This window comes from Bufo gargarizans, chromosome 5, assembly GCF_014858855.1.
Source record: "Bufo gargarizans isolate SCDJY-AF-19 chromosome 5, ASM1485885v1, whole genome shotgun sequence".
Taxonomy (NCBI): Eukaryota; Metazoa; Chordata; class Amphibia; order Anura; family Bufonidae; genus Bufo; species Bufo gargarizans.
Window position 1 is genome coordinate 327,004,846 of NC_058084.1, and position 72,089 is coordinate 327,076,934.

At 43.0% G+C, this 72,089-nt stretch overlaps 1 protein-coding gene across 1 annotated transcript; it reads right to left on the reverse strand.

The window, feature by feature from the left end:
- Positions 1-11,954: 11,954 nt before the first annotated feature.
- NEDD9 (neural precursor cell expressed, developmentally down-regulated 9) lies at positions 11,955-40,507 on the reverse strand. The gene is made up of 7 exons (XM_044294412.1): positions 40,388-40,507; positions 28,170-28,589; positions 18,209-18,307; positions 17,127-17,216; positions 15,447-16,577; positions 13,332-13,421; positions 11,955-13,246 (listed from the first exon to the last, which is right to left on the reverse strand). The coding sequence occupies exons 1-7, from the start codon at positions 40,397-40,399 to the stop codon at positions 12,737-12,739; spliced, it is 2,352 nt and encodes a 783-aa protein (XP_044150347.1). The 5' UTR covers positions 40,400-40,507; the 3' UTR covers positions 11,955-12,736.
- Between the last annotated feature and the right edge of the window lie 31,582 nt (positions 40,508-72,089).

A 72,089-nucleotide genomic window follows, 5' to 3' on the forward strand; every position in this document is an offset into this window, starting at 1 on the left:
TTAAAGAGGTTATCCAATACTATATAAATGTCATCCATATGCTGGGCCCCTCACAGTGAATATACTTACCCCGCTCCCTGCGCTGCTCCTGGTGCCTATGAAAACATCCGGTGTCGGGGTGAGGGTGGGGGGGGGGGACGAGCCTCCCTAGCATTGCGGGTGACACTCAGGAGGCTCATCGCTGTCCCCACCTTCCATTGGCTCCCCCCCCCCCCCGGGCACAAGGAGCAGCGGCGGTGCGGCAGGGAGCGAGGTAAGTATATTCATTGTGAGGGGCCCAGCATATGGTGGACCTGGATCAGCAAAAAGCCCCCGTTCTGATAATACAACAGCCTGCATCTATTATGAACAGATCCGGTTGTATTATCTTTAACATAGCCAAGACGGATCTGTCATGAACTCCATTGAAAGTCAATGGGGGACAGATCCGTTTTCTATTGTGTCAGAGACTTACGTCTTGCTCCGCACCACATTCCGGACAGAAAAATGCTGCTTGCATCAGAAGTATTGAGGTATGCATCAGAAGTATTGCTAAAAAAAATACTTTCTAAAATAACAGATCTCAGACGGAAATAACTGAGCATAAGGCCTCATGCACACGACCGTTCCGTTTTTTGCGGTCCGCAAACCACGGATCCGCAAAAAACGGAAGCTGTCCGTGTGCCTTCCGCAATTTGCGGAACGGAACGGGCGGCCCATTATAGGCATGCCTTTTCTTGTCCGCAAAATGGACAAGAATAGGACATGCCACGGAACGGAGCAACGGATGCGGACAGCACACGGAGTGCTGTCCGCATCTTTTGCGGCCCCATTGAAGTGAATAGGTCCGCATCTGAGCCGCAAAAACGGCGGCTCGAATGCGGACCCAAACAACGGTCGTGTGCATGAGGCCTAACAGATGCTTTAAATACAGGATCCGTTTTTTTTTTTTTTTTTTATGTTCTGAAGGATCGGAAATACAGAAAACTAAACAGTGATGTGAAACTGACCTTAAATCTCATGAAACGGAGGCCGAGAACAGATCTTCTGATTAGGGTTGCCACCTTTTCTTCAAGCCAAACCCGAACAGAAGGGAGGGAGGGCCCCCTTCCAGGCCCCACCCATGTCCGACCTCCAGCCACACCCATGCCCCGCCTCCAGCCACGCCCATGTTCCACCTCCACCCCTGGTCGCTGTCACAGCGCGATCATTACGCCCCTGAAATGGCTCATTAGCATATTATAAGTCTTTATTTTAAGAGAACGGCGGCAGCGGCAGGGAGTTATATAACAAGGGGGGAGGGGGCTCGGGAGCGCTGCGCTCAGCTGATCACCCGGCCGCAGTGAGTGACAGCTTAAATATGTGATCGGATCGACTGAGTTTCGGTCGGACGTCCGTCCACACACACTGCAGTTTACTTTGAATGAATAATCCTGTGTCCGGGTCTGAGAAAGGTTTGTACCCGGACACAGGATTACAAACCCGGACTGTCCGGGTCAATCCCGGACGGGTGGCAACCCTACTTCTGATGAATACCTGAACAGAGCCTTAGAAATCACATAGCAGTTTGTTACAAGAAATTTGACCTTTTTGCGGACCGCAAAACACATACGGTCGTGTGCATGTAGCCTAAGGCCTCTTTCACATGGGCGAGAGTTCTGCGCGGGTGCAATGCGTGAGGTGAACGCATTGCACCCGCACTGAATCCGGACCCATTCATGCATTGCACCACCTCAGGCATTGCACCATGGTGATGGATCATGTGACGGACCATGTGATGAGCGCAGTCACGTCACCACAGGTCCTTTTCCTCACAGATGAAGACAGAAGAAAGTCGTGCTGCGCGAACAAGTGGATTAAGGTGAGTTAAAAATTATTATTTTTTTTTAACCCCTCCAGCCCTATTTTATTAAGCATTCTGTTTTAAGAATGCTATTATTTTCCCTTATAACCAGGGAAAAGGGAAAATAATACAATCTACACACCACCTAACCCAAACCTGGACTTCAGTGAAGAAGTTCGGGTCTGGGTACCACATTCAGTTTTTTATCATGCGCGTGCAAAATGCACTGCACCCGCGTGATAAAAACTGAACCACGGAACGCAATAGCAGTCAAAACTGACTGAAATTGCGTACCTACTTGCGCGCGACGCACCCTGATCCAAAACGTGACGCCTGTGTGAAAGAGGCCTAACAGTAATAGGATGTTGAAGTGCTCTGCAGCACACTCTGTTAGGGCTAATGCACATGAACGTATTTTCTTTCCGCTTCCGTTTATTTTGTGGACCGTATGCAGAACCATTCACTTCAATCGGTCCGCAAAAACAACAGAAGGTACTCCGTGTGCATGTTCTATTATTGTCCGCAAATTACGGTCTGAGGCCCTATTCAAGTCAATGGGTCCGCAAAAAATACAGAACGTACACGGAACACATCCATATGTCACCCGTATTTTGCAGATCCATACTGTAGAAATATTATGCCCAGCCCATATTGCTCATGTGTTTGGTGATTAATAAGTTACTGTTTCCGATCTGCAAAAAACAGATCGCATACGAAAACCACACGGATATGTTTTGTGGAATAACGGAACAGAAGAGGAGTTCAATCGGAGAAGAAAAAAGACCTCAGATACAGAACAACGAATCCGTGAAAAACGGACCGCAAAACAACAACGGTCGTGTGCATGAGCCCTTAGGCTGAGATCACACTTCAGTTATTCGGTCAGTTATTTCCATCAGTGATTGTGACCAAAAACCAGGTGCGGGCCAAAAACACAGAACCGGTGCAGATCTTTCCATTATACCTAATCTCTGTGGAGGCTTCACTACTGGTTTTGGCTCACAATAACTGATGGAAATAACTGATCAAAGAAGGCGACTTTCACACTTGCGGCAGCCTGATCCGGCGGGCAGTTCCGTCGCCGGATCCGCCGCTGACTGAAAGCATTTGTAAGACGGATCCGGATGTGGATCCGTCTCACAAATGCATTTCAAGGACGGATCCGTCTCTCCGCTTGTCATGCGGACAGACGGATCCGTCTTGTATCTTCTTTCTAATTTTTACCCATCTGCGCATGCGCAGGCTGGAAGGACGGATCCGGCATTCCGGTATTTTGAATACCGGATCCGGCACTAATACATTCCCATGGGAAAAAATTCCGGATCCGGCATTCAAGCATGTCTTCAGTTTTTTTTCGCCGGAGATAAAACCATTGCACGCTACGGTTTTATCTTTTGCCTGATCAGTCAAAACAACTGAACTGAAGACATCCTGATGCATCCTGAACGGATAAGGCTACTTTCACACTTGCGGCAGTGTTATCCGGCGGGCAGTTCCGTCGTCGGAACTGGCCGCCGGATCCGCCAATCTGCTGCTGACTGATGGAAATAACTGATCAAAGAAGGCGACTCTCACACTTGCGGCAGCCTGATCCGGCGGGCAGTTCCGTCGCCGGATCTGCCGCTGACTGAAAGCATTTGTGAGACGGATCCGGATGTGGATCCGTCTCACAAATGCATTGCAAGGACGGATCCGTCTCTCCGCTTGTCATGCGGACCGACGGATCCGTCTTGTACATTTTTCTCATTTTTACCGATCTGCACATGCGCATGCCGGAACGCCGGATCCGGCGCTAATACATTCCTATGGGAAAAAATGCTGGATCGGGCGTTCAGGCATGTCTTCAGTTTTTTGTCGCCGGAGAGAAAACCGTAGCATGCTACGGTTTTCTCTTTTGCCTGATCAGTCAAAACGACTGAACTGAAGACATCCTGATGCAAACTGAACGGATTACTCTCCATTCAGAATGCATGGGGATAAAACTGATCAGTTCTTTTCCGGTATAGAGCCCCTGTGACGGAACTCTATGCCGGAAAAGAAAAACGCTAGTGTGAAAGTACCCTTACTCTCCATTCAGAATGCATGGGGATATGCCTGATCAGTTCTTTTCCGGTATAGAGCCCCTGTGACGGAACTCTATGCCGGAAAAGAAAAAAGCAAGTGTGAAAGTACCCTAACTGAAGTGTGAACTCAGCATACGGCGGGTCCACAATACACGGGCTTGAGCCCTTAAGGGGGCACTGCGGACATTGCTGTTCTGGGGAAATGTGACTTCCGCTTATTTGGGTCACTGTTACCGATAGTCATCAGCAAGGACTGAGGATGTGCAACCTTTGCAGCACACAGTAGGTTTCAAAGCAACTTCCTACTGTCGATTAGATTGATTATCGGCGCCTTGATGGATTGGTAGAGGGACATTACAGGGGTGTTCTATTGTTAGATTTCCATATACAGTATTTACACTGGGGCCCTCTGTTGTCTGTGTCCACCACACTTTCTGGTTACTGCCAAAGTGGGGATTTGGGTTACTATAGTGGGGTAGGGACAATGGAGATGTAGTGGAAATGGAAGTTGCCACGTTGGAATACAGATGACCTGTGTGTATTATAGCTCAGAGACCTTGTCTGCTGGTTTTCTATCACAAGGTGTTTCATCCATTAGATTTGTCAGTGTGGCTGAGTATTTACCCATTCACTTGACTGAGCAGCAAAGAGCTGCAGTACCAGGCACAGGCACTACAAAATGTAAGTGATCACCATATTAGAGTGAAATGATAAGTTTATTGGGAAAAACTGTACAATTAAAAGGAGGCCCTAGTACCCTATGGTGCCACCTCTAGCCATGGTATCCTGTGGCACATTTGTCCGCAGATGTTACAGCTGGGCCTGTAGATCCTGCACACATGTAGGTTGGCGAAGCTGGCATCCCAGGCTGGTCCCATAAATGCTCAATTGGTGATCAATCTGGTGACCGGGCAGGCCAAGGAATTGTTACAATCTGGCGGAGACATTCCTGGGAAACCCTTACTGTGTGTGGGTGAGCATTATCCTGCTGAAAAGTGCCAATTAGGGTCCATTCACACATCCGCAACGTGTTACTACTGGGGGTTGGCAACTGTAATATGTGATAGTTCCTCAGATCATCAAACCACCTGCAGTTGGGGCACTGTGTCATTCCACAGCAAAGGCAGGATTAAAGCGCTCACCACGAGGCCTCCATATTTAAACCCGACCGCCGTAGGATCTCAAACAGAACCTGGATTTGTCGCTGAAGACGATACAGTTCCACTCCATAGCAGTCCAGGTTTCTTGTTCACTACACCACTGCAAATGAAGGCGCCAGTGGGTGTCTGTCAATGGCAGGGCATGTAATGGGCACTGTGACACCAAATTTCCTTCTCCTAAGGCCCATTTCACACGGGCGAGAATTTCGTCCGGGTGCAATGCGTGAGGTGAACGCATTGCACTTGCACTGAATCCGGACTCATTCACTTCAATGGGGCTGTGCAGATGAGCGGTGATTTTCACGCATCACTTATTCGTTGCGTGAAAATATGCAGTATGTTCTATATTCTGCGTTTTTCACGCAACGCAGGCCCCATAGAAATGAATGGGGATGCGTGAAAGTCGCAAACAAGTGCAGATGAGGTGAGATTTTCACACATGGTTGCTAGGAGATGATGTAAGTAAATTGCTAAAAGTCAATTTGCTGTATTATTTTCCCTTATAACATGGTTATAAGGGAAAATAATAGCATTCTGACTACAGGATGTTGTTCGTGCAGCCGGCATTGTCTTCTTTCAGGACCTTTGATTCAACGTAATCGCGCTCACCTGTCAGCGCAGGTCCTGCTGAATGAAGATAGAAGATTTCTATCTTCATTCAGCAGGACCTGCGCAGACGTGACCGCGCTCAGATTACGTCATCAAAGGTCCTTTGGCAGGTCCTGAAAGAAGAAGAAAGAAGATGCTGGCTGCACGATCAACAGGAAGAGGTGAGTTAATTTTTTTGTTTTTATTTTAACCCCTAAAGCCACATTTTAGTAAGCATTCTATATTAAGAATGCTATTATAACATGATTATAAGGGAATATAAGGGAAAATAATAAAATATACAGAACACCTAACCCAAACCAGAACTTCAGTGAAGAAGTCCGGGTTTGGGTCTGAGTACCACATTCAGTTTTTTATCACGCGCGTGCAAAACGCATTTCACCCGCGCAATAAAAACTGAACATCGGAACGCAATCGCAGTCAAAACTGACTGCAATTGTGTACCTACTCGCACGATTTTCCCTGATCGCAGATGCAATGCATCCGGACACGCAAGGGGCCTAAGTGCCTGGAAATTGTTGGGCAGAGACATAGGTGGTGAAATGAAGATGCAACAACTAGGACAGAATGGCCTAGATGGCAAGTGATTAGCCGAACTGACTCTCCTTCTCCCAGGCCAATGACGCGCCAACCTCTGTTAGTCCATCAACTGTGTGAAATGTCTGAGTGGGTAACAGAGGCATGTCTAGAAATCAAAGATCTCGTACCAAGAGGTACACTACTCAAAAGTAGCCTCTGATGGACTTTTTATAGGTTAGCAAGGGATGCACTTTCTAATCAGACCTCACCTATAATCATTTACATATGGCCTGAGACATAACTGCATTTCAAGTATTGCAGCAATCCGACATTTCTGTGTGCATTATTATTATTTTTTGTCAATGAGCATATTAGCAGTGTGGTGTTTCAAACCTTTTATATTTGCGGGAGAAGCCATCTGACCTTGACATCATAGTTGTAAAATCAAATCTGGATATTGACTATATCCAATACTGAAGGGGGTTGTCCAGGCAAAACTAACTTCATGGGGGGTCATGAATCCCACAGCCTTCACTCTCTAATCACATGACCCTGTCCACTGCTCCACACAGAGCTTCTACTGACATCACGTCCATTGCTGAGCTCTTCCCTCATCTGGTCCAGGGAGAGACTTTCAGTGTATCACAGGTGGACTTGTTGCGACTGTCGTGTTGCAGAATGTTGCATTGCGACACCTTTAAAATACATTATATGAAATGTTGAACGACAGGTCGCCGTGCAGCCATACCTTTAACTTGAGTTACAGCGGCCTTTCAAAACCTTGGGCCCATAACCCTTCGGCAAATACCTAATTTCCTTGACATAGAATATGACTGAACCAGGGGCGGCTTGGCCATGAACCCTAGAGGGAATTTTTTTGGGTGGGTGCCCCAGGGGGCCACCCAAGTCCTCCTTTCTGCCACTGACTGGGTACACAATGAGCTCTCAACAGTAATTAACGCTGGGAGAATCAGGTACTCATGTATCCAGCCAGCGGCCACCCATATCCTCCTGAATTCAGCTGCTGTGGCCCTCACCTCATCTCCTAAGCCCCTGCTCCATAGATAACTGGAGGAGGAAGACAGACAATGGTAGCCATGTATGGCCACCACAGAGGGCCAGCATATTGTGCTACACTGTGTTATTTGGTTCTGCTGGGATGGTATTGTTGACCCCGCCTACTTATGTTACCCCACCTTCTGTTAATTTGGACCTGCCTACAGCATGGGGCCACTTTTAGTTTTTTTTCCAGGGCCACTTTAAGTTCCCAGTCCACCCCTGGACTGAACATATCCAGTAATAAGAAATGTAATTTTTTTTTTCCTGTACTAGTGTCAAATAAGTATATTATATATTTTCAGACATAGTTGTAAATAAATAGCCTAAATCTGCCACCAAACCAGAACAGATATGATGTTAACACGACGATTTAGAAAAACATGCTGAAAAAATGAGCGTCAAATCCGTGCCGATTTTCTGTGTGTTTTTGGCATGTTTTTTCAGCTTCCCAATTATTTCAATGGGATAAATCCAGGGGTCAAGTCCTGGGGAAAAAAGTGTGGGAACTCACCCAAGATCCACTGCAACCCCCCCCTCCAAAAAATAAAAAAGCACAGAAAATCTAGCATGCTGTAATTTGTGTCGCTGCGGACTAAAAAAAACACTTTTAGAAAAGTTTGTCCAGGGATTCGATCTCATGACTTCTACACATCAGAGGCAAGGCGTATGCCCTCACAGCTATGAAAGCTGTCTAGCTAGTTACATAAAAAACTTCTACTGTAGGTAACTTTGCCCACTGTGTATGGATGTAGCAGAGCTGGATGTGTTGGGGCAGCTGTCATGTGTATAGTTGTACACTCACTTCTACTGATACCTAGTTTACTATCAGGAAAAAAAAAACACTTTTAGAAAAGTTTGTCCTGGGATTCTAACTCATGACCTCTACACATTAGAGGCAAGGCATTTACCCTCACAGCCATAAAAGCTGTTGAGGTAGTTGCTTAAAAAAAAAAAAAAAAAAAAAAGACTTCTACTTATATCTAGTGTACTGATACCTAGTGTACAACCATACACATGACAGCTGCCCCAACACACCCAGCTCTGCTACATCCATACACAGTGGGCAGCTGTCATGTGTATGGTTGTACACTAGGTATCAGTAAACTAGGTATCAGTAGAAGTCTTATAAAAAATAAAAAAATAAAAACACTTTTAGAAAAGTTTGTCCTGGGATTCGAACTCATGACCTCTACACATTAGAGGCAAGGCATTTACTCTCACAGCCATAAAAGCTGTTGAGGTAGTTGCTTAAAAAAAAAAATAAGACTTCTACTTATACCTAGTGTACTGATACCTAGTGTACAACCATACACATGACAGCTGCCCCAACTTTTTTTTTTTTAAGCAACTACCTAGACTGCTTTCATGGCTGTGAGGGTAAATGCCTTCCTCTGATGTGTTGAGGTTGTGAGTTCGAATCCCAGGACAAACTTTTCTAAATGATCTTGTAGTGAAGGAGATGATGTCATTAGGGGGCGGGGCGCCATGAGAGGAGTCACAGTGAGGCAGTCGCAGGCAGCAGCTTCCTCTCAACTGACAGCTTCCTCTCAACTGAGGCCGCCCCTCCTCCTCTCTTAGCCTGCCCTGCGCTCCGTCTCCCCCTGTGAATCTGATTCAGCCGCTGAAAGGGAACGGCGTTCCTGCCATGAAAAAAGTGCAGGAACGCCGTTCCCATGCGTTCCCCCTCCACTCGACCCCTGGATAAATCGATGTGGATTCAACCTAAGATGCTGCGTTTTGCCATGCTGTTTTTTGGCGCATATTCCATGCGCAAACCCCCCGTGAAAAACAGTGCCATAAAATGTCGTGTAAAGGGGCCCTTAGGCCCTTAGATGGGCGTTGTGGGAAAAAGTGCGGGTGAGTTGCAGGAACATGCGCGAGTGCAAAACATTGTAATGCGTTTTGCACTTGCGTGAGAAAAATAGTCATGTTTGGTACCCAAACTTCTTCACAGAAGTTCAGGCTTGGGATCGGTGCTCTGTAGATTGTATTATTTTCCCTTATAACATGGTTATAAAGGGAAAATAATAGCATTCTGAATACAGAATGCATAGTAAAATAGCGCTGGAGGGGTTAAAAATAAATAAATAATTTAACTCACCTTAATCCACTTGATCTCGCAGCCAGCATCTCTTCTTTCTTTGCTGTGTGCAGGAACAGGACCTGTGGTGACGTCACTCCGGTCATCACATGATCCATCACCATGGTAAAAGATCATGTGATGGAGCATGTGATGACCGGAGTGACGTTACCACAGGTCCTGTTCCTGCACACAGCAAAGAAAGAAGACAGAAGAGATGCCGGCTGCGCGAGCAAGTGGATTAAGACGAGTTCAATTTTTATTTTTTAACCCCTCCAGCGCTATTTTACTTTGCATTCTGTATTCAGAATGCTATTATTTTCCCTTATAACCATGTTATAAGGGAAAATAATAATGATCAGGTCTCCATCCCGATAGTCTCCTAGCAACAGTGCGGGAAAATCGCACCGCATGTGCACTTGCTTGCGATTTTCACGCAACCCCATTCATTTTTATGGGGCCTGCGTTACGTGAAAAACGCACAAAATAGAGCATGCTGCGATTTTCACGCAACGCACAAGTGATGCGTGAAAATCACTGCTCATGTGAACAGCCCCATAGAAATTAATGGGTCGGGATTCAGTGCGGGTTCAATGCGTTCAACTCATGCATCGCATCCGCGCGGAATACTTGCCCGTGTGAAAGGGGCCTTAGAGTTGCCTATCCAACTCCTTGGATCAAGCATCTCATTTGAGGTCTGCAATTGTAAGCATGATGAGGATGATCAGGTGCAGCTTTTATTCCTCATCTAGTAACCTGTACTGCCTTAGGCCTCTTGCACACGAACGTGTCGTGTTTTGCGGTCCCCAAAACACGGATGCCGCCCATGTGCCTCCGCAATTTGCGGAACGGAACAAACAACCCATTATGGAACTACCTATTCTTGTCCGCAAAATGGGCAAGAATAGGACATGTATAATTTTTACGGAGCAACCGATGCGGACAGCACACGGAGTGCTGTCCGCATCTTTTGTGGCCCCATTGAAGTGAAGGGCTCGGATGCTGAACCAAACCACAGTCGTGTGCAAGAGGCCTTATCCAAAGGCAAAGTAGAGAAGTAAGGCTACTTTCACACTAGCGTTCGATCGGATCCGTTCTGAACGGATCCGATCATAATAATGCAGACGAAGGCTCCGTTCAGAATGGATACGTCTGCATTATTTTAGCATATAACAGCTAAGTGTGAAAATAGCCTCGTACGGATCCGTCCAGACTTTCAATGTAAAGTCAATGGGGGACGGATCCGCCTGAAGATTGAGCCATATTGTGGCATCTTCAAACGGATCCGTCCCCATTGACTTACATTGTAAGTCTGGACGGATCCGCACGCCTCCGCACGGCCAGGCGGACACCCGAACGCTGCAAGCAGCATTCAGCTGTCCGCCTGTCCGTGCGGAGGCGAGCGAAGCGGAGGCTGAATGCCGCCAGACTGATGCAGTCTGAGCGGATCCGCTCCATTCAGACTGCATCAGGGCTGGACGGCTGCGTTCGGGTCCGCTCGTGAGCTCCTTCAAACGGAGCTCACGAGCGGACCGACGAACGCTAGTGTGAAAGTAGCCTTAGGCCTCTTTCACACTACAGTTTTTTGCGTTCCGTATACGGTCCGTTTTTTGCGTTCCGTATACGGTCCGTATACGGAACCATTCATTTCAATGGTTCCGCAAAAAAACGGAATGTGTTCCGTATGCATTCCGTTTCCGTATTTCCGTTTTTCCGTTCCGTTGAAAAGATAGAACATGTCCTATATTTGGCCGCAAATCACAGTCCGTGGCTCCATTCAAGTCAATGGGTCCGCAAAAAAAAACGGAACACATACGGAAATGCATCCGTATGTCTTCCGTATCCGTTCCGTTTTTTGCGGAACCATCAATTGAAAATGTTAGGCCCAGCCCAATTTTTTATATGAAATTACTGTATACTGTATTTGCCATACGGAAAAACGGAACGGAACAACGGAACGGAAACGGAACCACAACGGAAGCAAAAAACGGAACAACGGATCCGTGAAAAACGGAACGCAAAACACTGAATTCAACATACTGTAGTGTGAAAGAGGCCTTAACTAGTTTTTAAGCCATAGATACATTTTCTGCTTACAACAAGTGGAACTAACCGATAAGCTCAAACAGGCTTTCCTGTATTCTAGGTGTATTCTAAATGTAGATGGTACTCATGCTAAAGAGGTGCGAGGACAGACAGGTTTCTCACTGACCCTTAGTGTTGGCATGATGTCTTCCTCTCTATGGTATCCGTTAATCCCTTAAGGAAAAGGAAAATTGTTTGTTTTTGCGCATTCCAAGAGAGTCACAACTTTTTTACAGGGGTTGTCCAGCCTTTTTAAGTGATGGCCTATCCTCAGGATAGGCCATTACTAGATGATTGGTGGGGGTCTGGCACCCGAACGATCAGCCATTCTATGTAGCACTGTCGTTGGAGCTACAGAGCCCCGTCCACATCGTAGTGCACTGCAGCGCTGCTCCCATCGACGCATCCCTGTATAATCAGAAGGCCCTAACAGTCCATTAACAAATGGCTATTCTAAACCAGACAACACCTTTAGCAAAGTGGGGTTCACAAAATGTGGTAAACCGTAATTAGTGAATGTACAATGAAAGTATCACAAACAGAAAAAAAAATACGCCTTCTTTAGAAACTCTCTTTATAAAAAACAAAACTAATTTGCTTTTACATTTTGACACAGTGCACATTAACTCTTTACCTCAATAATATTACTTTGATAAAAATACCATATAAACAAACACTCATTTATAAATTATGACACAGTTTCCCACAAGCTCCTTTGAGATTTAGATTCATACTAAACATCTGTCTTACTGAAAAATAAAAAGAATTAAAAAAAAACTCTGTACAATTCTTCCAGATGAAGTCTAAAATTACCATAAGGAAAATCTACTATCTTACATACTGGCTAAGCATGATTTTAAGTACAGGAATTACATGGGTACACTGGAATAGTTACGCCTACTTTATCACCACAATACGGTATCTCTGATATAATGCTCACCCTTTAACACCAGTAATACATGATCCACTTCTGTTGACCTAGCCTATGCACAGTAATATATATGGTGCTGGGAGAAGGGGGAAGGGTTCCAGATTTCTACCCATTTCAAAAAGTAAAAAGAAACAAAAAAAATCAATACATCTACAGAGACCTACCGTAGTAAACGGCGGGTATGTTTAATTTAATGTACATACACATGATATAAGGTGCAAAGAGTGGACATCGGGGCTATCAGCATGTAATATGTATGTCAGAAATTCTCACTAAACCCCAAGGCCTAGGCAAAATAGCACATTTGTTCTTTAAACAATAAAAATCTACAAAAATATCATATTTATATGTACACTGTGGAATCCTAATAATTAAGAATATGTACAACTATTGGGTATGTAGCCCCTCTCATAAAGAAGCCATCTGTGCCAAGGAAAGTTTAAATAGCTGCGCCTGATTGGCCAGTTCTGTCACGCGGTTCACCAAGTCCTGTAAGGACGCAGCACTTGGGTAGTTCAAGGCGGCCATTTTGGTGGCCAACACAATATTTTTAAGCAGTTCGCACAGCTGGTTGCTGGAATTCATCAGTCTATGGCAGATTTCCTTTGTGGAAACTTGTCTGGAAAGAGTGTCCCCGATAAATACCAGTTTGTGTGCGCTCAGGATGACAAATTTGCTGTGGGCCACAAAAATCCTGGGGGGCTGCGCTGTGCTCATGCAATTGAAGAAGGCGTCGATGGAGTTGAGGAGGGAGATGAAGAGGGCCTCGCACTGGTCGGAGTAGAAAGACAGTAGCTGCTTATCTTGAGGCGTCAGAGTGCTGTTTTCAGCAGGAACGCTGCAAAGTGATTTCCACTTTGAGATATCATTTTCCATCGGTGTGGTAATCTCCTGCTCCAGCTGCTGGAACTGACTCAGCTGCAACACAGATAATGAAGAACATGAGCCTCTCGCCTTTCTAAAAATAGAGGCCAGCAGAAAGGAAAAGTGGTAGAAAGTTTACCTGATGCTGCTCCAGTTGTGGTTTCCCTTGCTTCATAATATTTTCCTTCTCTAGAAGTTCTCTCTGGTGACGCTCAAATTCTTCTTTACCCTAAAAACATTTCCGTCATTATACATAGGAAATGCCAAATCACATTAAAAAAAATGACAATGGTCTTATAGAGCGAGGATAGAAAAAGGGGGGGGGGGGGATCTGCAATAAAAATTGCAAGAAATATAACTGATCCAGCCTAATCTCGTAGCCAACTTGTGTGCAAATAAAGAATTATGAAACCCAAAAACAAAATGGTCTTTGATGGCAACCAATCACAACATTTCAGTGCTCAGCTCTAATTTTTTAAATTGCTTGGGTAAAGTGAAAGCTGAACAGCGATTGGTTGCTAGGGGGGGAAAACAGAGACAGTTTTTCTTTTTGTCAGTTTTGATTAACCTGCCCCAATGTTTATCAAACTGGTGTAAGGTAGAACTGGCTTAGTTGCCCATGGCAACCAATCAGATTCCACCTTTCATTGTTCACACCTCCTTTGGAAAATTAAAAAAGGTGGAATTTGATTGGTTGCTATGGGAAACTAAGCCAGTTCTACCTTACACCAGTTTGATAAATCTCCCCTATTGTCCATGGAAATGAAATCAGTAAAGCTAGGTTCACATGGCAAAAATCTGCAGTGTAAAAAAAACTGTGGCAGATCAGTAGTCGGGAACGCAACTAAAATCCGCTTCAAAGACGTAACATGCCACTTCTAAAGCGTACGGGAAAGCAGTGGCAAAAGAACCTCCATGTGCACCATTTTCCACACTGAAGTCAATGAGAAGCTATGGCGGATTTTTGCCGTGGGAACCAAACCTAAATTTAACTAATCTAATCTATAGTGTACAGTTGAAACTCGAAAAATGTAAATAAATAAATCGAGCAAAAGTCCATTTATTTCAGTAATGCAAATTAAAAGGAATTAATTCAGCTTAAAATTAGAATATTGTGAAAAGGTTCAATATTCTAGGCTCAAAGTGTCACACTCTAGAGTCAGCTAATTAGTCCATACCCCCCTGAGCAAAGGGGACCTGTGATTGTGACTTTCAGGTTTTTATAAGCTATAATCATCCAAATTATAACAAATAAAGGTGTGAAATATCTCGTTTTGCATGTAATGAGTCTATCTCATATGTTAGTTTCACCTTTTAAGTTGCATTACTGAAATAAATGAACTTTGCATGATATTCTAATTTTTCGAGTGTCACCTGTATATAAAAGTAGCAGGCATTACTTTGTGGTCAATTAAAAGGGGCGTTTTATCACCCTAATATGCAGCTAATTTAGACACAATAAAGTGCAGAGAAAGTGAAGAAAAAAGAATGCTGCTGTTAAATGTATAACACTGTCTAGCTCCTGTGTGAGCAGGACTGGTTGCCTCCATTTACAGAGTTGCCCAAGTGGGGTGAGGTGGCCAGGTCTTACTACACACTACAGTCTGGCACTTGTTTATACTACTTATTGGTGAGTGTTCCTGTCAGGCTGCTCAGCTATGATAGCAAATCATAGCCAAGATCACATCATTACCATGTATTGTAGAGTACTGTAGTGTGTAGTGAGGCCATGACCCCATACCTCCCTTGGCAGCTCTAAGTGGAGTGAACCAGTCCTACTCACATTCTAGGACAGGTTGCAGCCATTTAAATCATTCCTGGAGAACCCCTTTAAAATATGCGTCTTCTTCTATGCAGGCACTGAAAGAATATAGGAGAGTCTGCCGCCTGTATCAGCGTATATGCACCTGTGGAGAAGAGGAAGGACCCAGAGTAGTGGTGACCTGGGTAAATCAAGTGATGGCCACCATCTTGCTCACTACTGATGAGGCCACTCGCCACAAACCAGTGTTTACACATCCTATCTATGGCCACCGAGGTACTGTGGTAAGGAATTTACACTTTGGTATGCCACTTATGGCATTTTAGAAATTTAACTAGTGGCCACCCTCTTTATTAAACTTTCTTTGGGGTACCATGGAATGCTCACAAATATGGAGTATATCTAGTCCTTCACAGGGGCCACTTTTGATGTTCTATAAATTACCACATACACAATTATGTATACAAGAAAAGAAACCTATCATTCCGTTACCTGTAAGTGGACATAATCATAGTCATCCATCCAACTTCTTACTGAACCTTCCCGACTCTTAAAGTTTGGATTGAGCTCATTTCCAATTTGTGTCACTGGTTGAACTGCTTGTATAGTCTGGGGCTTTGGGCTGCTGAACATAAAGTCTGAATTACTATTGATGGCATCTGAAGGTTTCTGATTTTGGAGGTTTGCTTGTCTAAATAAATCAGCAGCATTGACACTGATACTGGTGGTTAACTGCTTAGCATCATCTACAATTGTCCGGGCTACCATGACAAATCTTTCTAGGCTGTCACATTTGTTGGCAGCTTTGTTATAAGACAGAACATTGAGGGACCAGTTGCAGTTGTTGAGGTCCTGGCTGGTCTGAGCCAAGATTTGGTGGGAATCGTCCAGTCTCTGCAATTCTCTTTTCATTTTATTATACAGGCTAGGCTCTGAAATAAAAGAGGCATTTATTGTAGCCCCTTTTGAGAATTGGAGAAATTCATACAGAGAACGCTGTACTTTGTCTACTGCAGAATGTATTTCATTTATGTGTCTTTCCATGAAGGAGTATGATCGCCACTCAGCATTAACAAAAGTCAATAACTTGGACACGGACGTTTCCACCGTTTGTTGAAGTCTCAGCAACAATTCTATGGCAGAGTCTGGGTCCATTAGGAGTTTTTTGTCTTGAGAAGGTGAAGATGCCACAGATGATTCCTTAGAAGTTGTAGAAGATGTAGACATGTTGCTTCTAGTGCTTCCAGTACTAGAGAAGGACAACCTATTTACACCATCGGTCACATCCTGCATTCGCTTGCAGTCCTGCTGAACTTGTGGTGGGAAATCATAGATTCCCTCCTGGTCCTCTGATCCAGTATCACAAGAGATGTGAACACCTCGAGGAAAGTCATAGTCATCTGCTGCTGTCTGACTGAGCTGGTTACGAGGAATGTCATATACACTGCCTTTTCTTGAAGCAACCTCAGAGTGCAATTGGCTAATACCATTTATTTTCTTGCACTGCTCTTGACATGTCTTGGAACTTGGAGGAAGAGTGTCATAAGTTGCTTCTGGCCTTTGTTTCATTGATGATGGAAAGTCATATGCTCTATCCTTAGCAGAGGGTAATATGTTGTAAACCTGAAAATAGAAGTATAACAAATTAATAATTTACAGGATTTTGGAGATGGAAATGCCCATATAAGTTTTACTGATATGGTTTGTTGATGGAAAGTTGATTCAACTATGTATAGTATTGTTTTTTCTCATTAATAGTACTGTACTGAAAAATAGTTTTATACCAACGGTGGGTTCACATCACGTTTTATGCCTCAGTTTGATGTATACGTTACAAAAAAGTATATATATATATTTTTTTTTTACAATGGAACTCTATGGTGAACAGATGCCACTGTATGGCATCAGTCTAATTCATCCATTTAACATTTACGTTTTATGTATACGTTAAAAGGATGAGAAAAAAGTGATGTGAACAATGAACCCACCCAAAGATAAACCTGTGTCCCGGTGCATGTAAATGTAACAATCTGTGTATATGAGACCCAGAGTAGCTAAAGTATAGTTTAGGCTGGGTTCACATCTGCACTTAATTCCGGCAGTGTGTTCCGGCGGAGGAACAGACTGCCATAATTCACTGTATACGGCCCCCTAAAAGACAAGGATACTTACCGCCTGGGGAGGAGGAACATCATAAATTCCTTGTTCTCTGGCGGAACCTAAGCACATGTTATTTTTAGTAGCTGGGGGAACATCATATACCTAGAATAAAATGAGGTTGAATGGTATTAATATGAGAATTTTGGGCAGTCTTTAATTTATAGAAAATCACTCATATTACACAAAAAAAAACAAAAAAAAAAACATATGCACATTATAGTACTGTACTTTTACTGAATACATCACTAAGGCCTTATTCACACGACTGTATTTTCGGTCAGTGACCGATCCACATTTTTTTTGTGGATCACACACAGACCTATACATTTCTATGGGTCGGCAAATAATATGCATAGCATATTGATGTAATCTGTGTGCTGTCTGTATCCGTGCGGCTGTGCTGCATAATATGGAACATGTCCCATTCTTGTCCGTTTTGTGGACAAGAACGGGCATTTTGTCAACGGGGCCCATGGCATTCCATTGGAGGCATATACTAGGAGATCCTCCCAACATATAATTCCAGTGGACACTATAAAATGCACATGAGATAAGACTAAGGCTACTTTCACACTAGCGTTCATAGGTCCGTTCGTGAGCTCCGTTTGAAGGAGCTCACGAGCGGACCCGAACACCTCCGTCCAGCCCTGATGCAGTCTGAATGGAGCGGATCCGCTCAGACTGCATCAGTCTGGCGGCGTTTAGCCTCCGCTCCGCTCGCCTCCGCACGGACAGGCGGACAGCTGAACGCTGCTTGCGGAGGCGAGCGGATCCGTTCAGACTTACAATGTAAGTCAATGGGAACGGATCCGCTTGAAGATGTCACCATATGGCTCAATCTTCAAGCGGATCCGTCCCCCATTGACTTTACATTGAAAGTCTGAACGGATCCGCTCAGGCTACTTTCACACTTAGAATTTTTTCTAAGTTATTAATGCAGACGGATCCGTACTGAACGGAGCCTCCGTCTGCATTAATATGATCGGATCCGTTCAGAACGGATCCGATCGAACGCTAGTGTGAAAGTAGCCTTAAATTGAATGTTTTTCAGATTGAGCATTTCGGTTTGCTTTGTCACTGATTTCCTTACATACCCCTTGAGGTCGAGCAGGAGGGGTGTCATAGACATTGGCCAGCCACTTTGGTGACGATTCATAACCGTACCCTTGTCCCATCCTCACGGGTGTTATGACCTGTGAAAACAAATTAGTTTTACTAAGAGAACTTTATAATTATATTGTTTTTAACCTGCTGCTGTTAATTGCAAAAGGTCACATATACTATACTGAAATGTATGAACTGTGTATGGGATGTTTATCAGGCAAAACAGGGTTAAAGATCCTCCGCAGTAATGATCGCTGTTCTCTGTAAGGCTGCATTGACGTATGTAGCGGATATAATTATGTGAGGGAATCATTATAGCTTTAACTGCATATTGGAGGAGTCCAGTGTCGTAAGCCAGGGAGAAATTATAAATCATTCTAATTACGGCACCAGGCATGTTTCTGCAATTATCATTATCTAAAATGAAAGCTTAAAGGTCAAGGCCGATGAAAATTTCGGAAGACTGGTTAATATTTCAAAATTACTATTCTTTTTTTTTTTAAAGGCGTTTTCCCTGTAAACAACACTTATCTACCCACAGGATAGATGATGATCGCTGGGGGTCTGACCAATCATGAGACTGGGGTCCCAGAGCGTGAATGGTGCAGTATTGTACATGTGTGACAACCATTCACTGCCTGTAGGGCTGTCCTACAGACAGAGAATGGATTTATTCCCAAGGCGGGGTGATAGATTGCTTTGGGAGAAACCCTTTAAAGGGGTTGTTCAAGTGTATAATACTGATGACCTATCCTCACTGGAGTGGCCTCTTCGAATAGCTGATCAGTGGGAGTGCCAGTAGTCGGACTCCCTCCGATCAGGTACTGAGTATTAAAAGGTGAAATACTAGGTCCACTTACTGCCAGACTGGAAAACAAATCAGTGCGTCAACCACTTAGGCTACGCTCATATCTGTGTCGAAGGAGTCTTTCTGAGTCTCTGTCACAGAGTTCGTCAAGAATGGCAGAGAGAAGAGTCCTACATGCAGGACTTTTTTCCATGCCAAAAAACTGTCTCCCAAATGGAAAACTAATGGATCCCATTATAATCCATGGGATCTGTTAGGCTCCGCTCCTATAACGGGGCAGAAGAATGGAAGTGAACTGCGCTGATGTGAAACAGCCCTTATGATGTTAGTTTGGTTGGCACAGCCCTACAGGTCCCATCAGTTTTACCATATGGAGGGTCATTCTTGTATATTCTCCTGCAATAAGGGGCACTGGATAATAAAGGAATAATGGGGATCCAGGTCCATCTTTCAGTAATCCTTCTAAACAAATCACTTCACCAGCAGAAAAGATTTCCACAAGTGTCTAGTGCAGACTTCTCAACATCTGTGTGGGATGTGACAATACTGTCTCTGGAATGGAGGATATTGTCATTGTAAACTGCTCATCCATTACAGAATACCCAGGGACATTCCAGACTTGCGTACGCCGTCCCTCGGAATGCACTTCCTGACTGCCATGATAACGTGCTACAACCCACCGGTAACCCCTCAATTATACAACAGAAAATTCTGTGGAGTCAAAGCAGCAGCTGGAAAACCCTGCTCATAATGCACGCCGTAACCCAAACATCCCCTCTGAGTGTAGCCGGGGAGCACGTAGCTAAACTAGCCGGAACAGATAAGAAGCAGCAGTGTCTGCTATCAGATGGACTGGAGCTTTACACATTAAGATTTACATCTCTAAAGCAGAAGACCAGATGAGAAAACACTGCAACACAGACATGACTGGGAAGGCAGAGATCAGAGAGGAGGACTTTCCTCACATGCTAGGCTGAAGGAGGGTCCTATCACACATAAAATATTCTGTCTAGACCTGTCTACTTTGGTAACTCTATTAAAAAAACAAAAAACAAAACCTCTCTCCCCAATACGGGGGGAGTTTCCATAGGGACTACCACCCTGATTTGTAGACTTATCTGCTTTGTCATATTGCGATATATTTCGCATAGTACTCTAGGACAGTTGGGTGGCAGCTCTCTTGGACGCACTAGTTGTCACGCAGCTTTCCCAGACAGTTCCTACTTGTATTGCTGATTTTAAGGGCTCATGCACATCGCTGTTGTTGGTTTGCGGTCCGCAAATTGCAGATCCGCAAAACATGGATACCGGCCATGTGCATTCTGCGGAACGGAATGGCCAGTCCATAATACAACAGTCCTCTCCTTGTCCGTAATGCAGACAATAATAGAACATGTTTTATTTTTTGTGGAATGGACATGTGGACACAGGCATTTCAGTTTTTTTGCAGCCCCATTGAGGTAAATTGTTCCGCATAAACAAAAACAAAAAAAGGAAGGGATACGGACAAAAAATGTATTTGTATGCATGAGCACAAAGGAAAGTTACCCTTAAAATAAGACATCTCTGGAAAGAAAAACTACAATATATATCATTAAAGACATGTCCGTTTTACAAAATAAACTGTACTCCACGTGAAGCAACAATTGTACAGCATCAATTCTTGGCACTCTGTGTTGTGCCATTCCTTTAGTATTCCTGCTAGAAGCTTACAAATAAATGTACAACTGGGTGTTACCAGGTAGGGTTGGGTCCTTGTACAATCTTCCACTGTCCAATCAGTGCTGCCAGTGTCAGACAGTGCAGGGACACACCCAGGTTGTTAACACACCTTTATTCTTTAAGTTCTAGTAGGAAGATTAGAGGAATGACATAACATATAAGAATAGATCTTATAGATGCTCCATAATTGTTATTATATGGGGGCAATGCAAGTACTTACTAAAACAGACATGTCAGGAGAGGCGACAGGTCCTCTTTACTTGATAGACCAAGTAAAACATTTTGTAAATTGCAGGGAAGGCACTAAAATAATATTTTTAAAAAGTAATACCGTCATTCCATCACTCCGAACTTCCCTGACAGCTTTTTTTCATGACTCTAGTAGTGATGTCACCATATAACACATTTTTTACCTCTGCTGCCAATCGCTGGCCTCATCGGTCTTGTGTCATATTCTAGTGATCACAGTCACATCATAGCTGCGGGGAGGATCGGAGCAGTGAAGCTGGAGCGAAGGGCGTTCGGAACGAGGACTATAACTATTAATTTTTTTTTTCCTTTTAACTTTGACAACCCCTTTAAGTCACTGTTTCATTTGTGTTCCTCAAACGTGTTGGTCTCTATATATCTTAGAAAGAAAAAAAAAAAAGAGACGTCGCCCACCTTCAGTGTATATACCTGTTATTTCCCACAAAGACTTTTCCATGACCTGTCCTCCCACTGTTTGCACACCCACGGCCTCTTTACAAGCCCTACACAGAGCCTCCACAGTGAGAGATCAGAAGCAGTAAAAGGGTAGAGAAGCACAGAAGAAGACGGCCCACACTGAAGTAATGCACTGTACTGTGTAATTTCCTCCGCTCTCTGAGGTTACTAGACTTCCTGTTGCTCACATTTCAGTTCCTGGTCCTTACATTAAGAGGGCGATTTTCTCATGGCGAGGCAGGGGGAGAACAATGCATGATTTTGTGTGAGAAAATAGTGAAACAAATCATTTCTTTCCGCCACTGGACAGGCTCCAGACATCAGAAAGGCAAGGTGACGGCCTGTAAACCTCCAGCCTGACCCCTGCCCTAAAAGATCTGCTGTCATTTCTTACAGGCAGTGACAGGTGTGCCTGGATGCCACCAGTGCTGGCTTATGTCCTTGATGGCATGACATTTTTTTCAAATGCTTTGGCTTTTCTTTGATAAGCGGTATTGTACGGGCTGCAGTTTGGGTCTTTCTCAGAGAAAACTAGCTGCAGTATCTGAAACTTGCGTGCGCCCCCCCTCATGGTCCAGCAATCATTAGGGCACGGCCACACGGTCAAGTTTCCCTGATAAAGTTTTGGAATAAAAAAAAAAAAAAAAAAAAAAAAAAAAAAAAAAGGAGGAAAAGTTGTATTGATCCACTCCTGATTTTGGCTTCCAAAACCTGACCGTGTGGCTGTGCCCTTACTCTTTATAAGGTAGCGCCAGCCATTGATTTAATACTCTGCTCAGAGTCAATAAATGCATAAATTAACCTCAATAACATAGTTACATAAAGCCGTAAAAAGAGACATTTGTCCATCCAGTTCGGCCTGTTATCCTGCACGTTGATCCAGAGGAAGGGGGGAAAAAAAAAACCCCACACAACCTGAGGTAAAAGCCAATTTTTCCCACTTTAGGGGAATAAAAAATTCCTTCCCGACTCCAATCAGGTAATCAGAATAACTCCCTGGATCAGAAATCAGAATAAATACCCTAAAAGAACAACACTATAGGGCGCAGCAGCTGCGTACCCTACATCCATCACAGTGATCCTGTGTATTGCAATGTAAACGACGGCCTGGCAGGAGATAAAAGCCTGAGCTCCGCATACACCGGCTCCATATATCCTGCGCTAAAACAAACAGGTAAATAATATTCTGAGAAGAGTTTCATGACTAACAAAAGCTGTACTGACTGCACCGTGATAGCCGGGGCTGCCCCAGGTAAAAAAAATGGAGTGTATGGGACTGGGCAAACAGCAGGTGTTCTCGCTGTACAAACAGTCAAGACTGAACAGGGCCTATCTATGCACGCAAGCTCCTCAGGTTAACTCTTTACAAGAAAGTGGACAAAAAGCATGAGCTCATTCAGGGGATTATGGGATGGCCATTCTTTGTGCAGTTCTTTGGTGTAGATTTCACCCTTTTTAATGAAAGGGTGAGATCAAATCGAAGTAAGTTTTTGGTGCGGATTTGGTGTGGAAACACCCGGAAATATTCTGCCTATAAACCTGAACCCACATGCAGGTAGCCTTGGAACTTATGCACACAAGCGCATTTTCTTTCCGTGTCAGTTCATTTTTTTTTTTTTTTTTTTTTGCGGACTATATGCGAAACCTTTGCCTGCAAAAAAGAAATTGAAGTTACTCCATGTGCATTCCATTTTTTTTTTTTTTTTTGCGGACTATATGCGAAACCTTTGCCTGCAAAAAAGAAATTGAAGTTACTCCATGTGCATTCCATTTCAGTTCCGCAAAAAAAGAAAAAAAATTGAACATGTCCCATTATTGTTCACATAACGGACAAGGATAGGACTGTTTTTTTTTTTTTGGCCAAGCTGTTCCAGAATACACACGGACATCATCCGTATTTTTTGTGAATCCGTGTTTTGCAGACAGCAGAATACATACACTCGTGTGCATGAGCCCTTAAGGTGCGTTCACATGTTGTGGAAACGCAGCCGAAAATGAGCAGATTTCACTCTCTGTATTGCAAAAGAGTGAAATCTGCAATGAAAATTCGAAGCATAAAACTGACATGCTGCAGATTTAGATTTGGCACCACAGATCGGTCCCCTGTGTGGATGAGAACTGCTAAAAACTCCTTCACTTTGAGGGCACTATACAAGCTTTCAGATGATCACATTCATGTTTACTTTGCTGTGGCGAAACCCAAATGTCTGCAGCAAATGGCGTTTCCATCAGTATCCCACCAGCTATGTTTTCTCTGAGGGTGGATTTTACTCTTGTGTGGCCAAATATCTGAATCATGTTAGCTATAACCCTGCTCTCAGACACTGGGGCAAAAGAAAAAAAAAAGCAGCACTCCGCCTGTAGTAATGATTCAATCTGTTTGCACACATAGCAACAGCCTTCTGAAAATGCCGGCTCCGGCGAAGAGCAGCGACATCAGTGTGGACAGCTCCAGTTTTCTTTTTTACATACCCATTGAAATGAATGGTTCCGTATATGGTCCACAAAAAAAACCTGAAACGGACACTGAATGAAAATACGTTAGAGTGCATGAGGCCTGATTTTGTGGACTGAAATACAGACATGTGTGCATGATCCCTAAAGTGAATAGACTAGGAAGAGCAGAACCAAAATACTCAGTTGGTAAATTCGGGACAAATCCCCACCCAATTTTATCCTGGGACAGCCCGAATTTGCAGGGACTCTGAAAATTAGGGACAGTCCCTGCAGACTTGGGACTATATAGCAGCAATGCTAACATAATTTTGATGTTATTCTCCTTACAGAGGATACTTCAGAATTTTTATTATGGTCCCTACGGTCGATGGACTGTATATTGATCTGGAACATCCCATGTCTGCTGGTGGGCAGCCAGGTAGGCAGTGGGACGTTGAGGTCCTCCAGCTAATCTGCCTTTATGAGAACTCTAGAAGAACTTCCAATACCAAGAATAAACTAGGAAGGACTATTCATGGTCATCATTTGGTTGACAACTCATGGCCAACAATTTCCACCTGACCATCACTATCATCTTTAGATAGGTGAAGACCCTGCTTAATTGCTAGAGTCTTTGAAACCACTACAGGCTTCAGCACGGTTATGGAGATTGTCAGATAGGAACAATTAAAGATTTGATGGCTGCAGAAATCCGGTGGGGCCCTTCAAAATGCGAGATGACCAGTGTTTCCACATCTTACATCACAGGAATGGACTATGGAAATGGCCCGGACTGGCCAAGAAAAGACAAAACAACTAGTCATTGCCATTATCATGCAGACCTTTGGAGCGTTTCGTCACATGCTGGTTATAAGAGCAGTGGGTGTCTAGATAACAGTTCCCTCTATTAATCACTGCTGAGGAACAAGGTCTTATGATATGAATGTAAAATGTAAGGCTTTCTAATCCTACAATTCTAATTCAGCAAGAAACATCAAGTCACTGTCATCAGACGGCAGGTGTCAGTGCGATACTACGGGGTGGAATCCGACTGACCCGACTCCAAACTAAATCAAAGAGTCCTCTCATGTTAGTGGAGATCACAATGGGGGAGATTTATCATCGCCTTGTGCCAGATAACACTGCAAACACTGTGTTTGAGACATTTTAAATGCCACTGTGACAAAATATTGGCGCAAGTGGCGTTTGTACGCCGCCCTTGCCCACAGTCTGGCGCAAGGGCCGACGAGGGATTCGCCTAAATTATGATGAGGCCTGTGTCACGTCATACGTTAGGGACGTCTGGCAGTGCATGGGATATAGTCCGCTGTAAAACACTGGACTAGGATAATGTATTTTATCTTGTAATTTGGCCAGAACATACCTAAACCACAGAGACTATGCTGCCATGACACGACCATGTGGAGCTCCATTACGATGCTCTTATGTAGCTGCTCTCACCGCACGCCCCTATCCCCTTTCCATTGCAGCAGGAAAATGTAAACTAAGGGCGGGTTCGCATTGGCGTTAGGGAATTCCGTTATAATGGAATTCTATAAGATATGTATTAAGGGCTTCCGTTTTGCATTCCGTTATAACGGAACCTATAAACTAACGCCAATGCGAACCCGCCCTAAGTTGACGATATGTATGCTATGCCATTAATGTATTGATGCACTAGGATCTTTCCCCTACTTGCCAGCTGTATTTTTGCTATTGTCGCCATGGTCCAATTGGACCAAAACTAGATAACAATCCTATGAAGGCCTCGTGCACAGGACTGTATCTGTATTTTGGTGTGCAAACCGCAAATAATGGATACCTTCTGTGTGCATAACGCAATTTTCTCACCCCCATCAATGCAAATGGCTATTCTATACTCTGTACTATACGGAGGCAAACGGATGACCTCTGCGCACTATCCCCTTTTTTTTTTTTTTTTTTTTTTTTGGGCGTACCCATAGAAATGAATGGATCCACATTACATCTGCAAAAAAAAAAAAAAATGAGAAAAAAAAAGAAAAGTAAAAGAGGATGAGACACAGATGCATAATATGCGCATGCGCAAGAGGCCTAAGGATGACTTTCCTTTATGTGTTTCAAAAGAAAACAGAAACGGATCCCAGAAGTGGGGCTTTACTTTGAAGGCTGGGTGTGAACGGACAGCCACCACTTTCAAGCCGTTCCAGGCCGGACGGCGAGGGAGGATTTCAAGGTCATGGTGTGGTTAGTTGGTGGTTTTCATCAGTCCTTTATTGCATTCCATTGGAACAGATGGATGAGTGTTATATATCGACTCTCTCTGAACTTAACAAGTTCACAAAATAAGTCTCCAGGTCTCAGTAATGCTGAGCCTAATCCCCTCTTCACTATGCAGGGATTTCGCTGGAATTAACACCATGTAATTGCTCCGTTTTGCTTACGCTCTAAAAATGCTAAGAAATCTATTCTGGTTTACTTGCTTTATTTGTCGTGTGAACTTTTATGTTGTTATTTTTTGCACATTTAAAGAAATGAATGTAAAGGCATTATTTTCTTACACAAAGCATGATGCATTATTTCCAAGCCCCCTAAAAGGGAGTCACCGCTGTGGTTATTTAAAGGAGGGCAGTGAAGATAGGAGCAGCTGTGCCACCTACAATGTGCCCATCCTTAAGTGGCACGCCATGTGGCCGATTCTTCCTGAACTAGCCCGATGTCTAGTCAAGTGATCCCAGCTGCATTCACTGAGGCGATGAAGGTCTGCGGGTAACACAGGGCTCTGTAGCTCTTGTGTCTTCGGGTAATATACACGGTCGGAATAATAATTCTGCACATGGCATTTATCAAAACCAAGAGGAGCTTCTCCAAGTGTTATGAAACAGAAATTCCACATGGGAGCCTTGGTTTTCCAAATATGCATTAGAACGAGAGGACAAAAAAAAAAAAAAAAAAAAAAAAGAAAAAATAAAGTCGGCTGGAGTACAAGTCCCACAAGAAATATTACAGAGGTCTGTGAGCTGGGGAGAAAAACGTCTGACCTCTCTGCCAATATAAGCTGGCTTTCAAAAGCACTTCCTTCACTGCGCTGCCGGCGTCTGCTCGCAAATGGCGAAAACATATTGACAACTGTCTGTAAAGTTTGGTGCTTCAGAGCGCTGAGACACAGACCCATCACCGCAAACCACTGTACTCTTCATTGTTGAAAAGCTGCTTAACATGTCCTATACTTACTTAAAGGGGCTATCCCCTGACTAATGTAAAAAACGGAAAAACAAAAATCAGACATCATATAGTACATGACAGCCACTTTATAACAAAGCTAGAACCAGCCACTTTATAACAAAGCTAGAACCAGCCCTGTAACTCACATGGATCCAGAGATCTCCCCATTCACTGCTCAGCTAGATTCATATCAAGCTGCAGCTCAAAGGGTGTGTCCTTTCTGCTGCAGTGCTCTCCCTATCACAACCCAGGTGGCAGTTGAAGGATGAAACTGAGCATGTGCGACCATCTCAGTGAGCCGGACAAAGATAAGAAAAAAAAACAGCAGGTGGCGCCATACAGATACATGTTATTGAATAAATCAGTGGCTATGCTAAATTTTTAATTATATGCAATTACAAAATAATTCAGATCCAGGTGCTGGTTTGAAAACTGTAGAATATTATTTGTGGGACAACCCCTTTAATGCTTGCACTTTGTAATATTCTCCCTGTTAAAATGCCATGCATGAGCACTTTGCACTTGAATGGCACTTAGGCATCACAGAAGGGGTCCCGGATCCCTATGAGCCAGATCAGAGAGTCATTGAAGGGGTTGCGTTATCAGTGTGATCAATCTCCATCCTTGTAATGTATGCATCTCCGTTCTGGCTCATATGGCTAATCCCAAGTGGAGAGCCCCTCCCTCCATAATGTCCATATGGAGGGGACATAAGGACAGAGGTTGTCTTCATGAGACAACCCCTTTAACAATAGGACCTAGGTCGTTCATATAATACATTAATCTGAATAGCCACCATGGAATACTACATAGTCAACCAAATCATCCCCTGGCAAAAAACGGCTGTTTGCCAATGGTCTATGAAGTCTGGCCAGCTAAACTAAAGGAGTTAGTCTGTGAGGAGACGACCTCTTTAGGGTACGGCCACAGGGGAAACGTTTCTCGTGCAGATTTGGCTGGAATTTCCACTGCCGATTCCTAGATTTTGCTGTCGATTTCAAATTTGTTTTTAATCTTTCAAGTACACAAAAACGTAAATTGACTAAATAAAAAATTTAAAAATAATATCAATTTACCTTGGCACCTGGAGAACCGTCCATACTTTCTACAAACTGTGGAGTTTGCTTTAGGTCTTCCAAATCATGACTCCTGTAAGCCTTAAACATGGCTGGACTATAGTGAGATGGAGGAACCTGGTAGACAGAATCCTGAAGAGAGCTTTGTGGCACCTGATAAATTTGCTGTTGGTAGCAGGACTGAGGAGACGCTTCCTGCTTTGGAATATTATCATGTTTAGAAGGGTCTGACACAGGCCCAATGAGAAGCTTCAGTCTATTTCCTGGTGCAATGCCTTGGCGACCATGTAATGAGCAGAGCCACCACCCTTCCAGACCTCCAGTGTTCTGCTCAATCACTGTTAAGATATCCCCTTTCCGAAAAGACAATTCTTCGGCACATTCTGGAACGTTATCGTACATAGCTCTCGCCATCAGATTCTAAAAACACAAAAGAAAATGATTTTGGTTAATTAAACATTTGAGAGATATAGAGATATATATATATATATATATATATATATATATTAGATGTATAGTAATATACCGTTATCTGATTCGTTAACCTGCATGAATTTTACTAAATCCACCATGTGTGAGCATGAAATTAGACCATCTCAATCCAAGTAAGTCTTACTTTCTTGTTGTTGTTTTTTTTGTCGTCTATCAAAAGGCACTCCCACAACACTTTATATTCTCTGGCCTATTAAAAGATACATGATGTAAAGTGTTGAATGTAATCTGTTAACTGGTGACTATATTCGGAAGTTATACTCTCCCTTCTGCTCCTCAGTAGTTTCATGTGACTGAGACTCTGACTCTCCAACTGACACAGTGTCTTATGTCGCTGTCATAAGAATGAATACAGATGCTGTGTCAGTTGGAGTGTGTAAGTCACATGACACAGCTGAGGACCAGAAGGGAGAGGATAACTCAAGAATACAGTCATTATAATTTACATCATGTAATAGGCCAGAGAATTAAAATATTGTGGGAGGGCTTCTTTAAGTAGTTTTAATTTACCCTCATCTTAAAAATCACAGATTTATCTTAAGACTAGAGATGGAAAAATGAATCCAGCCAGCAAAGGAGGCAATATAGACAATCACAATACATTAGTAAGTGCCTTGTATTAACTTTTTCTACATGATAAATGCTACCTCTTTAACTCCTATGTGAAAAAGCAGGTTGCTAGTCATCACTGAACATCTGAGCACCCACTTTACAATGCAGAACCTGGCTATAGTCAGTGCTGAGTGAAAATTCATGCTTGCCTACTGTTACCGCTGTAAGCAATTCACCTATTTGTTCTGCATGTTTAGTTGATGCTCGATTTCACACAAAATACTGCAGGTTACTACTGAGCATGGGAACAATTGCATATTTTTCTGTAGATAAGTCTCCTCTCTACAAGTGGATGTGGTTTATTTTAAACATGTCTGAAAATTTTACTTGAATAACCTAAATGAATTGAGGTGCACCACTAAAGCTCTCTTCTAAGTTAAGAATGGCGGCAGCACATTTAATAAATCCTTCACTGAGAGAAACAATGTGATCCTCAGGAATGCCATAATGCTTCAGACTGGAGAATTATCTTTCAGCAACTTCTCCAAGTAAGGGCAAGATCAAAAAAAGCAGAACAACAGGAGTCATCTTTCTTTAGCCTTGTGACAGTCTTATAATACTGCAATATTGAAGAGGATATAAGCACTGGCTCCTCAGCCCGATCAAATGATAGCAACCAGTAAACAATAGGACTGACGGGAGCAAGTGCATTATGGGTATGTACAAATGTATCACTCCATTCATTTCATTATTAATAGAATTACTGCTGGAAGATGCAATAACTTTTTGGCAGAGGTTGCGGGAAAACTACTTTCCAAGGGTATGTTATCCACCAGGAGAGAATATACAGCAACAAGTGCTAGTCAGCAACAACAAAATACCTGTATTATCCCGAGTGACTTCTCTTACTATACTTAGACACTTACTATTGGAACTTCACACCTTTGGTAAACTAACCTTTACCACAGAATTCTTTGCTTGCACAACTCGGTGGCATCAGATAAGCGCCAAGTAGAATTACATACAGGTACATGTACCAGATACATCAATACAGTACTACTTCTGATGAGGTCCAAAAGAGGATAATACAAGCCAACCATAAGTGACCAGCTAACATCACTAGGAAGAATTATGATAGAGTCTGAAGAAATCTGCTGATAAATATCAGACAGAATTTGATGGGTCTATTAATAAGTGCTCTAAGCAGAAGGTCTGTATGGATAACTACCCCCTAAAACTTTCTCAACCCAAAAGATCCATGTAAATAATTCAAGACTATGGACACCTTTGGGACATTTTTTCTTTACATAAATGCATAAAATGTTGGCAGACTAGCGGTATTACAATATGGATTTAATAAAAAATAAAAAATAAAAAAAACTAGCTTTGTTTGGCTTTTGCAGCTTCTGAGTATCACAGTATATAGCAGGCCATTCTCAGTGAAATCCACCAGAAGGCTTGTCTGATGGATTGGTCTCCAGCTCTTCTCTCTCCTCCACGATCTTCTAAGATGATTTATGACCAAATCGCTCAGGAGAGGTTGGAGACTAAAACCACCAGACAAGATTTTTTTTATTTATTTAATGCACCTATATAGCGCTACTATATTCCCCAGCGCTTTACAGACATTAGCATCCAACTGTCCCAAGTGGGGCTCACAAACTAAGTTTCCTATCAGTATGTCTTTGGAGTGTAGGAGGAAACCGGAAAACCCGGAGGAAACCCACGCAAACACGTAGAGAACATACAAACTCCATGCAGATGTTGTCCTTGGTGGGATTCAAACCTAGGACCACTAACCACTGAGCCACCATGCTGCCCATTCTCCGATAGCAGAATTCCATTAGCAGTAAAACCTATGTACTGTTATACAGTTATTTTTATTTTATTAAAAAAAACAAAAAAAAAAAAAAACACACCACAAACACATGTTGAGGAATATATAAAAGAAAAAAGAGAAAAACATGGATCTCACATCCACATACTACATGTCTAGGAATAATAGTTTGTTACAGGTGGTCAATGCCATAAAAACCATCATCATCTTTGGAGTACATTTAAATCAGACATTGAGCATAAAGATTTAAACAATATTTTCTACCAAACGTAATACTAAAAAAAAAAAAAAAAAAAAAAAAAAGTTCAATTTGCCAATGATGGATAACTTCTTCCTGGTGTGTATGGGCCCTCTCGATCTTACAGTAGCCCATAAGTTAAAATATTTAGAATTCATATGGAAAGGTTACTGTTTTTCAGGTGAAATTGAAACTTATGACGCACTGACCAATGGTATTCAGATATTTATACAGTTCATTGAGTCATTGCAATATCCAAATGCAGCAAGGAAAAAAAAAAAAAAGTCAATCATTCACTTCTGAAAAAGGAAGGTGCCTGATCTAAATCACCTTGAACAATAAACACTGTCATAAACATACGTCTGCGTGTAACCAGTAAAGCTGCAAATAGTCACGTCCCATGAAAGTGAAGTAAATGATGTGTGTGGTGATATAGCAAATTTTTCATGGACATAAAAAATACACAATAAAAATGACTAATTTAGGGTTGATCATACCCCGATTTTATCCTTGCCCGAAGGGATGGATGAAGAATTAACCCGATGAGAATTGGGGGGGTGGGGGGGGTGCAATAGAGACTCATGATCATGATTGATCAGTTACTGCCCACAGTTATGCTTTTGAAATATATGCGGCATACATGGCTCGGTCGTGGGATATGGGCAAAACTTAGCCAACCCTTGGTTGCCAGAGGTCACGTGTTTTTGCAGGTAAAGTCAGGGTTTTCCCTTCACAAATGTGTGGCCACTGCCACAGTTTCATCTACATGTGGCTTCAAAAGCTCAGCGTTGTCTATCAGTACCTACTGCCACTCTCCTTAGTGAAATAAACATGCGTACTCAACTGAGAATGCATGTTTATGAGAAAATCTATAGGATTAAAGCTTAAGAAAAGCTGCAAGAATGCCAACCTTGAATATCATGGGGCTTGTTGGGTTTCCGCTCGGGACGGAATCTGCGACGGAGGCCCCTAATGGAGTTTCTGACGCAAATGTGAACAAAGCTATATGCATGCTGAAGTAAAGGGATTATTTATTTAGGACAAGTGCTATTTGTTAGAAGGGTTCTTTGACAATAAGATTATTAGAAGTGCCCCCTGCAGCAGCTGTAATCTGCAATCTAACAGCAAATATTCAGTTTCCCTGCAGCACCACCCCAGGAAAAATGGGGTATTACACATTCCTGAATCAAATCAATGGGATGTCTGTCAATTTCAGGACTAGATAGATAAATCCTCAGGAATACAATATACACATTACTTTTACAGGAGGATCTGCCCCAAGGGCTAAACCAGAAACACTATTAGTCAACACCTAGGGCAGGGTTTGACAGGCTAATAAAAATATGTATGGTATTGTCTTTATGTTCACTCAGTAAAAGCTGCAAATCCATGACAGCACAAGCATAAAAAAAAAAAGCAAAAAACACAGCATTATCACACAGTTAAATGATCTCACTATGACTAAAAGAGGCCACACCAAGTAAAAACACAAACATCTCCTTCTAGGCGTGTGTGAAGTCGTAGGTTCATCACCCCAGGCTCTGGCAAGGTGTGTTATTATGTACTTAAAGTAAAAGGTGATGATAGCAAAGGCTTCTTCAGATGGAGAGGGAACATGAAGCTAATTAATACAGCAAGGGGCTATTAATAAGATGAAAAAGATATACAAATGCTACTGAGAGGTTAGAACGCACACCTGCTGCATTCAATCGAACATGGGGTGGGCCACCTCTCTAATTATACATTAAAATAAAACTGTAGACCTCCTCTGTGATCCATCTACACGCCTAAACAATCGGCAGTACAACATGTCCCACCTTTCACTGTTGGCTTCAGTTGTCTGCATATATTTAAAGGAAGGGAATAATTTTTAAAAGCTTGTTTATTAAGATTTTTAATACCATAACATAAAATTTTCACCCATGGCCAGGGAGCCCAAATGTTTTCATAATTAATCCTAAAGCTTCCAGTGACGTAACTCTTGGATGTCTGCTGCACAAAGGCTTTCATCACGGGCCTTCTAAATTCCCAGTAAGTCCTTCATCGTTCAGCACCCATTATACCATTGAAATTCGTGGAACCGCAACCAGATTTGAAGTGAATAGGACACTTTTTCCTAAAAGACCTTCAATTTGAATAAAGCTTGCATGAGCGTGACCAATTCTTTCCTTTCGCCTGAAAGCAATTCTCTTATTGGATCTTTATGTCTGCACTGACTTGAGCATTGAGCAGTAGTTGTCAACAAAATATCAGGCCATCACAAAAAGGGTCACTTCATTCAGTATACGTCAATGAGTATCTCTCCCTGTTGGGGAAGTATCTGCTAAACCTATTTGTACATCTCAAATTACATCTTAAAGTATACGTCCAGATGGAATTAGTAAGCACACAGTGCTGCAGGAAAGTAAAAGTCTATTATTATCCAGGACTTTGATATTGATGATGCATCCTTAGGATTGGTCATGGATATCAGATTGGTGGGGGGTCCAACACCCAGCCGATCAGCTGCTAGTAGGACCTGCTGCCACTGGACCCAACACAGTGCAGAAACCTGGAAGCAGACAGCTTTGTACACTGTGTAATGGCTCAGCTCCCATTCTGAAGAATAGAATAAGCTGGCACAGCCACTAAACAGTGTACGGAGTAGTCTACTTCTGGGCTTCTAGCTCCATACTCTGTTAGTTCCCATGGCCCCAGCTCCTGCTAGTTGCTGATTGCTAGGGGTGCCGAGAGTCCAAACCCCACAACCTGATACTGAGGATGGGTTATTGGTGTCAAAGTCCTGGAAAATCCTTTTAAGATGTTTCTTTGTCAAATAATCCCACCCAACAAATAGTTTTATTAGATCTTCATAACTTTTCAGTGAAAAAAATAATGATCTTTTTTCATGGGATTTTCGAGACTTTAATACTGATTACCTATTTTCAGGATAGGTCATCAGTATCTGATCAGTGGAGGTCTGACACCTGGGACCCCTGCCAATCAGCTGTTTGAGAAGGCACTGGTGCTTGCAATAGCTGCGCGGCCTTCTCTCAGCTTTTCCTAGGCCGCGTGATGTCACGTTCATTGGTCACATGGCCTGGCGCATTTCAGTCCCATAGGAGTGAAAGGGGCTGAAACCAAGCTAGACAATGTACCTCACATTGTCTGAGAGCTGATCGGCAGGGGTCCCCAGTGTTGGACCCCCACGGATCAGAGGCTAGGTCATCAGTATTAAAGTCTTGGAAACACCTTTTAATAAATTTAGATTCTTACGCTGATCATATGACTACATAAATGAGTGTTAAATATGCCGATATTGCAGTCATATTTCCCATAACATCACCTTGAGTAGATGTGAATTACACATCTATTTTGGCATCCGGCCTGTCTGAAATGAAGAGCCATGTCATGCTTTTCATGAGAAGTTAGTTTGTCTAAGGGATGTTCTCCAGAATTGGTTCACAGACCTATTTACAAAGTTAGTGGACATTTAACGGCCTCAGAAGCCAGGAATGTGAGGGAGACGCAGAGCCCACAAAGCACATGCTGTTCTCCTCTCTACATAGCAAATACATTGAGTCGTGTGTTGCCTAGGTAATTACCGTCCTTCTCCTGCTATTCCTGTGAATCTCTCCAGTAAAAGTTCCCATGTTGCTACAGACTTGGGTACTTTGTAATAATCTTTGTAAGTTACTACAAAAACTTGTTTGAAGTTAACCAGGCTGACTTTTTAAGAAAACGCTCATTTGCAGTTATTGCCATTTCTTTACATACTAATTAGAGGGTTGGAAACCCAGGCTAATAGACTGTAGGCCATGAAGACGTCTCCTGGTGCAGCCTTATTTACTACTCCAATCTAATCTAGTCATCTTGCATGGCGTCTGGATACAGCGATCTGTCGCAAGAACACTGCAGAATGCCTTTTGTTACTACTTGAAGGGCAAAATGCTGTAAATCAGTAAAAGCCACAATAGGACATTCGGAAAGAAGTCACTTGACTGCTGTCATGTAGGGTTGTTTAAGAAACAGTTATATAATCTGGGTAAATTAAAAGGGGTATTCCAGGTGTGAAATGTTTTCTCCTACCCACAGGATTGAGGATAACTATTAGATTGGTGGGGGTCCCACGGCTGGAACTCACACCGATAAGGAGAACAGGTACCCCATAACCCCTCTGAGCCCCCAAAAATGACCAGAGAGACAGGTTAAGCATGTTCACTGCTCCATTCATCTCTATGAGAATTCTGACATCACTTGGAAGATTCCAGAAAACACCCATAGAGATTAAAAGAGCAACAATTCACGTGCCTAACCTCATGATCCATTCATTTTGGAGGGCTCTGGTACCTATACTCATAATTGGTGGCAGGCCAATTGATAGAAACCTTCCCCCCAATCTAATGGTTATGTCCTAGAGAATACCTTTTAACAACCAGAGTATCACTTTAATGACTCCTTTACACGTCAATTAATTACGGACATTTCCTGCCTGTTCCACGGACTTCACCCAAATCCATTGACTTGTATGTGTTTCATCCATGTTGTTCCCACTGACCATGGGTCAATGAACAAACGATTGAGACGTGTACAACTTTGGCCTGTGATGTGGACCAAACACACCCAGTGAAGTCTATGGGCCTGTAAAAACCACAGACAGAACATCCATATTTTCTGTGACTGATGGTAGGAGATGCTCTAGAAATCTATTTTTCAGTCTACCAATGCAATGATATACACACAGACATCTTCATGGATGAAATACTGACCTCTAATAGTATTTTGTTGATGGTGATAATGGTACTGCAAATTTTTAGCATTACACGTGATTTAGGTGGATTTACAGTGCCCATAATTCAATCTACAACTATTTTATATGTTGGTTTTTTTAACTGCACATCACATACCAAAGCTGTAGATGATGCATCATGAAGCTTATGTAGGAGTCTGTTAAATCTGATAGTAGCTGCCAGGTGAAGCTTTACGGAAACTCACAACTTAATCTCAAACTACCTGATCCCATGGCTAGATGGCCATTTTTACACTAATTGCATTTAGTTTGCTTAGAGGATTGACCAAATGGTGTTGATAGGTGGCAGTGGACGCAGAACTGCTATCTCTCCTGCTCCACTATTTCCATATAATTAACAGAGCTTCAGGCAATACACTAATCCACACAGCTCTATATATCAGGGGGATTTTACCACCTCTGTACCACTCATCAGTGGAAACCACCAAATTACTTGAAATATGATTCCATTTCTTTTTTCTGGAGACTTGTATCATAGACTTTTACTTTGTATTGGACTTGTGTTCTTTCTCATTATGATCTACTGTAACTGGTATAAGGTACCATGAAGTATCTGCATCGTCATATCAGAGCAGTTACAGTTTATTTAATCCTATACCGTCCTAAAATGTATCCCACGTGCCAAGTCAACAGTGATGTGCCATAATTCTAAGTATGAAAAGACAACTTTCCATCTGAAATTGTCAGCGACGGGTCAAGAGAGACATTTTATTGTTGCCCACTTCCGCCCGAATGGAAATACTAACCAAGCTATTTTCTCATAAATGTGACTAGTACTAGCATGCCTGCACCTTCAGAGGAAATATGTCCCCAAATAACACTTGTAAATCTGACGAGGAGGGGCCTGTAAGTATACAAGCCCTTAAAAGCCCTGAAATGAACCCATGCAATGATTCTATACGAAGGAAGACACTGGCCAGAACTGTATTTTGACATCCAGCACGTAGGAACAAACATTCCTCAACACTGAAATTGCAAAACCAAGAAGAAAAAGTAGGTGTTATGGAAACCACAGGATTGATAATATGCAAATGATGAAAAAAATGGAAACAAATTATTCAAAATATGTTGATTTATTAAGTATTGGAGTACAAGCGCCACACGCATGCACTTACACGCCATGCTATCAATGAGGGTATTAATGGCTGTCTGAGGAACCTTCTGCCACACTAAATGCACTTGGCCACGCAGATCATCAAGATCTGCTGCTGGCAGCTCCCTTTGCAACTGCTGACCAATGGTATCCTAGATGGGCTCTCAGTAGCAAGTGTAACACACGGCCTGGCATTGTCGAGTTTAAAAATGGTTTGTGGGACACTTGGAGAAATTGCCATACCACTGGTTTCATGACTAAGTCAATGTAACACCGAGCTGTTAAAATGAAGACTATAGGGGTCGGCTACTTAACATTATGCCACCCCACTCCATAATCCCGGGAGAGGGGCCGGCGTGATGTTCCCATGTGAAGGCCTCTTCATGGTGTTGATCACGTGGTCTCCAGACCAATAATCCCACAATCATCACACATGACTTGATCAGATTTTTGAGGTTCTCTCCCACATGCCAGATTGGAGCTAGGTGCTTGAAAATTTGATCATTTGCAGATCAGTCCTGCTACTTCCTTGACTTGCATTACCTTACAGTTCGTCTTTCTTCGTCTTGCAATTTCAATGTTGAGGAGTGTAATAAGATGTGAAATTCCATGGTAAAGTGCTAGTTTTAATTGACCCGAGATGAAATGCATACTAAGAGGTGCCGGAGGTTGCTGATCCCTGAGCTAGATGAATGCGAGGTCTACTGCCTGAAGGTCTTGAATACACCCTTAAGAATAAGAAGTAGCTCATTGTGTTGCTTGGTCTTTGTCGAGTAGATAACATGTTGAGTAGCAATCACAAAGAGCTTGTTCTGCACCTTACAGTAGACACAGTGTCATGTAGATAGGGACATGCACGCATGCTGAAACTGGAATCCCTCACCTCTTCAGCTTGTACCAGCTTGTGAATGCTGACCTTTAGGCATTCATAAACTAGGTCGGTGTTATCACAGCTCTGCATCCATCATATTCTGACATATTTCCAATTAGTGACAAAAGTTACACACATACAATGATACAACACACGCAAGATGTTAACACGCATACAAGCCTCGGTGGGGAAAAAAATTTGAAAATCATATCTGGTACATTGTTTCTCCCCCCAAAAAAAGTCAGAAAACCACACTACAGTGAGAGGACCACTGAAAATGACATTGAAAAAGTGGACTTCTAGTGGGTGGTCTTCTCAAACAGTTTGGCCAGCATGCAAAATATATGGTGGAACTGTAAATTTGGCACAAAAAAATCTGATATAGATGAGGGGGTGATCTTTTCAATGAGGTGTCCATAGTAATAAGTCAGAGCAACTGGACATGTATTTTCTCTTGAAGACATTTCGCTAGTCATCCAACTGAACTTCCCAGTTAGAATGACTTGTACAAGAAATCTCCGGCATTAAATACTGGTGACTCACGTCTGTTCACTGCTTTGCGATCTTCAGGGCTGCCTCCCATTTGAAATGAAAGGGAGACAGAAACCATGCAGCCACCAGCAAAACTTTGGTGTGGGAGTCCGTGCCAAAATTCCACCAGCAAAAAATGCAATGCAAACAGGTTTTTACACCTTATATACAGTAGGTGCTGGCCAAACATTCAGCTAACAGCTATCTCTCCGTATCCCTCCATACACACTCGACCAAGCATGCATGTCTTTAAGAGGGAAAAAGGGAGAATGCTGCTGCCAGACACCTCTTATGTCCCCAACAAGATGTTGTGCAGATGAAATCCAACAGCCCCAATCTTCTCTCCTCTGATACCTGTCACCTGGGGAGAGTCTGGTGGCCTCTGTCCACATTGGATGGTTGGCCAGCTTGAGATGTCCCTTTAAATTATCATTTAGTTGTTGATTGTCTAGGTAAGATGCTCAACCATTATGTTCAATGAGCCATGGAGGCCACTCACTGCTAGTCAGGTTGCCAAAATAAGGTCACTGTCACTCCTGAGAACTTTACAACACATCCAGACTCAACTCATTAAGACCTGCACACCTAATTATGAAGGTGTTATAGGCATAATGGTAACTATTAGTCATGTCACATGGTAAAGTGAAATCTCTAGGATCACCATCAATCCTATCCAAGGCTGGGGCTACACACAAACAGCTTGACTACTACTGTCTAAAATTAAGAAAACATAACCCTTACGAGAACCAAAGTGATCAGAATAAGATAGCTTTGATGCACCTTGACTGACAGGTCAGACCCTGTTCTCTTCCTTTCCCCACCTCTTGGTTGGCTCACTTCAGACAATTTTGGAGCACATCACTAATCATCTTAAGCTTCCACTTAGCCAAACTCCTTTTCTGAACCCCTTGCGAGGCGCAAAAAGAGTCTAAAAGACATCAAAACTCTGGCGTACTGCATGCATGCCAGGTTTTGTGTGTCAATCAGAGGAAGACTTCTGGTGGATCTGGCATAGTAAATTCGTAAATCTTTTTTGGTAAAATTTTCATTTCCCTTGAAAAAAGTTGTTCAACAAGCAAATCGTACAAGACTACAATAGTTACCAACAGTGTGCAACAGTGTGCAACCTAAGCCGACAACTAATAGTGTTGAGTGTGAATATTGCCACGTAAAGAATTCGCGAATACTTAGAATATAGTGCTATATATTCATATTCGCGAATACTGTTGAATATTCTAATCGCAAATGTATTGCATTGCCACTTTTCACAATTAAGTAAACAATGACGAGATCACGAATTCTCAAATTTATGGCAAATATTCAGCCAACAATTCGCAAAATATCGCAAATTTGAATATTGCCTGTGCCGCTCATCACTAACGACTAATAGATAAAAGTTTTGGAAAATACTGAACATAAAGTAGCCCAGCTTCCAACCAAAGGGACCAGCGGAGTCACTTGGCATGCGGTCTCATTAGTAGTAGCTGACTTGCCGGAATTCCAGCAAACTACTGGTTGTGCCAGCCGCCTCCGAGGGGTTAACCTCTGTCATTCAGCCTCCACATACTGGAGGTGGGGGGCTTCTACACACATCTCCACATAGTACCCAGCATACCAGCTGTGGTGAAACTACAACTCCTAGCATGCACACGCGCTTGGCTGTTCTCTAAAGCCCCCATAAAAGTGAATGGAGCATGCTGGGAGTTGTAGTTTCACCAGTGCTGAGAGGTTGCTAGCCCCTGCCATAGAAGCAGAACTGCTCTGTCACACACTTTTCAGCCATCCCTAGGCTCTAAGAGCTCACAGCCCCCTCACCTTGTACTTCATGTTTGCAGGCTTCCCGGTCTCTGCAGTTAAGAAGTCCACATTAGTGAAGTGTGCAGCAATGTCTGCGGGGCAGAGGACGCGAGTCTGTCGCACTGGACGCCGCGCTGAGATCTGAGAACTCTGTTTGGGTTGCACAATGCAGAGTGTGAGTGTCATTAGCATACTGGCGCCTGATTGGTCGGGGCGGGGCTTCCCGGCAGCGGGCTCTTCTGGTCCCCTCTGAGTCTGCGCACAGACTGCCTGACGTCGCGGTGATGTGAGGAGATCTCTATATCAGGGCATAGCTTTATTACACAGAAATGCGCTCACAACAGGGCAGCCAGCATTCCTGTGTGCTGACAAAATGGCTTCCTGGTAGAGGTCTCCTCGCAGTACTGTGCTATGTAGTAGGTAGGCTGTGGGGGACAAAGAAATGTCTGTCCATTGCCCCCTCAGCCATACTTGCTTCTTTTTACCTCAGGCTCCTGTTTGTGTTCCTTGGAACTTCAAAGTCCAGCAGCTGTCAAGCCTCTCAAGCGGCCATGTGTCAGCAAAGTGTCCTGTCATAAAGGGACAAGAATGTGGAGTGTGGAATAAGCTGCACCCAGAGATACCAAAGCTCGCAAAAAAGTATTATTCTCTAGCGCTTATTCACACGTCGGTGAATCGCCGGTGCTGTTTCTGTTCTCCACGGACAGCACACGGATCCATCGACTTTAAAGGAGTTTTCCGAGACTTTAATACTGATGACCTATCGTCAGAATAGGTCATCAGTAGAGATGAGCGAAGCGAATGTTACATCTGAAGTCGCTTCGTTCAAAACTTCGGAATGATACTGTCCGGGGATCCTTCTCCATACAGTATTAGAATGTACGGGCTCTGATGTGCCAAAGTTAGTTATTCGCAAAGTCGAAAACCACTTTCAAAGTTGAAACCGAACTCGAGGTACCAGTCGGAACCAAAGCCGAGTTCGGTTTCAAGTTTTAAAGTGGTTTTCCACTTCAATTACCAAAGTTATTCAACGAAGTCACACGCGATTTCGCAAATAGCTAACTTTCTTTCATCGGAGCCCATACATTCTAATATTGCACAAAGATGGATCTCCGTACAGTATTAATACGAAGTTTTAAATGAAGTGACTTTGAAGCTCGCTTCGTTCATCTCTAGCACACCAGGGACACGCTCACTGTAGTGTCGCATCCATTCCTCAGCTTTTTCTAGACCGCGTGACGTCACTTTCATTGGCCTAGGTGCCATAGAAGTGAATGGAGCTGATCTGTCATACCAAGCGCAACCGCGATACAATGTATATGGTAAGCAGGAAGAAGGCTGCAGAGCTCACAGGAGCGCCAGTGCCTTCTTAAACAGCTGATAGTGTTGGACCTCCACCGATCACTGACCGATCCTATCCAGACGATAAGTCATTAAATCTAAAGTCTTGGAAAACCCTTTTAAAGCCTCATGCAGACGTCCGTGGAACGCGGTCCGTGAGATACCGGACTGGCATTGCAGGAGCGCATGGCGTCATAGCAACCAATGACGCCGTGCGCTCCTGCAATGCCAGTCCGGTATCTCACGGACTGCGTTCCACGGACGGTCTGCATGAGGCTTTAGTTTTAGGTTTACCTTGCTTTTTTGACTGTCAGAATAATGTAGTAAAAAGAAAGAAACCTTACAGAAAAAAAATCAATAGAAAGGAAAAAATGGACTTGACAAACAGAGCATAAGGCTAAGTTCACATGTTGCAGATTTGTGGTGCAGATTCAGCAGTGGAAATGCTCCCAGTGAAGTACAATACAATACAAGCCTTTTCCGATCCCCAAGTAAATTCTGCGGATATTGGCATGCGGATTTGGTCACGCAAATTAGACTTTCATTCCCATTAGCTTGCGAAATGTTTGTGAATTATTAGTCAATCTTCAATTAACGTGAATGGAGTTTAAGGCCTCATCCACACGACCATATTTTCAGTCCGCATCTGATCTGAAATTTTTGCAGATTGGATATGGACCCATTTGTTTCAATGGGGGCCACTAAAGATGCAGACACCACACTGTTTACTGTCCATTTTGTGGACAAGGATAGGACATTTCTACAAAAGTAAAAAAATAAATAAAATGGCGGCAGTCACTCGGGTGGATCTGTGTTTTGCGGATCTGTGATTTGCGGACCGCAAAACAGATACGGTCGTGTGCATGGGGTCTAAATCTGCAATGAAAGTATCATGACATTGATGAACTATTCAGGGCAGTTGATCATTATCAGAATGGTGGGAGCCCGACTCCTGGCACCCCTAACGATTAGCTGTTTGAAGGGGCCATGGCGCTTGCATGAGGTTTACCTGCACAGCGTCTACTTTGTAATGATGGCGGAGTAATTCCAACTTCCGCTCCCATTCAAGTGAAGCGGATGAACAGCTGTCATTACATTGCACCGCCACTACGTGCAGGTAAACATTGTGCGATTGCCGCGGCCCGCGGAAGTTGTGGTTTACAGAATTCTACATTCCCTACACAAGTGAATTATCAGAATGCTGCCAAAGACTCAGCCGCTGGTCCTCTCAACTGTGCTAGACACGTTACAGAAAGGCTAGCCATGGGATTGGCCAATGATCTAATGCGCTCAGGGGCAAAAAAGGACAGGCTTTTTGAATTGCAACTTACACAATACATTGTGGGGCAGGGGGAGAATTTATCAAAGACCACAGTTTTAGCTGCCAGGCGTAGACTTTTCCACCATCATAAAGACACATAGAAAACTGGCATCATTGGCATGGGGTGGAATCATAAATTCCTCTTTTTTTACCCACAAGAGAAAAGATTTATTTCACTTCCCCTAGTGAAAAAAAGCCAAACATGGATGAAGTGGGGTGAGGTAGCTGTCCGCCAAATGAGTGTACGGCCAGCTTTAACGACTCTCTCAAATAAAGGGATCCGCCCTGATTTATGACAAATACTGTGTATTTATAGAAGTGTCATTACAACTTGCCACCGCTCACACCCATAGAGGAGGTGTCCATTAGCAATATACAAACTACTAGGTGTGAACACCAATGTATGTGTATATAGAAGGTAAATGCAGTGTTATTCTAATAATGAAGAATAGGAACAAGGGGCAAACATACTTGGGGTCATTGATCAAACTGGTGTAAAGTAGAACTGGCTTAGTTGCCCATAGCAACCAATCAGATTCCACCTTTCATTTTTTAGAGCACCAGGAGCTCTGAAAAATGAAAGGTAGAATCTGATTGGTTGCTATGGGCAACTAAGCCAGTTCCAATTTACACCAGTTTGATGACCCCAACTGTTTAGTAAATAGGAAAAAATATTTATTTATGGCAAAACAACATAACATATGAACTACTTACTGTGGCATACTGCATCTATTTAGGATCAGGGCGATTTATTTGTATTTCAGTCTTACTGATATGAGTATATATTTTAATGTCATTTTTTCATCATTGCTAGTACAGCCTCCAAATCCCATATGTTCCCATCACTTCATCTTCATATAAAGGTGCAGGTCCTATGTAAGTGATGTAAACACCTGTTGCCCCTTGTAAATTCTGGTACATTTGCATGCATGTTAACATTATGCTTATCACGTATTACAAATGTGGGCCCTGAGGCTACCAGGAGCCAGCCAAAAAGAGATTACGAAATACAGAAGCACATCCTCCCCTCACCAAAATATGCATAGTAGGAATTAGATTCCCAGCCTGCCCACAATACCAAGCACTTCTGTCTTCCAGCACAAGAGATGTCTGCACAATAGCAGCCACAGCAGACATACATCTTACATTGAGATCTTCAATTTACATTGCAAATGAATGTGCATCTCCACCCTTTTTAAATGAAGTGGACTGAAAATGTGCCTGCAGGCTACATGAAATGTGCTGCCATTCACTTCTGTAGACTTTAAGAAGTCATGAGAAGGTTAGATTAGGTTCATTTACATGTTCCACTCTGTACAGACCCCTGAGAAGGTCCCCACCTCCATAAAAACTTTGGTAAGTTCAGGACCAGGACAAATTCGGACCAGGACCAATTTCGATCCTACATAAAGTGAAGTTAAATAGGAAAGACGGAGGATGACCATTTACTATTAAACAATGTTCTAAACATAAATTTTGATGTATTAAAGGGGTTGTTTCCTCAGGATAGGTCATCGATATCAGATCTGCGGAGGTCCGACTCCCAGCACCCCTGCCTGATCAGCTGTTTGAAGAGAAGGCAGAGCTCATACCAGCGATCTTTAGGGCTCATGCACACAAACGTATTTTCTTTCCATGTCCATGGGACAGCTCTGTAGTATTTACTTGAACAGACGGATCCATCCCATAGAATTGAATGGGGACGCCATACTTGTAATTACACCTGCTCACCACTGCATTTGCGAGCAGGTAAACAGAGCAGAGAAGGCAGTGCGTGTATGAGCTCTGCCTTCTCTTCAACCAGCTGATCGGCGGGGGTGCCAGGAGTCAGACACCCGCCGATCTGATATTGACGGATAGGTTATCAATAGTAAAAAACAGACAAACCTTTAATAGGCAGTTTTTATTACCAGTTTTAACAGTAATGAAACAGGCTTTTAGGACAGCTATACTCTGTATCCCCCCATACACTTCCTCCTAATACACAGTGACTCGGCTGATCATACACGTGTTCTCAGTAGGGAGAGGGATGGAAAAAGCTGCTGTCAGACTCCTATGGCAGCGACTTATCATCCCGATAATCAAGCAGTTGAAATCCAACATGCCTGATCCAAAGCCTCCCAGACATCTGCTTGTGAGAGAATTGGGCCATACACTTTAGATGGTTGGCTGGTCATACATCACTGCAAAGATTTTCACAACTTCCATGGTAACAGTATAAATTTTAATGTACTGAGCACCCCCTAGAGGCGGAGTTTTATCTTGTAGGTTATTTATTGAAACAGGAAACATAATGCCTAAATTAAGCTATCTTCGATTTCTCCCCGCTCAAAGAGGGTTCTAAAATTCGGGGCGTGCTGTGGGCAGAGAAGGGGGCGGGCCGGAAGACCTGTCTCATTCATAATTTTCTACACCCAAAACAGGGTCCTCCACCAGCCCAGGGCTTTATTAAGACTGGCGTCTAAAACGTCGGCCTTAATAAATGTGCCCCATAGAGCTGTATGGGGGAGATTTATCAGTGTATTTATGCCCAATTATCTGGTGTAAATACATTCAATATGGTGTTCAGGAAGAGCGTCATATTTATGAAGCACCTGCTATGCTTTTTCCAACATAGAAGTCAAGTAAAGTGAGTGAAGTAGAGCACAACTTTTTTATTTTATTAACAATTTCATCCACTTAATAAAAAAAATACACAACTCAACAAATTGAGGGGTATACAAAGTTTTGATATAGGACCCTATGAGACCTGTGTGAACCCCTGTATTAATTGTTTATTTTATTAACAAAGCAAGTGTTTTTTATATTTTAGGAAGAGGCAGACTTATTTTTGGTTCTATGAATTTAACGCTTGAAAGTCAGGAAGCTTATGAACCGAGCGACCACATGATGGCTTAAAGGGTTTTTTCAGGATTTTTATCTGACACCCCACACTCCCACTGATCAGAAGGCACTCTGTCCACTGTGGATGGAGTAGGTTACTTCAGCGCTGCTTCCATTCACTTGAACGTGAGTGGCGCTGCAGTAACCAGCTCATTCCACTACCCATAAAATGGAGCTGTGTAGTCAGGGCCGGCGTTGGGGGGGGCAAACTGGGCAATTGCCCTGGGCCTCCATCACCAAAGGGGCCCCCTTCCAGTCAGTTGTGGATGACATTCGGGTGGCCCAACTCCAACCCGAATGCCCACATACTGCGGCGGGGCACGGGAGCGCATAGTTCCCTACCCAGCTTCAGGCCTAGTAGGTCTGAGACCTATGCGGTAGTGAAATCCTGGCGCAGGCGTGATGATGTCATCGCTCGCGCCTGTGTCGGGACGCAGTACAGTGAAGTGTGCACGCCTGTACATAGGTGAGTACGGTATTTAGCTTTTAGTTTTTTTTATTTAGTTTTTTTATTTTATGTGCCAACTTTGGGGGACATGGGGCGGACACACAGGAGGACATGTGAAGAGATAGTACATTGGGGGAAAATTGCAGTACGGGAGCAAATTACTATATGGGGGAAAAATATGGTGGGATTACTGTGTGGGGGCAAATTATTATAGGAGGAATTACTATGTGGGGGCAAAATATTATGGGAGGGATTACTATGTGGGGGCATTTACTATATGGGGCAATGTGGGGGGAAACTACTGTGTGGGGGCAGTGTAGGGGAAACTACTGTGTGGGGGCAGTGTGGGGCAAACTACTGTGTGGGGGCAGTGTGGGGGAAACTACTGTGTGGGGGCAGTGTGGGGCAAACTACTGTGTGGGGGCAGTGTGGGGCAAACTACTGTGTGGGGGCAGTGTGGGGGAAACTACTGTGTGGGGACAGTGTGGGGGAAACTACTGTGTGGGGACAGTGTGGGGGAAACTACTGTGTGGGGGAAAACTACTATATGGGGCAGTGTGGTGGAAATTACTGTGTGGGGCAGTGTGGTGCAAATTACTATGTGGGGAAAATTACTGTGTGTGGGGGGGAATTACTATGGGGGCAGTGTGTTGGAAATTACTATGGGGGAATTACTATATGGGGTAGCGTGGGGGGCCTTGCTATTGGAGAGGCACTGTAGGGGCAATTCTATTATTTCTGGGGAGACTATACATGGAATATTGCCTGGAGCACAATATAGGGCTTATTATTACTGGGGGCACTCTAGGGGACATTATAGCTGCTGTGGACACTATAGGGACATTTGGGGTAATTTATCAAACTGGTGTAAAGTAGAACTGGCTTAGTTGCCCATAGTAGCCAATCATATCTCACCTTTCATTTTTGACAGCTCCTTAGGAAATCCAGTTCTACTTTACACCAGTTTGATAAATGACCCCAATTATGTCTATTAGTGTCACTATTTTTTCAGCAGTTTAGTACCTGGGGCATTGGGGGGCACAAAAGGCACAGTATTGGGAGTGGCAGCAGGATGACACTGGGGACACCAGGATGGGCAGGTTGATGGAAAAATTTAGAAATCTAATGTGTCTGTGTTACAAACTCTGTAGAGACAAGATGCGGCTGAAAGAATTTGTCATGGCGGTCTGGGTCAAACGGAGGAGAAGAGGAAAGAGAAGGTCTACATGACAGGAAATGTCCCTTGATGTAAGAGGTATGCGGTCACTATGACATGTAGAAAGTGTTTTTAAAGGAGAGTTACACTTTAAAGACTATATTTGTTTGTCTTTCCAACCTGCTTCCTGTTTTTTTCAGTTAAAAGGTTTACCTGGGAATTTGATATGGATGATGTATCCTCAGGATAGGTCATCAGTATCAGATCATTGGGGATCCGACTCCTGACACCCCTGCTGATCAGCTGTTTGAAGAGGCCACGGGGCGCACACCAGAGCTCCGGTGAGCACTGCAGTCTCTTTATAGTTTACCAAGCACAGCGCCGTACATTAGACAGCAGGGATGCTTGGTATTGCAGCTCATCTCCTTTTACATGAATGGGACTGAACTGCAACTAGGCCATGTGACTAATATACAGTGAATATACATCACTGGCCTCCCAATAGTTGATCGGCAGGTGTCCCGGGAGAAGGATCCCAACCGATCTGATATTGATGACCTATCCTAAAGATAATCTTATACACCTTGCTGGTACTGTATTACACTGCAGTTTCTTTGCACGATAATCTGCATGGAAAAACCATGTGTAATCCGCAATCAGTGCAGGCAGGCTATGTGTGAATGTGTTGTTTGTGCAATATTTATTTTGGGGCCCCACTTAAAATTTTGCCCAGGGCCACACTTTGTCTAAAACCAGCCCTGTGCGTAGTCCAACACCTATTTCTAGCTGGTTGATTGGCAAAGATATGTGGTGACAGATCTGATATTGATGTATTAAAAACATATGTTTCTTCATTTTTACACCGTTAAAGAGGTTTTTCATCAAATGTATTTGCACAAAAATATAGTTAATATTTTTTAAACATAAGCCTCACCCTAAGTCTACCATATTCATTGTCAGCCAAAGAGTGTCTCATTTAACACAGTCAGCCAGAGACCTCAATAAATAGTGCAGACCTAAAGTACGCCATCATAAACAATGCCAGGCAGAGAGTGCCCCCATAAGCAGGGCCGGCACCACCCATAAGCAAGGTAGGCCACCGCGTAGAGCGCACTGTTGCTGGGGGCGCCGCTCTGGCCGCAATAGAAGTCACAGCACTTTCCGCTCTGACTCTCCTGCGCTACTCTACACCGGCCCCACCGCTCACAGGAGTATACAATTATAAACTGTAATCCATATCCTGCAGTAACTTTAACTTTAAATCAGCACTCACCTCTTTACTACCTTACACTCTGCTCCTCCCACTAGACAGAGCAGGCACGTGACTGGAGCTGAGTGTAAGGTAGTAAAGAGGTGAGTGCTGATTTAAAGTAAAAGTTACTACAGGATGCGGATTACAGTTTATAAATGTATACTTCTGTGAGCGGCGAAGAGGGGGATCTGTGGAGGACACTGGTATAAGGAGGGGGATCTGTGGATGACACTGTCATGGGGTGGATCTGTGGATGACACATATAGCATAAGATGGATCCTCCATAACAGTGCCATCCACAGATCCCCCATAACAGTGCCATCCACAGATTCCCCATAACAGTGACTGGAGCAGACCTGCTGATAAACACAGCTAGGCCACCACCAGTCAAGGTAAAAACTTACAGTTGTCAATAATGTAATGTAGTGTAGGGGGTCATATAATGTTTTGAGGCCACAATGGCACAGATGACCACCAAGAATATCTAGAATATCAAAAATTAGCTGGACAAGTAAAATTTTGCATGCAACAATCATTAAATAGGTGGGTGACAAAAAAGGGGCGGGTCAAAAGACGTGGTCAATGGGCTTTCGCCTAGGGTGGCAAAAATCCTTGCATCAGTCCTGCCCATAAGCATTGTGAGCCAGAGAGTGCCTTAAGACAGAGCTCTATGTAGCATACCCCATAAACATTGTCAGCCAGACTCTGTGCCATACACCTTGCCAGCTAAGGTGTTCCCCAACATAAACACAGTCTGCCATAGACTGCCACAATAAACATTGCCAGCATGACAGTTTCCCCATAAGTATTGTCAGCCATACAGTTCAGGTACATAAACATAGTCAGCCAGAGCAGACATGCATAACTGCTGTCAACCAGAGAGTGATCCCATAGACTGTCATCTTATAGAGCCCCTCTATAAATACTGTCAACACTGGAGTTTCCCCACATAAACATTATCCGACAGAGAGTGCCCCCATAAGGCTAGGGCTACACAGGGACATTTGTCACGGAAAAGAAAAATCACACGACATTGCATCTAATGATTGTCAGTGGAGTGGCAGTGCAACACATGACATGCTGTGGCTTCGAAGCGACAATCACAGAAAATCCACCACTGTTGGATTTTTAGTTGTTTGTCACACAGACCACAATGAAAGTCGCGGGCGACTTTTCTGCAACTCGGCTTTGTTTTCCCAGCAAAATCACGGCTCTAAAATACTGGCGCGACAGAAAGCCGCAGACAAGTCACACAATTGTTTTCTGTCGCACAAGTATTCTTCGACTTGCTGCCATACTACATGTAACCATTATTCTTTTATATTAATTGTTACAATACATTTATACAGTAAGCAACATATAATAAATGTGTATTAATATATCATAAAAGCAACAAAAAAAAATTGTACAAAGATTAATTTGTATTTTTACTTACAAAGAAAGTAAACTAGAACAAGATTCTGCAAACTTCCACTCAATTGCCTATAAAGAAAGCTTAGGCTGTGTCTGAAAGCTGTCAGACAGTGAGCTAAATGGTGAGGTATGGCTGTGTGCAGCTCATGTCTGGTCTGCCTGGACTCCTCAAGTCTACTTGGCACGCTAAGCCTCACTATGGAAGGAAAAGCAAAGCAGTCAGGAGGAATCCAAGCTATGCGTGGGCCAAAAAAGAGGAATGCAGGCACAGTGAAAACAATCACAGCTAAGAAAGAGTCCAATCCATTGCCTTTTGTTTATTAAGTTGCTTATGTCTGATGAAGGCTTTCTTTCTGCTTTTCTGTCTTTTTTCTGTTTGCCTCCTTTACATTATGTTCTTCAAATTTCTTAACAATCTCAATGATAGTGTTGGGCTGTCTTTTATTTTCAGCTTTGTGGCCCTATGATAGCTACTTTATCTCCAAGATGTCTAATTAGATTTACATGTTTTTATTCATTGTGACATTGCTAATATATAAATATACATTATGCATTGCAAAGATAGATAGTTAGATAATGATATATATATATATATATATATATATGATAGATAAAGATATATGTGATAGATAAATAATGATATAGATAGATATGAAATAGATAGATAGGAGATAGATAGATAATGAGATAGATAGATATGAGAGATAGATAATGAGATAGATAGATATGAGATAGATGGATAGATAATAAGATAGATAAATAAGAGATAGATAGATATAGATATGAGATAGATAGATAGAACATATATATAGAGAGAGAGAGAGAGAGATAGGAGAGAGAGAGAGGTAATAGCAAAACAATAGCATGAATATACAGGGTGTATTTCAAGGGCAATAATTGCCTTAATAATCATTCCTTCGCGATCATTGCTCAGTGTAATCATGTCCACTGATCAAACGCTGAATAATAATTCGCTCATTTGCCATTGATTGGATCTTTTATCATGAGGCATGACATAAAAATCATGGTTTGTCAGCAGCACAACCCTTCATGTAAAATGATCATATGACCAATTTACATAAAAGGGATGATAACTAAAACATATTGCTGCAATTATATGAGCACCAATGGCCTTGCTATATCATTATGGGCAATTTATCTGCCAGTGTAAAGAACTCTAACATACAGAGACAAATAGATATTTAATGAAAATGTATGCGGGGTAAACATGCACGTCCACACAAGTGTATGCATGTTTTTTGGTTGCATGTAAGGGAAGGAGAGTAAAACATTGGTGGATAGGTGCCACCGTACACATCTTTATTTACTATGGGTTTTCAGTTTTTGGTACAATATCGCTAATAATGAAACTTCCATTAACTTTTCTTTGTATTTATGTACTGCTTTTTAATAGGTGCTACTGGATGATAGTAGGGAAGTTTACCTTTACTCAAGGGCATAGAAACCCTGCTACATTCTAAATTAATATCATCCAAGTCAGAAATATCATCCAAATCACTGTAGGCTATACAGTATACATAGTATATATTTAGGCTGCCTGCGCCGGCACACAGTAAAGCGATGTGGCCGTAGACCAGAAGAGGTTGTGGCCTGCATCGTGAACACCGGCGAATGTAGGTTACAGGTGCGTATTAGTTGTTTTTTTTTCACTGCCAACTTGGGGGCCTTAACTAACAGGAAGGATAGCCCTGCAGGGGGCATTGGGGACATAATACTGAAGGGGCACTTTGGGGCATTACTCAATGGGAGAACTATGAGGGACACTACTAGAGGGGCACTGTGGGGGACATTACTACAGGAGGGACACTGTGGAGGACATTTCTACAGGAGAGGCATTGTGGGGGACATTACTACAGGAGGGGCACATTACTACTGGAGGGACACTGTGGGAGACGTTACTACTGGAGGGACACTATGAGGGACGTTACTACTGGAGGAGCACTGTGAGGGACGTTACTACTGGAGGGGAGCTGTGAGGGACGTTACTACTGGAGAGGCACTGTGGGGAACATTACTACTGGAGGGGCACTGTGGGGGACATTACTACTGGAGGGAAACGTTGGGGGACATTACTACTGGAGGGGCACTGTGGGGAAATATGTACTGGAAGGGAACTGTGGGGGCTTTACTGTTGAAAGGGCACTGTGGGGGACATTACTAGTGGGGGACATTACAAGTGGAGGGGGCGCTGTAGGGGACATTACTAATGGAGAAGCACTTTAGGGGACATTAATGCTGGGGTGCACTGTGGGGGACATAACTGGCAGCATAATTGGGGGACTCTAGAGGAATGTTTAATACAGGGGACAGTATAAGGGCCATTACTGGTGGCACTGAGGACTTTTAACACTATAGGGAGCATTATCAGGATTTTTTTTAATGAGGGCACTATATGGGACATTACTGGATGCACTGGGGGGTATTTTAATCCTGAGGCACTATGGCAGGATTTTTTTGTACATGGGCATTACTTATAGGCTTATAGAAAAATTAAGAAATCTATCATGTTTTTAACAAACTCTGCAGAGCCTAGATGCAGCTGAAAGAATCTGTCATGGCGATCTGGGTCAAACAAAAGAGAAGAGCAAAGAGAACGTCTACATGACAGGAGATGTCCCGGGAGACGACCCTGCCCCAGCCCCCTCCAACATAAAGTCCCATGTAAATAACATCACTGCCTCCCACAGCCGCCATCAACATACAGTCCCATGTAAATAACATCATCCTGCACCAGCCCCCTCCAACATTCAGTCCTATGTAAGTAGCATCACTCACTCCCACAGCCGCCATAAATACAGTCCCATGTAAATAACATCACTCTCTCCCACAGCCGCCTTCAACATACAGTCCCATGTTAATAACATCACCCTGTCCCAGCCCCCTCAATCATTTAGTCCCATGTAAATGACATCACTTCCTCCTACAGCCACCATCAACATACAGTCCCATGTAAATAACATGACCCCCTCCCCAGCCATGTCCACCACACAGTTCCATATAAATAACATCCCTCCCTTCAGCCCTAACATACAGTCCCAGTTAAATAACCACAACTCCCAGCATTGTTCTGCCTCTCCCTTTACTTACCTCTCCTCATGTAGCAGGCATCACCATAGCTTCTTCCCTCAGGACTTCTCCTCTTCACTGCCATCCTCTCCTGCACTGGTCACATGATGGTGACATCATCACAGGTCTTTCTCAACCACTGCCTGTTTTACTGGTCACATGACCTGTGATGTCACTACAGGCCCCTTCAGCTCTTCCAGTGCATTAGATTCAATTGTATTGCCATCCCATCCTTGGTGTTAAACAGCCTTTTTTCTGCCATTGTCGAAGTCCCGTGAGCATGCTGCATTTTGATAAAAATGCCATTGACACCAAAAAGCTACACAAAAACAACATAAACATTGTATGTAGACATTTTGCCATAGTCTTTAATGCAATTTCTGTCTGCACAATCTTTTAACTAAAAACACAAAAAATGCAAATTCATACACTAATGGAAAAAAAAGTCTGTTAAAAAATGGTCCATTTTTAATGGCCGTTTTTTTCACTGATGCCTTTCTGAGTAACGGAAGTTAAAAATGGTCCTCTTCAATTGTATGGGGCTGTTGGTCAGTGAAAAGTGCAAATTAGAACATTTTCAATTTTTTTACATTATTCACTGGCTGTAAAAAATGGACAATAAAAATGGACAATAAAAAATGTCTGTCATGTGAATGTAGCCTATGAAGAACAACGCTAAACCATGTATGTGAATCCAGGCTAATAAAGACCCCAGTGCAAATTTGATGGACTTGTTGAGGAAAGTGCCCCTTGTCCTCCTCATTTGTGTACTGTAGATGATGTTTTATTGAGTAATATTTTATGTTATTTTACATACAACATTTTATTGCAATGTAATGAAAGTGCATTTGATTCTGCTATTTGTGCTATATGATTGTTGGTTAGATTTCTCTGACATTGTTTACTGTCCTGTTGTGCTACTTATTCTCAGGTGATTTTTTAGAAAGGACAAACAAGTCTAATCTGGCCTCTGCAGTTAAAAGAAGCAAAATGCTAGTGAATATTCTTAAGAAGCCATTTTGCTTGAGAACACAGATGAAGATTACAAATTACTTGAAGAAAATAAACATAAAATAGTGCAGCCTGCCTGAATTCACCGGATCCGGCACTGCCGAATATGGACGGGATGTCCACCGGCCTCATTAAGTATAATGGGGTTCGGCGGAAATTACGTCCGGATCTGGCTTGCAAGCTGCAGTTTGTGTCCAGCTGATCCTCCACTTGTCTGCTGGAACAGCATGCGGATTGTAGCTACCGCTGGTGTGTAAGTAACCTTATTATATAGTTCTGAAGCTAGAAAAGAGAAAATCAGCACAGAACTAAATTTTTAGATATAGAAAACACATGACCCAATTACTTAATGGAAGCTCACTTATTTGAACCTGGTTTTACTTATTTTTAGTAACCAGCATAGAAGTCATTTTGCTCATAAAATGTCTGCTTCCTCTTTGTAATAGAAAAGGTTCTATTGCAGATATATTTAGAATGACCATAATGTTCTTATTGTGTTGCCAAAATTAGGAGAGTGAAGTTTCTTAAAATCTGCTTTTCTCAGAGTCTAGGTCACCACCCTTCCGAAATACTGAGATAAGAATGTGATAAGAGGAAACAATCAAACAAAGCCAATATAAGTAAAAGCACATAAACAGAATAGTACTGGGATATTGAAGTACTGAATTGAGGTGTACTGTCCTGAGCTTCATCTGTGCAATGTGCATGGGTCGGAAGCCCCCAGACTTCATCTCCTGCACTTGAGTAATGGATAAGTTATTTTATTACTTTTAAGTTCTTTTATTCTTTTATTACATAATTCTAAAATAGCCAGGGACGTCTTTAGAAAGCTGAACCCCAGCTGCATGCAGCCATATTTATCAGTCCGAAAGCTGCCATTTATACTGTAAAGCGACTGATCCCCGTTAGAACCCCTTTACAGTCAATGGGGATACGGAGTGGTATCCAGCTATACCGATACAGTAAACACTGGAAGTCTGTTTCTCTGCCATAACAGTCTACCAGAGTTTGTGCTGGAGATGTGACCCTACCCCAAGGACACAGTGGTTTAGTTATCTCAAATGTAGTGAAAGATTCCCTTTAATTATCAGATTGTCACAGAAAATAGTCATTGGATGAAAACATGATTCTGACTGATATCTCTATTGCTGCCTACTATTTAGTTACATTAATTCATGGAAATTACCAGTAACGACAGATCTGTAAAAATATAAGTCTACCATTTCAGATGTTTTTGGCTGAAGTTCATGGGCCATTTATTTATTTCTGCCTTTGTTTTACTTACAGTCCTGTGCATTTAGAGTCTAATAAGTTGTATGTTTTAATGCGATCCCTAAAGATCAGACGACGTCTGTGCTTCTGGCATTCACACATCTGGCATCTTATGTCTATGGCCAACAGTAATGTTTGTGAGCCCTCTGTCTAATATGCACAGGCAGTAAACAGATTGTCTCCTCACAAGAAAGGCTAACCCCATTTTATAGCTTCTTCATGCATCTACAGTGCCTTAAAAATGTATTCATACCCCTTGAACGGTTCCACATTTTTTCACGTTACACCCACAAACAAAAATTTATTTTATTGGGATTTTATGTGAGAGACCAACATCAAGCAGCATGTATGTGTGAAGTGAAAAGAAAATGCTACATGGTTTTCAAAATTTTTAAGAAATAAAAATCTGAAAGTGTGGCATGCATTTGTATTCAGCCTCCTATACTCTGATACCCATAAATCAAATCCAGCATGACCAATTGCCTTCAGAAGTCACGTAATTAGTAAATAGAACCTACCTGTGTTTTATTTATTCTCTGTATAACTACAACTGTTCTGTGAAGGCCTCAGAGGTTTGTTAGCGAACATTAGTGATCAAACAGCATCATGAAAACTAAGGAACACACCAGACAGGTCAGGGATAAACTTGTGGAGCACTGTTTAATCCATTAACCCGAAAATGGAAGGAGTATGGCACAACTGCAAAACTATTAAGACATAACTGTCCACTTAAACTGACAGCCCAAGCAAGGAGAGCACTAATTAGAGAAACCAAGAGGCCCATGGTAACTCTGGAGGAGCTTTAGAGATCCGTAGATAAGGTAGGAGAATATGTCCACAGGACAACTATTAATTGTGTACTCCACAAACCTGGCCTTTATGAAAGAGTGACAAGAAGAAAGTCAGTTTTGAAAGCAAACCATAAGAAGTCCCGTTTGCAGTTTGCCAAAAGCTATGTAGGTGGCGTGGTGTTGGGTGTAAACTCCACACCAGCTACAAGAGGGAAGAGAAAAGGTACTAGGCCTGAAAACTAGGGAAAGGGGAAAGGTCACCACCTAGTGAATCCCTAAACTGAGCCCTGACTACTATTAGTATGAACAGACCTCGGTGGTAAGAATGTTCATACGCTGGAACCTTGAGCCCTATCTGACCCTAAAGGGCCCTGGATATAGTGTCAGGACAAAAGATGACCTGTTCCTTCCCAGCTGAAGGAACAGGAGACTCCCTCATGCCTCATACCAAAAGGAACTTGACTCCTTATCTGAGATATGGTTTTCCTAACGAATTCTACATTTCCCATCATGCCTGGCTTTGCAGAGACAGAAGGGGTGGAGTATTACCACACTATTCTGTGTCCTCTGAGGGCAGCTATGATAGGACATAGCTGATATTCCTTGACACTGCAGGGTCTCCATGTTCTCCTATGTGATGCAGCTTGAGCTTGTCTGCCCTCTCGGCCCTGTTATCGCTCTCTCCCTTGTGAGCTTTTACATGCAGGAGGCAGGGAGACCAGTGTGAAGCTACATCCCATAAAACTACACTGGAGAGTCAACATTCACAGATAGTACAGATGGGCAGTGTGAGTCAGAAGATCTATATAACTGCAGCTAATCACTGTATACACAAACCTACTTTACATGATACAGAGATATACATAATTAAGCGTAAGGCAGCTCTCATCTGCTACACAACACCCTCTGGGCACGGACAGAGATATACATAAGAACATAGAGTGGGGGGGGGGGGGGGGGGCTGTAAGCTGCCAGAAGGGATTTGATTGGTGATGATGTCATGCTGTAGTCATGCATAGGAAATCAGCCATAGGGAGAGGCAAAGTTCCTGTATACACATTCATGTAATGAAAAGGTTTAATAATAAATGGATGCAACTGAGTATGGGTGAGAGGGGTTACACTGCTAGAATACTGGTGGTGACTTAGTAATATATGTAAATAAAAAAAACCTCTAGAGTGCTTTTTTAAATGGAAACAGTGTACAATGCTTTGTTTACCCTGAGTTGGCACTGCAGGGAAATTAAACACTTATGGCTGGGTTCGTCCACTTATATTACAGCTTATAACTTAGGGTTCCAGTAGTGGGACACTCTGTGATCAGATTATTGCCGGGAGCAGGGTCGTAGCTAGAAATGCATGGGCCCCATAGCAAAAAGAATTTTATGGGCCCCCCAGTGCAATCCACAGATGCCCCTCCCCTAAACAGTGCCATCCACAGATCCCCCTCCCCTAAACAGTGCCATCCACAGATTCCCCACCCCTAAACAGTGCCATCCACAGATCCCCCTCCCCTAAACAGTGCCATCCACAGATACAGATCCCCCTCCCCTAAACAGTGCCATCCACAGATCCCCCTCCCCTAAATAGTGCCATCCACAGATCCTCCTCCCCTAAATAGTGCCATCCACAGATCCCCCTCCCCTAAATAGTGCCATCCACCACAGATCCCCCTCCCCTAAATAGTGCCATCCACCACAGATCCCCCTCCCCGACGCTCACAGGAGCACATTTATAAACTAATCAGTAACTTTAATAATTTAATCATTGACATTGCTGATCTCTTTACTTGGATTGGATTGGATATCTTACTCTGTCTTAGCTCCGGCAACGGTAACAGCAGGCAGTGCGGGTGGGCGGCGCTCACTCACTGACGTCACGCGCCTGCGCCGCCTAGTGGGAGGAGCAAGCGCGTGACGTCAGTGGGTGAGCGCCGCCCGCCCGCACTGCCTGCTGTTACCATTGCCGGAGCTAAGACAGAGTAAGATATCCAAATCCAATCCAAGTAAAGAGATCATCATCAGCGATGTCAATGATTAAATTAAAGTTACTGATTAGTTTATAAATGTGCTCCTGTGAGCGGCGTGGCCCTGTATATTCTAACCCCCAGGCAAGCGTTCCTGTCACCATGGGAACGCCTGGGGGTTAGAATATACCATCGGATTTGAGTTTAGAGCGTGAAAACTCAGATCCGGTGGTATATTCTAACCCTCAGGCAAGCGTCCCCGTCACCATGGGAATGCCTGGGGGTTAGAATATGATCGGATCTTCTGAGTTACTCAGTGGCCTGGCTGGAGCCTCCCCAGCCTCTGTGTCGGCCCGGCCCTGCGTGCGCCCTGCTCCAGTCCTGACTCCTTCTCCCCAGCCAGGCCCGAGCTGCGGACCGCCCGCGCCCCGCCCACTACACTAGTGTAGTGGGCGGCTGCCTGTGTGTGTGTAAATAAAATAAAATTAAAAAAAGCAACAGAAGGCGGCCCCGACGGGCCCCCAGTGGCGTAGGGCCCCATAGCCGTTGCTATGGCGATCCCTACGCCACTGGCCGGGAGATCCTTCTAACATTAAAAACTATATAAATTGTCCAAAGCGGACAACCCTTTTTACCTCTAAACTGACTACAACAGGAGTCATCAAGAGGAGATGACACAATGTATTTTCCTAAGAATAACACTGCACTCACTTTCTTCGCACTGATTTCTATTTTTAGTAAATGATCAGTGACTGGAGATTCTTGTATATTAATTGACAACAGATGAGATTTGGCAAGTAAAAGTAGTAAAATAAATAAAGTATCTTTAATTTATTCTGGCATCATTTGCTCATCTGTTGCCAAAATACTTTACTCAATTTCTAGTACAAAGAGTCATAAGAGGTTAGATGATCTATTTTAAATCAACTTTGCATAGTTATAATACTCATAAATGAGTCATTTTTGGTTTAACTATAGCCATAGCAACTTTTCCAGTTGGAGGCAATTTTTGTTTATGATTGCATTTTACTCATTTTTGGCTAAAATAATATTTTCAATTGGCCTTTATTAAAAAATATTGAGCCGATCTGTCATAAAGGGTTAACCATTTTTCTAGCTGTGACTGGTACTTTCACTTTCACTTTGTTTCAGTCATCTAACAACCGGTTATCGCTAAACTACTAAGATGTCATAAACACTTATTTAAGCCACATTTTTATCAGTAAGATAAGGATTGAGCTTTAATGAGTGTTTATAATGTGAAGGAGCAGAGATAAGGAGCCCATCAGCTCCCAAGATGACGGGAATGAGAGTTTCTACAAATGCTGATCCCTGATAATTTGCCATTAATCAGTGAAATGTATTATTCACAACTTGTTTTATGTTGCATACATGATCCAGTGGATGCCAATATATAAGAGTCACATTACATAGGTACCAAACGTTTCGGCCTATATCGACCTTCCTCAGCGGTATATGATCTGGCAATGACGGCGGACATTGCCATATAAAATTCATGTAATTATATGTTTACTCTCCAGTAAGATCAGTAAGATATGTGCTTTTACAAATGAGAGAAAATATTTCTAATATGTATTAGTGGCAGTAGTCCTATCAGGGCAAATTAATGTGATTGCAGAAGAACTTTCCACTTAAACCCACCGTTATACATTTGAGCCAAGAACACTGCGAAATGCAGCTCTCACTGTGTAAGAACAGCAGATCATTGGGGGTTCCAGCAGAAGGACTATCAGTGATCAGTTCCATGTCAGAAGAGGTACTGTATATAAGCAGTTGAGTTTGCCCTGATGCTACAAACCTCTTAATAAATGTTGCCAATGTACAGTTGCGACATGTAGCCCCTAATACATGTTGCCTTTCTGTAATAAACAAAAAAACAACTATTATTTTAGAATTGATGGAGCCCAACTGCTTGTGATGACAGGAAGCTGAAATGTACATTAAAGAGGACCTTTCACCGATCCTGACATTGTGAACTAAGTATACAGACATGGAGAGCGGCGCCCGGGGATCTCACTGCACTTACTATTATCCCCGGGCGCCGCTCCGTTCTCCTGCTATGCCCTCCGGTATCTCCGGTCACAAAGTTATAGTAGGCGGAGTCTGCCCTTGTTCTTCTGTAGCGCTGGCCAATCGCATTGCAGAGCTCACACCCTGGGAGAAAATAACCTCCCAGGCTGTGAGCTCTGCGCTGCGATTGGCCAGCGCTAGAGCAGAACAAGGGCAGACTCCGCCTATTATAACTTAGTGACTGAAATCTCTGCCTACTATAACTTAGTGAGCAGAGATACCGGAGGGCATAGCAGGGAGAACGGAGCGGCGTCCGGGGATAATAGTAAGTGCAGTGAGATCCCCGGGCGCCGCTCTACATGTCTGCATAGTTAGTTCACAGTGTACAAACCGGTGAAAGGTCCTCTTTAAGTTGGCAAGGCATGTTTCTTGGTCCCTTTGATATTTATAGATAGTGAGAAATGTTTACATTCTGGGGCAGCCTCTTATGCCACATGCACATCAGGGGTCTCTACGAACTTGGTAAGGAATCAGTTAATTACAAAAAATATTTCCAGCATTTTGGATGATGTTGACTTGTTTACTTTGGCACTAATGATTTCTGTTTGTTAATAGCAAAAATAACAGAAGTGCCAGAGACAAATAGCGATAAACCGACCCCATTGACTATAATGAGGCCCACCTGACATCTGTTCAGGACTTCAGTATTTCAGTGGTCTTTTATGTGTTTCAGTTAGGTCATCAATATCAGATTGGCTTGGGTCTGACTCTCGGGACCTGCACCAATCAGCTGTTTGAGGAGGCCATGGTGCTCCTGTGTGTGCCACAGCCTCCATGCAGCTTACCAAGCACAGTGCCGTCTATTGGACAGCGGCTGGGCATGATATTGCAGCTCAGCCCCAATTAATTTAATGGAACTAAGCTGCTCCATGGCCATGTGATGTCACTGGAGCTCCACAGTCTCTTCAAACAGCTGATCAGACCCCCACCAATCTGTTATTGATGACCTATCCTGAGGACAGGTCATCAATATCAAAATCTCGGACAACCCCTTTAAATCTTAACGCGTTCTGGTCCTGGATCTTAAATGTCTTTATGCACTGTTTGTCTACGCTACCTCTGTACAATAGAGGAGTGTTCAAGAGCAAGTGTTTCCTTGATATGATTGCCCCTATGCCAATGCTATTTTGCAATGTTACATAAAGCATTAATTGTTTTCTGAGTGACCGATCAGCGCCCACTCTTATTGCAATATCCCTGAGTCACACTCTGGTACACTGTGCTGATTGTTGTCTTTGTAGAGGAAACTGGAAACAAATGGATGTAAATTGGCATTTATTAACTCGATCTGTCCTCCCACAAGGAAAGAACATTTGAAAATCATATTGTACAAAGCAATGAATTGTGGAATTATATAGAATTTCCTTTTTGCCCACTTTCATATTTTCTGTACCAATCTATCAGTTGTATTCTTACAAAGTGAAACAGAGAAATCAGAGCTGAAACTCATGTGAGTTTTAGTCTTTTATTATGTGACTTGCCCACAAATGCAAGAAATTCCAGCCACAGTTTTGCTTCATACGGAATCAAAAACTGTAAAAAAAAAAAAAAAAAAGCTCTGTATGCCTCTGTGAAATCTGAGGCATAAGTAGAGGCCTCATGCACCTCTATGGCAGCCTTATTACAATCGGACCTTAAAATTTAAAGTGTCTCGGAAATGGCTGTGGATTTAACCCATTGCATTGCAAAGAGTGAAATCTGCACTGGAGATCCATAGGATAAATTAACATGCTGCAGATTTTAAATCCACACTGCAGGTTAATTTACACTATGGATCCCCCCCCCCCTTCCCACGTGTGGCTTACTTAAAATTCCATCTTCTTGGCTGGTACTGTACATGACTGGGGATTTGTTGAAAATCCACACTGACAGATCCACAGCGTATCCACCATGTGTGAACATGCTTTCAAAGTTATAGTATTGTCATAAAACTGACAGCAACAGAGACAAGTGAACAGTAATAGCCATACCATAACTGTCAGCCAGTGCGTCCATAACTGCAGACACATTGCTCCTATTATATAGGTAACACAGTAAGATTCAAATCTTTCATGCACAAAGAGCTTAAAGTGTCCAGTCTGCTTCTTTATTTCTTATACCACTTTTAGATGTGAACGGTGATTCTGTCTCTGTACCATAACTGATGAGACAGTAGAAGTTGTGTAACATACAACCTTCATAGTGCTGCAAATTCTTAAGAAAGTGTGAAATTGGGTGAATCAGCCCTAGCATGGAGGCCCCAATTTGCGCAAATTGTGCCAATTTCATGAACTATATAAAATAATAATTATTATTATTAGTATTATTATCAGATATATTCATGCTCATTTTCTTTTTTCTTTTAGACACATCTTATTTCTAACACAGACATTATTAGAGCTGGGGGTTTACATTATGTATTTGTGGCATACAATAAAAAATAATGCAAATATATAATCACTTTACTTGGTATCCTAGGAGCAAATTTAGTTCTGAGTTTTCCAATGAATAATAGAGCATACTGGTAAAATTGCTCCAAAGAAATTGCACATTGATATCTAAGTAAATTTAATAGCAAAAATCATACCATGAACTAAGAACAGGTTTAAAGTGTATTTTTGCAGCAAAATTTGTAGGAAATAATTATATAGTAATAGAAAATGTATTGCAATGGTAATGCAAAGCAGCTACAAATACTGTTTACATTTGTGCAGACGGTGTCTGCTGAAGTTACAGATTGTCTCCGACAGATCATGGGTCAGGTCATGACCTAACAACTAGTTTCCAATGTTCTCTCATGTTCTGGGTGTACAAAGTTACCAGCAAAGCTACAATGTATGTGTACAATTCTCAAAATTATTATACAGGTTATTATTTTCTTTTTGTTAGCCAAATATGGTGAAATAAATACAATTAATTAATTGTCTCTCTATGAAAAAGCTGCATTTGTAATTTTTTTTGCAATTGTACACTTGCATTGACCCAATTTATGCAGGGTCCCAATGATGGCCTTCAGGCTTGCTAGGTACAGAAGCTGACCCTGCCAGAAGTATTGTAATGTATATTACCAGTGATAAAAGATTCTAAGTGCAATTCTCCTAGTGGGACTTCAAGTGAAAAAAAACAACAACAAATATATATACTACACATTAATGGTATCTCTCTGTCCGTAATGACCCAGTTTATTAAATGATCACCTTATTTATCCTGCTTTATGAATGCTGTAAAAAATGTATTATTTGGAAAGTCTTTCACTATTTTTCACATTTTGTTGTGTTGTGGCCTTGTACTAGAAAAAAAATAATTCAAGTTTTTCTCATCATTTTGCACTCAATATCCCATGATGAGAAAGGGAAGGATGTTAGAGGCTTCGTTCTCCCACCTCTGTCACCTCCCTCCAAGTCTTGATTGACAGGGCCAGGCAGCATTCGCATCCTCCTGCTGGCCCTGAGTGCATGGTAAATCTCACGCCTGCACCATTCCTTCACTGTGCCTGCTCCGAATACTAAACGGCATGGCGCAGGCGAGAGATTTACCATGCACTCAGGGCCGGCAGGAGCATGCGAACGCTGCCTGGCCCTGTCAATCAAGACTTGGAGGGAGGTGACAGAGGTGGGAGAACGGAGCCTCTGGGAGCAGGAGCAATCCACCGCTCCTAGAGGCTAATTTGCATATTATGAAAGTTACATTTATGGAGTAACGGGGGGATGGATACAATTAGGAATAGGCTAGATAGGTTTAGCTGACATTAGCACATCGCTAATGTCAGCCAGTTTAATTTAGGTATTTCTGGTGACAGAAACCCTTTAAGTCATCTTTGGCAGCAATTACAGCCTCAGTGTTCTTAGGTATGATGCCATAAAGTGAAGTGGACTACAAATCCCATGAGCACTTGCTACTCCCTGCAGCCAATAGCAGGGGGACCAGGGAGAAAGGCTAAGGAAGGAAGAGGAACAGCAGCCATCTTAGAGACAGCAGCATGGCCAGCACATAGAGAGACTGAGAGATCTCCACAGACAGAAGTGAGCCCTGCTACAGCACAGTCCTGACATCTCCTGTGATTCCTGTGTGAGAAGAGAAAGCTGAGCTGCTGCATTAATCCTTCAGCCTAGCCTAGACAGCTCCTGTGTTTCTAGTGTGAGAAGAGACAGTTCCGCTGCTACTCAGGATAGGTCATCGATATCAAATCTGTATGAGGAGATGGCATGCGCTGTGCGCACATGCCGTCTCCCTTCTCTCGTCCTGCTTTGCTGCTGTCATCTATGGCAAAAACCATAGACAGCAGCAACGGACAGGAAGAGAGTAGGAAGTCGGCATGTGCACACTGAGCACACCGTCTCCTCATACAGCTGATCAGCAAGAGTGTCGGACCCCCGCCAATCTGATATTGATGACCTATCCTGAGGATAGGTCATCAACAGTAAAAGCCCGGACAACCTCTTTAAGACCGGCGTCTAAAACTTCGGTCTTAATAAATGTGCTCCTTAATCTGTTCTGTTAAAAAATAGAGTAATTGACAACAGGCGATCTAATATATAGGTGTGTTTATCTAGTTCAACTGCTGCGCCATTCATACTTAGTTACATAGTTACATTACTGATTCAGTTACTGTACATTGTGGCCAACAGACATTTGTATGGGCCCTCAAAAGGAAAGGGCAGTGGCAAAAATGTAGCTGCAGCCGGCACAAGTAGCAGCAGAAGAAGGGTTAGTGGTAGCAACAGCCACAGCAACAGGCCAGAGCTGCCAGTGTTAACCAGCGGTCGTGTTTTGACCAACAATCCAACTGTACTGGAATGGTTGACTCGCTCTTCAACATCATCTCAAGTGACGTTAGACACACACTTAGTTGGCATGGCCCAGGAACAACCTCTGTGCCCTCACCTGTCCTGCAACTGCCACTTTCTTTTGCTGCTCCTTCTGCTTAGCAAGTAATACATGCTGCTGGCTCTGCTCCGCTTTTCAGCGAGGATGATCTTAGTGAGGACAGTCAGCAGCTACAGGTAGTGTTGAGCGAATCGAAGTTAACAAAGTGAAATTCGATCCAAAGCTGAATTTCCTGGTGCTTCAAAGTAACAATTCAGATTTTTTTTCCTAAAATGGCGGCTGCACGTGTTAAAAAGTAGTAAGTGTAGGGGAGACAAGCCAGGGAACGCAAGATCACCCATAATGCCTCACAGCCAGCCAATTCAGAGCTGTCCACCGCCTGTGATGTCACAGCCCTTTTAATGTCTAATCCCACTTGGTCGTCACCATTTCTGTGTCAGCTGCGCATAGGGAGAGATGTGGAAGCTTAGATGACAATCTGTAAAAAAAAAATGAAAGCTGAATTGCGAGGGAAAGGGACAATGCAGGGACAATCATCTGAAGCTGTAGGGATAAGGGACCATGCAGGTTGAATCAATCGCGGTGTAGGGCACAGAGCAATCTAACAGAATGATGTCCATATTGGGATGTCCACATTGATTAATAGAAAATCAATTCTTTTAGTCCCTGATTCACAAATTGGGATGATACACCTGTCTCATTGTATTGTTTGGGGCGTGTCTACATTGATATTTAACCGCTTCTGTTAGCCAAACTTACTGTGATTTAGTGTTACAGAGTGGTCTTATTTAACACAGTGTGGGCAGTGCAAATTAACTTTAATTAGACGTTATTGGACGACTGTTTCCCTTACAAGGCTGAGGCACAAGTGGCACCTGCCGGCGAAGGTTAGACACACGGCAGTCCCTTGTCACTGCCTGCCCTGTGAGAGATCTGAGAAGATCGGATAGACTTGCAGCACGTGAGTCTATCTGACAGGGATTTCTGTGTTTCCTTTCTGTTTGTTGTTGTGGGCTGGATCCCACCTTTCCACAGTCTCTGCTCGTTAGCTGTTTAAGAGGCTATATTTAAGTCCGCCTCTTACTGCTGACTTTGAGGTTGATATTTTCCTTCTGGAGTTCTATACTGGTTGTTTGTGGATACTCTACTTCCTGCTCGTCTCATGCTAAGTCCTCCTGTTTTCTCCTTTCTGCATGTGTTGCTGCTAGGTCTCAGGGAGACGCTGGTCCTTAGGGTTTGCTACAGTGTCAGCAGGACTTTGGTTCCAGCGTATGAGTTCGTTCACCATCAGGACTTGCTCTTACTGTCAGCAGTCAGGGAGAGGCTCAGGGATTGTTAGGAGGTTACCATTCCCTCCTCCCTAGCTTTAGGGCCTAGTCTGTTTACCTGTTGCTATTTGTTTACTTGGTGTTCCTCTTATCCCCACTTGCCGTGACATCCCTTCAGTGAAGCACACAAATTGCTCCACCACCTGGACTCAAATTCATTGTAACTAATACGCTCTTTTAGTGAAAAAATTTGTCTGCAATTGTTTATGGTCAGAACTACGATGGTATTACCAGACTAATCACTCCATCAATTGGACCCAAATTCATCATTCCTAGCTAACACTGTGTTATCAAAATTTTATTTTGTGGCACTCTGACAACCATGAGAAATTTAAAGCTAATTCTACATCACTGTGCAGCGAGATGAAATATTAACTGATCCGGATGCCTCCATAAGGTTCGGGATCCCTCCATACTATGAACCTAATGGTATTTTTCTTTCAACATGTATTTTGGTTAAAACCGGATGGGCCGAACTTGCTGGATGTATCAAAACTGGATAGGCCGAACTTGCTGGATGTATCAAAACCAGATGGGCCTAACTTGCTGGATGGGTCAAAACCGGATGGGCCGAACTTGCTGGAGCAGCTGGATTATTGCCATAAGGGAGAAGTGTCAACCCAAGTTCATTGTAGCTAATACTTTTTTTGGTCAGTGTTTTGCATCAGTATTTGATCAGGATTTGTAAGCCAAAAGCAGGAGTGGGTACAAAACACAGATAAGTTGCAAATAATGAATTACATTTTATCTCTGTTTTGGACCCACTCCTGTTTTTGGCTTGCAATTACTGATCAAATAGGCTTTACTAATCAAGAGTCTTTATGGATGCTCAAAATGCAGGATTGTTTTATGTTCTTCTGATGGATCAGAAGAATGGAAACATAAACAGTGATGTGAACACAGCCTTACTGTCACTGCTGCTGCCCCCGCTTCCCACTCTGTCATGGGGCCACTGTTGTCAAGGTTACTGCAACTGCTGCTGCCCCCTCTCCCCACTCTGTCATGGGGACACTTTTGTCACTGTTACTGCCACTGCTGCTGCCCCCTCTCCCCACTCTGTCATGGGGACACTTTTGTCACTGTTACTGCCACTGCTACTGCTGTTGCCACCATGCCCACTCTGTTATGGGGCCACTACTGCGGCTGCTGCCGCCGTCCCCACTATGTAAAGGCGCCACTATTGTCATGGCTGCTGCCACTGCTACTGCTGCTAGCTACCACCGTCCCCACTCTGTCATGGGACCACTACTGCCACTGCTGCTGCCACCATTGTCCCCACTCTGTAATGGGGCCACTATTGTCACGGTTACTGCCACTGCTGCCTCCACCATCCCCACTCTGTCATGGGGCCACTACTTGAATCTTGGGGCATTGCACGGTTAAGTCCATGGTGATAAAGTAGACCTGACGCTTTTATTGAACTTCAATACTGACGCACAGTAATTCCACAGTAAACAAAAGGGATTAGCTAAAAATCTTGGTGCCCTGCACAGTGATGTAGATGGCGATGAATTACAACTGCCTGTAATACTGATGGTACAGTACCTACAGAACAGATTAACTATGAATGTGGGTGCACTAGAACGTAATGCAAACGGCGATACACTCTCCCTGCACTGTCCCTGCAGTTTACGTTCCAAGCCTTCACACTGCGATTGGGCCACTAAGTGGGATGCATATGATTAGGCAGAGTGGCATGGGTGTACCAGATTTATTGCGATACATGACGATTAATTTGGGACCAAACAAATTTTTGACAAACTTTGGTGAATCATCGAAATTTAATTATTCCAAACTTCGCTCATCTCTATCCAGGAAAGCAGGGAGTAAAAAAAAACAAAAATGGAAAATTGTCCAGTCAGTAAGGGTTTAAAACACCTTTGGGGGACACTGACACTTTTTTCTGCATTTTGAACTATACCCACTTTAACTGGGGCATTCAAAGGAGCCCAATTACAAGGGAAAACAGCCTCCTGTTGGGACATTCCTCTATTCACTGCATACAACTAATTGAGCGCTATGCACCAAGGAAAGGAGAAGGCATAATTGGTAATAAACTATTTCTGTCTTTTCCTCTGGATCCTTGAATGTCAGTGATTGTAAGAGCCTAAGGGCTCTTTCACATTTGTGTTCTTTTCTTCCGGCATAGAGTTCTGTCGTCGGGGCTCTATGCCGGAAGAATCCTGATCAGTTTTATCCTAATGCATACTGAATGGAGTGAAATCCGTTCAGGGTGCATCAGGATGTCTTCAGTTCCGGAACGGAACGTTTTTTGGCCGGAGAAAATACCGCAGCATGCTGCGCTTTTTGCTCCGGCCAAAAATCCTGAAGACTTGCCGCAAGGCCGGATCCGGAATGAATGCCCATTGAAAGGCATTGATCCGGATCCGGCCTTAAGCTAAACGTCGTTTCGGCGCATTGCTGGATCCGACGTTTAGCTTTTTCTGAATGGTTACCATGGCTGCCGGGACGCTAAAGTCCTGGCAGCCATGGTAAAGTGTAGTGGGGAGCAGTATACTTACCGTCCGTGCGGCTCCCGGGGCGCTCCAGAGTGACGTCAGGGCGCCCCACCTGCATGGATCACGTGATCGCATGGCACGTCATCCATGCGCATGGGGCGCTCTGACGTCATTCTGGAGCGCCCCGGGAGCCGCACGGACTGTAAGTATACCGCTCCCCCGCTCCCCACTACTACTATGGCAACCAGGACTTTAATAGCGTCCTGGCTGCCATAGTAACACTGAACGCATTTTGAAGACGGATCCGTCTTCAAATGCTTTCAGTTCACTTGCGTTTTTCCGGATCCGGCGTGTAATTCCGGCAAGTGGAGTACACGCCGGATCCGGACAACGCAAGTGTGAAAGAGGCCTAAATCTGGCGCTCACATGTATGTTGCTTGGTTGTAATGGGGTTAAATAAAGTTATTGACTTGACAATCATATTTGATAACATACAACCAGCATCACCTCCAGAAGGAGCAAAGCAGCTGAACTACCGTACTTGTATGAAATGCATGGAAAATAAACCTTTATTCTTTGTGACGATTGCTAGAATGATGTTATGAAGTTTAGGCTTTTTCTTGATTTATAACTTTTTGTTTTACATGTATGTGGTTTGCACATTAGGCTACATAAATGTATTTCAGCTATAACCTTTAACAACTGAAAATTCTTAGAATAAAGTATGTAGAGACACTACAGTGGGGTTTTTGCATCAAATGTGTGAAAATTGTGTTAACTGCTGAACACATTGCAAACTCATGTGAAACTGGGTTGTGGTTTTTGTGTTATACAAGATGATCTGTTTCCTAATTTATTCTGGCTTCTTTACTTCTTGAACTTTTTTTTTACAACTTAATTATACAAAAAAGATTAAATAATGTGGCAGTAGTTTTGCCTGCTTTTAAAGATCACTCCTACTTAAAGGGAATGTACCACCTATAATTAGGGCTATAGACAAAATAGATTGGAGGGGACTTGTTGGTTTCTATAGGAGAAGTTTCTAGACATACTCCATGTTCCGGAAGGGTGTAGATCACTATGTCCATTGCCTATTTTAAGTAATGGATCCTGTGTTATACATAGTGGTTATCTATCATTTGAATCATGTCATGATAATGAGATGACTGCTGACTGCTGATCTGTACGGAAAAGGTAGTCCTGACATAATTTTAGGCTTAGTAGGCTGTTTTCTGATACATACTATACCAGAACAGAAAGTTTGATTATTTACTGCACTCAAAACAAGTATTGCTAAATGCAGATATTAGTGATGGATGCTATAACTGTTATGTATTACCGGTAAGATTTAATTGTCCATGCATTTGAAAAATGTAGAATGTGTTTTGTGACACAACCCCTTTTAAGGACCAAAAGTCAAAATGTTTTCATGTTTCCCTCCCCGCCTTCTCACCTTTTTTTACTTTTCCACCTATATAGCCATACGAGAGCTTGTTTGAAATGTAAAAACAAAAACAAAAATTTCTTTATGTCATATTCTGGCGCCCAAATCTTTTTTTTATTGTGTAGACTAATATTTTGGTGAGGGGAGCTGTAGTTTTTATTGATACTGTTTTTGTGTACAATTTTTTTTTATAGGCATAATTATCAAAAAATAAATAAAATTCTGGCATTGTGGCATTCACTGCACGTGATAAATAAAATAATGACAAACCCTCTGTTAGATCCAACAGGGAACAAACGGATAAAGGAAAGCTTTATATGTCTCTTTCCTGTTGGATCAGAACCTAGGATGAAAAAAAGGCCACACTATAACTCTTGGCACTGTGACTTCCATTATTATATGGGAACTGCCGACAGACATTGTTGTAGTGCAACTTGGCCGAATAACCACTTCTTGATGCAAGGTTTTGCAGAGATGAGTATAAAGCTAGGTTCACATCTGCAGTGAAATTCCAGTTCTCTGTTTCAGTATAGAAATAGAACACCAGAATTGCCGGATCGGGCATGTGTAAGACACTGCCGGTGCCTGGCTATAATAGGGCCTGTTGGCTTTCTGGCATGTAAGGATACTTTCAGGCAAACTGTATGCAAACGCATGTAATTTTTTCTGACTGATCAGGCATTTTTCAGACTGATCAGGATCCTGATAAGTCATGAAAAATGCCTGATCAGTCAGAAAAATGCATTGCAATTTTCCGGTGTAGGCTACTTTCACACTTGCGGCAGTGTGATCCGGCGGGTAGTTCCGTCGTCGGAACTGCCCGCCAGATCCGCCGATCTGCCGCTGACTGAAAGCATTTGTGAGACGGATCCGGATGCGGATCCGTCTCACAAATGCATTGCAAGGACGGATCCGTCTTTCCGCTTGTCATGCGGACCGACGGATCCGTCTTGTACATTTTTCTCATTTTTACCGATCTGCGCATGCCGGAACGACGGATCCGGCATTCCGGTATTCTGAATGCTGGATCCGGCGCTAATACATTCCTATGGTAAAAAATGCCGGATCCGGCGTTCAGGCAAGTCTTCAGTTTTTTTTCCCCGGAGAGAAAACCGTAGCATGCTGCGGTTTTCTCTTTTGCCTGATCAGTCAAAACGACTGAACTGAAGACATCCTGATGCAAACTGAACGGATTACTCTCCATTCAGAATGCATGGGGATAAAACTGATCAGTTCTTTTCCGGTATAGAGCCCCTGTGACGGAACTCTATGCCGGAAAAGAAAAACGCAAGTGTGAAAGTACCCTCATCAGGCAAAACGGATCCGGTATATTTTTTCTTCTACTTTTTAAAAGTCTGCGCATGCGCAGACCAGAAGGACGGGTTCAGCATTCCGGTATTTTGAAAAAAATGCCGGATGCGGCATTCAGGCAAGTCTTCAGTTTTTTTCGCCGGAGATAAAACCGTAGCATGCTACGGTTTTCTCTTTTGCCTGATCAGTCAAAATGACTGAACTGAATACCCCCTGATGCATCCTGAACGGATTACTCTCCATTCAGAATGCATGGGGATATGCCTGATCAGTTCTTTTCCGGTATAGAGCCCCTGTGACGGAACTCTATGCCGGAAAAGAAAAAGGCTAATGTAAAAGTA

Coding starts and splice junctions, on each gene's coding strand:
- NEDD9 (XM_044294412.1), bottom strand. Junction 18,308..28,169: donor ACGGTTCTCCAGGTGCCAAG/GTAAATTGATAT, acceptor TTGTTTTCACAG/GTCATAACACCCGTGAGGAT. Junction 17,217..18,208: donor CTCCTGCTCGACCTCAAGGG/GTATGTAAGGAA, acceptor ATTTTATTCTAG/GTATATGATGTTCCCCCAGC.